The sequence below is a fragment of the Thunnus albacares genome, chromosome 20 (assembly GCF_914725855.1).
Source record: "Thunnus albacares chromosome 20, fThuAlb1.1, whole genome shotgun sequence".
In the NCBI taxonomy this organism is placed as follows: domain Eukaryota; kingdom Metazoa; phylum Chordata; class Actinopteri; order Scombriformes; family Scombridae; genus Thunnus; species Thunnus albacares.
Genome location: NC_058125.1, coordinates 17,452,992 through 17,512,431, shown reverse-complemented (window position 1 = coordinate 17,512,431; position 59,440 = coordinate 17,452,992). Strand labels below are relative to the sequence as shown.

The following is a 59,440-nucleotide window of genomic DNA, read 5'->3' as shown; positions in this document are numbered from 1 at the left end:
AGATTGCTTGTAAAGACTGAGGGAGGAATGGGGTGGGGTTGGGGGAGAGAGAGGGAGGAAATTCAGGCCTCGGCTCTAAACCCGGCAAGTTCTGAAGTTTCAGACCCCTCCCACGCCACAGAGTGCTGTTGGCACTTGCTGCCCACAAGGAAAGGAGAGTGATGAAATGTGGGGAAACCATGTGGCTTGGCAAGTAAGAGAAAGCAGCCTCCACATGGACCAGTGCTCCACACACAGAAGGGCGGGGGACAAATAACTGGCTGCTGTCAAAACAAGCGCATGTTTCCATGGATAGCGGTGCATTTAGAGCTGCAGGTGTGCGTTGTCTGGTCAGCTGACACGCTGTTTCCTGTCAAACAGGAAGAGCCAAATGAGCAGAGATGAAAGTTCAAGGTAACACACAGCTGGCAGTTGTTAAGGTGGGTAAATGCAGGTGCGATACAAGAGAAGCAGTGTGTTTGCCGTGTAAGAGGAGCCTAACCCAAATAGATGACATAAAAAGGTATATGAATGTCTGCACAGAGACTCACCGCGGCAGCGTGTGTGTACTCAGCAAAGATGTAGAATGATCTCAAGGGGCCTCATTTCTAAAAATGTCTGTCTATGTTAGATTTCGCTTCATTTCAGCATATAGGATGAAAAAAATGAATGACACTCTAAATTGTAGTTTTTCATATATCTCAAAACAGATTTCAAATTGTCTTGGATTTAGTTGCAAACTTTGTACAAATCAGGCCCCCAGGAGGGTGTTGGCGCTGGATGCTGGAGATTAGGTGGGCCACATTTGACACAGCCACATTCTCCTCTTCTCCCTGACAGACATATGCTACAGAGCTCTGGGTCCCTGAGGTGTCAATCAACATAAGATGAAAATGAGATCATCAGCTTAATGACCTGAGGTTGCAGAGGGAAAGGAGGAAGGCATGGGTGGGGATACAGTCGCAGACAGTCATAATCGTGTTCTGGTATGACTGCAGAGGAAGATACTTAAAGATAAATGTGCAGCTAAAGCGTGCCACAAATCATGTCCACTTATTGAGAATGATGTTCACAAGTCTCTCATTTTCATTTGGAAAATGAGAGACTTGTGAACGAGTTCACAGCTTTTGTGGATTGGTTGTAATTACTTGTTTAGTCTGCAAAATGTCAGAAAAATAAGGGCAAATGCCAATTGCAAGTTCCCAGAGCCCATGGTTATGTAATCCAATTGCTTATTTTGTCTGAACAAACAGTGAAACACCCAAAGGGATTCAGTTTTTAATGATTTGAAATAGAGAAAAGCTGAAAATAAAGATTTCAGTCCATTTTCTGTTGATTGACTGATCGATTGAGTGCCTAATCATGTTTACTTATACACCTAATAAATTTCTAAAATGAGGTTAACTGCCGTCATGAAATGCTTTATGACAAACACAATTCAGATGCAAAGAAGTACAAAGGTGACAAACTGATGTGCCAATCACCTCCAACTGGAAAATCACCACAACAGCTTCAGTCAGTCAGGGATTTGACAGTTTTAGGTGTGTCCATACTGTCCTATAACAGTGAGGTCATACATGCCTGGACATGTCTGTTCAGCTGAAATGAGGTCATCTCTATTATTTGAAAGATAATCTTGCTTTGCAGTCTAAAGAATCAATATACTTCACTCCAGGAGGAATATATCACTGTTTACTTATCATGGCAGTCTGCTGAGGTAAACTGCTGCTAATTTGTAACTTGGGTGAAATGGGTGGGTGACTGCGGGGCAGCCTGAGAGGCGTGGTTGTCAACCAGCTAGCTCTAGGGCATGTTTGCGTTTAAAACTGAGTGATGATGAACATGCCATGGGGAGGTGGTGAAAACTATGGCCTATATCCCTCAGAATTTCTGCAATTCTATGAACTGGGGTGAAAAAAACACGACTAGTTAAAGCCAAGTGAATTCATTCGAGAGTAGTCAAATACAGGTTTAATGGCTCCATTCAAGGCCAACAGGCAGTCACATAATGGACAAAACACTGAGTCAAACAATGTGTATGCTGTTAGAAAACTGGGTACCAGCTGCTAGTACTTTGCTGTGTGCATTAATATTTATTTCCCAATCAGAAGAAGGAGTGGTACTCCCAGCTCAGACAGTTTCATAATACTTCGTAGCATTTCATTACCTTTAATTGCCCAATAACATTCAAGCTTGTGTCAGCTAATGGTGAAGTGAACCAGAAAGACCTCGATGAATCACTTGGCAATGGGCTTTTGTTCTTGCTGAATCTATTTGGTACATTGAAACCTTGGGGGCAGCGATGGAGAATCATTTGTTTTACGCCCCACTTCCAGAGGCCTTAATGATCCAGCTGGCACACTGAAGCCCAATATCCAATCCCCCCCAACCCCCCAATCATTTTATTTTAAATCACTGTAGATACTGCAGTGATTGTTAATGAGTAGCAGTTAATGATGTAACACTGACAGGACAGTCGCCAGCAGGAGCTTACTGTGACACAAATAAAGATAAGCAGCTGCAGATTTGCGATGCTTCACTCCGATGATGGAGAGCTCATTTCATTTTTGTTTACAGAGGGGGAAATGTGAGCTTGAGCACCAGCGTAATTCATCACACTCGGCTGGGTTCTGCATTTATCATCTCTCAGACCAGCTCACTTCCCATTTCCAACGATTTTGTTTTTGTAAAACAAAAGCTGCTCCGATATGAATTCCAGTTTCAACCAGAGCCAAGGCTATATTTTCCCCAGAGTTTAGAGACCTTGAGCCCTTGTTAAACTAAAAAAGTTCACAGACAATGGCTCAGATTTGCAAAACAAATCAACAAATTCAAGGAGACAAATGCTTTCAACAGATCAAACACAACTAAAATAGCTTTATTCATAATAATCAAAGTCAAATGCTTGACTTCTGTCTACATTAATAAGGCTTTGTGTAAAGGGATTACATTACCCACATATGAGAGTTTACTTACATCCATTAATATATGTTAAAATACTCTACAGCTACGTTTCAATTGTGCATTTCCAGTTGGACCGTCTTCATGCACAGTAGCTCCTAAAATTATCTGACTGTGTAACATTAGCAGGGAGTCTGAACACAGCGTTACTTATCCCCTCTAACTGTCAGTCAGCAGCTGGTTACAGACACATTCATGTTAGCTTGAGGTATCTTATCTATGCCAATCATGTACTGGCAAATCCACAGTACAGCTCTACAGTGTTCAAGTCTCTCTTGCAGACCTTGGTAGCAGTTCTGCAATTTTCATTTTAGTTTGTTTTACACTACAATATGTGGAACAGCAGATGGCTGGGTGTTTCCCATATTTGGCACTACAATGAGTTGTGACAGTTACAGGATATACAGTATTTGGACACTATTTCAGTATACAGTATATTTGTACTGTTTTGACATGTTACTTGAATTACCTCAGTGTGGTACACCCTTCCCACTGGAAACACTAAATGGAAATACTACTGGGCACCAGCCTGTATCACCTAGGGTGGCAGTAAATGTGTCAGAGGTTCCACTGTCTGCTGCCTTGTTCTCAGTGCTTCCTCTGATTGAGGATCATGTCCGCAGCCTGGGCCAGGTTGTCTACAGTGCCGTCAGCTGTCACCGTTGGGTGCCTCTCATCACTGGGCCTGAGGGAGGAGAAGCAAAAATCACAAGCTTTAGGACAAGTAGCACAGGTACAAACGGGAACAAAACACCAGCCACACAAGGGTCAGTAAACGAGAAAGACCAGCAGCTTGATGCTGTCAGAACAGAGCAGAATATGATGGTCTAAGAGGATTCAGTGTGAAGAGAACTGAGCAGAATTACTTTACAGGCTTGTCTTGTTTAGCTTAAGGGCAAAGCTTTGATAATAAATAGGCTCTATGTCTTCTCAGAATGATCATAAGAGCTCACTTATGATCAACAGAGTATGCATCATACTAGAAAAAAAAGAAGAGGTTTTCCACTGAATATTTGCTGTGTTGCTATCTCCTCACTTAAAAGGTGTCTGTGCTGCTGCTTGCCAAAAGCCCCTGCGGGGTAGTGCATGGTTTTTGTCTCTATCACCAGCTGTCACACAGTGTTCCAGACTTTTCTAATATATCTGTAGGCAACTAAAACAGACCAAAGGGGGCCTTTAATGAGAACTTCTAATGCCAAAAATACCCCTTTCTAAAAATAAAAGCGAAAGAATAATTTGAGTGACTTAGGCCAGTGGTGTACAAGCTGGGCGTTGGGACTCAGAAAGGACCCAACTGCAAGATACAGTGGGTCTAATAGGTTTTACAATATATCTGCTACTCAAAATTAAGTCTATTTTTACTAATATTTCGCTGGTCTGCTGGTCCAGCACTTTGGTCCAGACTGACTGGACCTACTACTATTGGATGGATTGGTGTGAAATTTGGTACACATATTCATGTGCCCTCAGGATGAATTACACTCCCTTTGGGTTTTCCCCTGACTATTCATGTTGTGCCAACATCACGGCAAAATTTTAGTTTGTCCAATACATTTGGTTTGGTTTATGACCAAATACGGGCAAAACTACTTACATTTAATGCTAATTAGCAAATGTTAGCATGCTTATATGCTAAACTAAAATGATGTACATGGCAGATATCTGTCATTGTGAGCATTTTAGCATGCTGATGTTAGCATTTAGCTCAAAGTACCACTGTGCCTGTGTACAGCCTCACAGAGCTGCTAGCATGGCTGAAGACTCTTAGCCTTGTTCTTTGTTGAATATAAGGACATTTTACCTCTTCAGGCATCAGAAAATTATTCAAATGATCTGAGAAGGGAAAAAGTTGTTCTCTGCTTTAATTGCTCATGGCTAAAAGACATAAATATGACGAGGGGTTGCCAGTAGACATTTTTTCTTGTTAAAGGGTCACAGGCCATTATGTGTATTATAATTAGTGCTGGGTATAGGTTATGAGATATACAGTTTAAAGTATAAATTATCAAGCAGACTGTTGTGTTTCTACACAAGAAAGAAATAATCACAACAAAAACATAGGACACAAGCCAAAAACATCAGGGTCCACTGACCAAGCCTTCCTAGTGGAAAATCTTTAGGAGGCATTAGGCAGCCTTGCCTATGTGCCCTTCTTTGGCTCAGGGCCCAGTGATGGATGCAGATATGGCTGTTTAATCAGCTGGTAGGGAAATGTGATCCATTTGGCGTGGCACCAGGCCCAGGCCGGCATGCAGGACCCTTTTCCTCCCCATTACATCAAAAGACGGAGACGCCCCCTTCATTCATCTGCAGGTCTGCCCAGGACTCCTGCTCATTTATGAAGTGGTGCCTATAGATCCCCCCCCCCCCTCCCTGGCTGTCTTGACCAGCCTCTGTGTGCTGCCTCTGTTCCCCAGTCACGGGTTGGAGCGCCAGATGGGGAGGCTTTGTCTGGTCCGGGGTGTGCGGCACACACCACCATTAATCCTGCCCTCTCAGAGCTTGCAGAGGACCATGGCAAATATTTGTGAGCCGCCCAAGTGTAGCGACAGAAAGAAGAGGCCAGTGGGGGGGGTGAAGAGGTGTTGAATACTGAAGCCGCGGTGAATACGGGGAAGCGGTGCCATGTGTTTACGCATGTCTGTCAGCCGCCAGCTCTTGGGTTATGTGAGCTGGTCCGCTAATGGTCGGGGTGTTATGTCTCCTGTGCTGGATTGCTCCTGCACTCTTTTCTGACCGAGGACTGATTGGGTTCACATAAGCACGCACAGGCACAAGTACACAAGCAAGTAACCGCATGGTTCTTATGTTTCAAGCACTGAGTCCAACAGCGTCGACCACAGTGTCCCTCCAACCTGATGCTCCTTTAAATCTCCTGTGGCCTCTACCTTTTAGATATGCACGCATACATGCATGTGTGTATTCATTTTACTGCTTTCCTCCCATTGCCATGAATAATGGAGGAGTAACCAGGTCAATGTGACCATGCAAAATTCAGCACAATGCAGCTAGTGTTACCGATGAGGTAATGTACGGCTTGCTGCGTGTCCTTCAGGTCAATGCAATATCAATACACGTGAAGAGATAGGTTTGGTCCCCGAGTCTGATTGACACTGCACAGCCTTCACGTGGTAATGAGGTCAGCTATGAGGTAGGAGGTGGGAAGCAGCCAAGAAATTAGTTCAACACAGCTGCCACCACGGTGAAAGACCTAACAACTTCACTGGAAAGTTGGTAAATGATCACAAGTATGTAAGCAGAAGGGAAATGTAGATGGATTTTGGGCAGAAGTAAAACAATAAGTTGAGTCCTGGATTCACCATTTGACAGAAATAAATCAACATCAGTTTTGGTTTGAGGTTTCATGTGAAGCAATCTCAAACATTATTCCATATACTTTAAAAACAGGTACATAGACCTCTAATCCCCTATAAAAGCTATGACATGACGGTGGATTAAACAGTTGTGCAAGCTGGACACGAGGACATGGGTATTATGTTTATACTGCTCAAGCAATATAAGATTATTGTGGCTTAAGGAGTGTCATATGAACAGATATATAACATGATACTTAGCACTATAAAACATGGAGATACATTTTTATAAGGACACACTGTGCCACCATGAAACGAAAGTGGATACGAATGACTCATACAGAAAGTGTGCTTGTGTGAAAGTCAGCTGTGCATCAAAGATAAGAGCGCAATGAGGTATGATACAGAAATAGAGTGGTTCAGCATCAGCATTTGAGAGTTTTTACTCCTTTGTTTTGTTCAGGTAAATCCGGTTCATTGTCAAGGTAGCTGACCGTGGGGTGAAAGGCACAACAACCTTCCCATCAGTTAATACTTAACACACTGGCACATACACAAAGACACACATGTGCACACAAAAGGAAGCAAAAGTGTCACATATGCCCAATTTAGATTTACACTTCTCCCTTAACCTCTTCACCCTTGCTGAGTAGGCATTTTGCTTGAAACTGTGCAGATAAAGCAGATAAGGCATACATGAGAACAGAGAAGCCAACAGTACATGACACTCAGTGTTTTGGTCTAAAATCTGTGACATGCAGAACAGCTTTTGGGAAACCGGGCATCAGTCTGCTTCCCAGCAGCTGGATTTCAACACAGATAAATATTTTGTTTTCAGGAAACCTTGAAGCTTTGAAATGATTTGAATGCCTTTGACAGTGTGGATCATCAACTGGGTGTAGACAACATATTGTAAACTCCTCATGGAAAATGATTTACATCACAAACACTACTACAAAGATGGTTCCTATAAGACTGAAGCTAGCATTTATGAGCAATGAAAGAGTTATGGCAATAAATTCTGTGAGCTTTAAAAGTAATAAACAAGTAACCAAAGAGCTCTTAAAAAGACACATCACCCTGAACTGCAAATTGGCTAAAACGAAAGCAAAAGTTTTTAATATGTGAAAAGAAACAGTTTGAAAGTCACGACTACTTATGCAAAACACAGATCAACCGCATAAAAAAGAGGAACACTGATAACAAGTGTGAGATAACCAACATGGACACTGATAAATTCAAGTGGGCGTGCAACTAAGTAGGTTTACTTTGAAGCTTAAATCTTATTGTTTTTCAGGTTTTTAGTGTTCATGTTATTTCTTCTGTCCAAAATCCTCTTCCTCAAATAAATCAAAACTTTGACAGCCTAAGTTTTTTGTAAATATATGCTGTCACCTGGGTTTGCAGTGGGGAATCATATTTATTAGAACTACGACAACACTGAAAAGAAAAGAGTCAGCCTGCCAGCAAGGGACGGAAAAACACTCAAACCAGTTCATTGTGTAGAAGTACGTTTTTCATACCAGACGAGTGAAGGCACCATCAGGCAAAACACTGCCTCTTCTCACACACAAGAATACGATATAACCATAACCTGAAGCAGAAAACATTCTGATGATGACTATAGCCTTTATGTTCAGTCAAGCCTTGTGGGCGACATAAGATACTAACACAAGACAAAAGGTTTCTCCCTTTGCCCTGGGGGAAAAGGGAAGGTAAGGCAACGTTATGCACAAGGAAGGTGTGTAACCATTTGTGTTTTCTGGTCCTCTGTGACATTGCAAGAATCTTAGCCTTAGGGGTGTAATCACAGTTTGACTGGCTCTGTTAATAAAAGGTCACGGGAGAGATTGATGGTGCATCAGGATCCTCAGAGAGAGAGAAAGAGAGGAGCCAGTTGAGATGTTCCAGCCTGGTTTTATCATCACCATCATCTTCAGCTTCACTTTTCCTCTCTTTTCTCTTCTACCTGATATTTACAGAACCCAACAAGACACAGATAACACCCTTGAAATTATACAGCTGCAGCCTCTTATGAAAAACAGCCCAACTGAACTGTGGAAACCACCATGTTACGTGCATGTTATGGCAACAGAAATGACAGATGCTACGCTGGAGCCTTCACATCCTTTACTGAGTTTGTCGACATGCAGCAGCCGTTATCACTTTACTGTACAAAGGCTGTATAATGTAGAGTCATGATCTGCAAACAGCTGCGGTATGGTTTTCGCACTTTACACAGATCAACGGTTCTTTCCAATCGAGAAAGACTCAAAGGGGATTCCCTTGTTGCAGCACCAAGAGCCACTTGATTTTTTCCATCCTGTAGCACTCTGAAAACCTCCAGTGAGAAACAAAGAGAGAGTATCCTGAACTGTCAAAACCACCCACTGGAAACTTTCTACTCTTCTCAACCACAAATACATCCGAAGCTAAACAAACAGGACATAAACCATAAACCTTCACTTTCTGTCTCTCAGAGACATTCAAAAAAGGACCATAGCAGTGTTTTTGCAGGTTCAACTAGAATACAATTAGAAGTAGCCGTTGCTTTCCATTCATACATGTGTAACTTAGCACAGAGAACATCAAGTCTGTATTCATTTTTGTCAGAGTTCTGTTATTGTTGCGGTAATGCAGTGCAGAGAAGACTGATTTGAAAAGTCTGTATTGCATTACTTTGCGACCATAATGTCACTTTGAGGGAAATAAACGCAGATTTAATAATCACTGAGATGGATTGCATAACTCAAGCAAGTTTTAAGAGTGAACTGATAGATTTTCAAGCATAAAAAAAGTGGGAAAAATCTATTAAAGGGGACCCATTATGCTCATTTCCAAGTCTATATTTTTATTCTGGGACTCCATTACAGTAGTTTTGCATGACTCACAGTTTGAGAAACTCCTTTTTTATCCTATACTGACCCTTTATGCAGCCCCTCAGTTCAGCCTCTGTCTCTAACAGGCAGTCCTGTCTCTTTAAGGCCCCCATCCTGATGAGCTCACTCTGTTCTGATTGGCCATCTTTCCGAAGCCTACTGATGGGGCAGCTGTAACAGAGTTGTGTTAAGTTACCACCGATTTTCCTGCCAACATTTCCTGCTTTACTGCTTAATATTGAAAGCTTTTAAATTACTAAATATGGGAGAGAAAATTATTGTGAAGAATTTACAGGAAATTGTTCCTCACCGAATTAGCAGAGTTTCATAAACTGCGCTAAAATCAGTTAAAACAACAACATGTGGATATATTTGGAGCTCTTTGTTCAGCGGATCAATTAGAAATAATGCAGGGAGTAATAGTACAAACAGAAACAGCCCCAGTGATGATGTTTTTTGATAAAGAGCTGCAGATGACCAGCACACCTCCAACAGGTAAACAACTTTTTTTACTTTGCTGTGCTGTGTGATGGCACTCACAGCGTGCCAGCTCGAGTCGAGTCATGGCTCAGCATAACTACCCCCAAAACAACGGAAAAATGCCATAAGGTTAGCAGAATGGAGCAGTGAACTGGCCATATAGAGAAATACAACGTTGGCTCGGGCTGAAAGTAGAGAAAACTGGTGGAAACCGAGCATTCAGAGCAGTCTGAAGCCGGTGCTTTTTGCTCATACATACATTACCTCATTATTTGACACTTTGGCCATGTTTAATATGAACGTCTGATATTGAAACACTATATATATATATATATATATATATATATATATATATATATATATATATATAATGACATTAAGGAAAAGCATGTTAGATCTCCTTTAAACAATCTGAAACACAGCACAATGATTTGCAAAATGTTACAAAAAGAAAACAGTTTGTAGCAAACATGCCAAAATATGCAAAACCACTTATGTGGTCCAAAAGAGTGACTTCACACTCACACACTTTTATGGAGGAAAAGTATTGCTGCATTGACAGGTATAAATTTGACCAAAGCTACTGCAGGTGTGGTCAGTTGTGGTCTGTTCTGAAGACTTATAAGTGAACCTTCATGTAGAACGGTTAGGGAGGTGTCTGTGTGCTGATTGGTAATCAAGGGTCTAAAGATAGGTAGGTGTGGTACGCTCTACAGATTGTAAAGCCAGATTGTAAAGCAAATTAATGATTTGTGATGTTGATCTATATAAATAAAACTGACTGGACTTATGGAAAAAGCATGGTGTCGCAACTAGTTGGCATTGAAAGCAAGTTTATTAGAGTGGGTGCAGTTACTCTTTAATGCTCACTGTGACAGATTACAATGATTTTCATGCTGTATAAAAAGGAACGAGAACCAATGGCTGCCTGGAAAAATACATTGAAAATATCTCAAATACAGCAACAAGATTTTTGCAAAACCAGTTGGCTGTAAAATTGTAAAATTGCTGGTGCGCCTTTAAAGCTCTATATGATTAATGAACTTGGCTCAAAAGCGGGGCACTAGATGATGGTGAGGAGTCACAACTGCAATTGATGACCCTGCATAATAAATGTATGCTGCAGATTACGATGGATCAAGAAATGTGGATTAGTAAGAAAACGAATGTTATCACTGAAGTTCATATATATATATATGCAATATTAGTGTGCTAGCTGCAGATTACAATAGTTTAAGAATATGTTTAGCTAAATGCATTGTCACATTCTGTTGAAGTCAACTACATGACAGGTAAAAATTTAATAAAGCTGATAGTTCACTATTAAAAAAGTCATCACAGAAGTTCAAACAATTTCACCTGATGAGAATAATCCCTGTTTATTTGACAAAATTCACAGAATAGTAAACTCTCACTATCACTTCAAAGCTGTCCTGTCAGTGTTGTGCTCAATAAGCAGAGATCCATGTGACCCAGATCTAACCACACTCTTTTCATCAGCATGTTATTATTAGCAGTGCTGCTGATGACTTGCTGAGCCTTCGTTTGTGTGTGGGTATGTGTGTGTCTATATCTCACTGTGTATGAGTGTTTTGTTCGCACTAAGGGACTGCTGAGTCACCTGCTTCTGGTACAGAAGATGCAAACGCACATTTGCACCCACACACAAACACACGCACAAACCATTAGGAGAAAAAAACTGTTCTAGCAGAAACCAGGCAAGGGCCCAATTCCCCCCCAGCAAAGAAGCCTGTCTATTGGTAATTGCAAGAGGGATTGGATCCCCATTGAAACGGCTAAGGGCCTGTGTTCATGTATTTAAGAGGCAGTGCTATGTTTCAGCCTGCCATCTGTGGGCTTTAGCTCTCCGATTCTCTCCTACTCTCACTCCTTTTTCTTTCTCTTTCGCTCTCTCTCATGGGTGGAAAAGTACTGTCGAAAGGCTCGGTGGCCAAGACCCGGCCAGCTCCTTTTGTCTCGCCGTGGGAGTCTAGTCTCACTGTGAAAAAAGCTCTGGTTAATTATTAATATCTCATTGACTTATAACGCACGGCAGGCTTTAGAGGAGCCTGCAGGCAGGGGAAGCTGTCACCCCGGGGTGGTGACGGATGGTAGGCCAAGCTCGGGCACCCAGCAGAGTTTCGCCGGGCTCTTTAACCTCTTTGTGCAGCTACTGACACATTCATCTTGGATCTGGACTCCATTACGATCTGATTTCTCTTCTTTTATAAACAGAATGTTAAAAAAATAGCTTGAGGAAAGACAGCAAGATACTCCAGATACAGATGGAAACAACTCCCACTTTACCCTTTTTACTCTCCCAAATTCTAGCTTTGTTGTCCCTCGCACAGATTCATTACTAGGTAGCCTGGGAAGACACACGTTTAAGGATTACTCCACTGAAAACCTATGTTTTTATTATTAAATACTAACCTCTGGTAGGCTTGAAAGGTGTTGTACCTTGCCCCAATGCAAAAAGTAGCAGTTCTTGTCAGCTTGGATTAACAGTAGTTACAATGGAGAACCATTTTTCTCAACTTTTCAAACTACTGCTGCAGCACAGTCCACTTTTCCACTGTACATTTGTATGCTCAGTTTGTTCTAAATACATTTTTGCCAACAGATGGCAAAATACTGAGCTTCTGTTTGTCACTAGTGCAATTAGATGTTTATCTTTGTTGAACACAACTGCATTTACTAGCGTTTGTCACAAATGATAAATGTTAAAAAGGCTAAATATGGATGTGTACTGTATGTAGCAGTATTTTGGTAAAAAATTTGTGTTGGCAATGGAGAGGCATATTATGCTGCAAGAGTGGATACAGAAGTTTCTATGATTTTTTTTTTTTTTGCCATGAGTATGGGTCACCACTGGAATCAATTGCAACTGTTTTGAATCCGAGCTGCCATCCTCTGTGAAAGCGCAATCAAACAAGCCTACAGGCAGTGAGGCCTGGATAATCCAAACTCACGTTTTCACTAATATTCTATTAAACGCATTGAAATACAAATGTAAATGTTAGGAACAGAGAGATGGAGGGAAAGAATGACAAAGCAGTGTTGGGTCCGTAGCCAACAACAGAGTGCTTCACTGGATGAGGAAATCATTCCCAGAATTGATTGTGTTTACATTCTCATCAAAGCTGCCGATTTCAATCCATGGGAATGGGATGAAAGATAGATTAATCTCTAAGTTAATTAGTGTGACCGCATGGAGTTGTGGTAAATGCTTCTCTTGACCACAACTCTTATGTAATCAAAGATATATGTTTACAGTGTAGAGAACTATAAAACATTGTTTTGTTTCTAAATTCATATGCATTTTAAACTCTACAAATATGATTAAAAAAAAATGCTGCAGGCACTCTAAAAAGTGTTGAAACAAAGCTGAACAACTCAACAACCTCTGGATACAAAAGGATAATGTGTGAACATTTAGCCAGGAAAGACATCTCCAACCAACAAAACAACAGCTTTCATGTGTTATCTGTTAAAAAGAAGGGAAATCCAGTAATGGAAATAGAAACCTTATGCAACATGTACTTTTATGCAATGCATTCATGCAAATATCCTGCCAAAGCTCTCATGCTGACTGACAAAGGAGATGCAGAGAACTGTGAGAGGCTGGTCAGAAATTATTGGACAAGACTAAAATGAGTGATTAAACCAATGGAAAGATGAGTACACTTTAGCCTGCAAGATGTTATGCTACTATGACAATATGAGCAACACATCTCTAGAATATGTTATTCATTTCCTTCTTTTATTGAGCACTTTTTATCCATACACTAGATTTTTGTTTTGGACTTTTGATTCTGAAATCTGCTTCTGCTCTTTTGTATTTTCATTATATACTTATGTGCTAATTTATTATAATGTAAAATGTTATCAGCACTCTGGTATTTCTTGCCAGTATATCCTGTTTTGACATTGTATGCGCACTTAGAGTGTATTGTTTTGTGAGACACAATGAGCACATGGATTTATATGTATTGATGATCATGTGCGTACAGTATGTATATTGTGGCATCTCTATATTGCTCTGGGCCTTAAGTATTTCATTTTGGGGAACAGAAACACACCACACACTGTTTATTGAACCTTGCTGTTTGCCACAAAACAAACAAAATGCAACAGGTCACAACGCTCTTGATTTCAGTTCCTCTGATGATCTGGGGGGGACCTGAGCACAAAAGAGGATCCCTGTGGATTCTGCTTCAGTTCAAAGGCCATGTTGTGCATGTAGTGTGATTCCCTAGTTAAGGGTTTTTGTGGTGGCACAGAGGCAAACAGACCTCAGTGACACAATCAGAAAAAAAAACTGTTGCTGTAGGGTTTACAAGCTGTTAAGCTCACAGCCTCAGTGGAGAACGGTGAAATGAAATAACTTCACTTCCTTCCCCCCCACAATGACAAAACTAATGTCCTAACAGTGGTTAACAGGACAGGGTGTGGGTGTGCTGTTGTGCTCGACACTATAAAATGACTGCACACTTGCCCATAGTGAAAAACAGCTCATAAAGGTCAAGGCAGAGCAAAAGCACAGGGAAACTGCAACTTAAGTATAACCTGCTCAGGCACGATCACACATTGAAACTAGGTCTACAAAAGCGTGCTCCAAAAAGAGAATGAAAGGCATTATCATGTGTGACATCCTCTGGGCGATACATGCAAACAAGGCCTTAAAATATAGTAAGACATATACGTTCCAGACTATCACTCCCTGGCTGATGGGCACACACCTGAAACCATGCACATTATCACAGCCATTGAGGCTATAGGACACTAGTCGAGGACTGAAAGATAAGCTAGGGCTGAAATACAGTATGTACTTGAGAGGCAACCCAGGGACAGTGCTCAGTTTATAAAGGAGATTAAGCTGCAACCACAGCCATGCACTGAATACACAGTCGCCCTGTCAAGGTTCAATGTCACAGACCTGAAGAGGACAAAGCCCGTGCATACACCTAACACTGCTGTGCTGTGTTCAGTCTACTGTCTGTTTGCTTCACGAGAATGGAGATCTGATAGGTTGTTTATGTCAGAGGGGAAGAGCATCACCTTTCTGTAGACTCACATAATGCAGAGAAATGTTCACACTTTCCTATGAAGCGTTCCGTTCAACTATTTATTCAGGGTGGAAAGTTGTGAACTCTGAAATAACTCTCCACAACAAGCTAATTTTGAAATGTTACGTAGCAGTATGATTTCCTGTAGAAGTGTAGAAACAATGTATGGTGCATTCAAGATGTATGTGCAGTTTTCAGAAGCAGAAGAGACTGTAGAAACTGAAGTACTGGGAAAACAAATATGAAAATATCATATTTTGACACAACATATTACACAAATTATTACACAAACCTGACAACTATATTACATTAAGCTGAAGATCTTCCCATTGTGGGAGCTGCCTCTCACTCTTAAAATCTGTTTGCTCAGGCTGATGGGCCGTTTGCTTTCCTAATGAGCAGTCCTTCCTTCTATTCGTTGTACTGATAATGGCTGCATTTGCATGACTTCATTATGGGAACCAGTGGAAATCTCTTCTGGATATCCCTACTAATCACAAGTTATGTCCGTCACCCAATCATCTCAGTCTAGCCCATGCTAAGCTGTGGATACTGGCAACTGATTCCTCTGGACCTGACCTGAACTTGACTAACAAGGACAATATTATACTTCCTTAGTACCAGGAGATATTAAAAAGGATCTATCTCTCTCCATCTTACTGTCAACATAGTACTCTTAGCATTTGTGAGAAACGCACTGTACCATGCAATACCATGTCTGTAAAAAGAATTAATAGGTCACATTAATGGCTTTTAATATAGCATCAAGCCACATCCTTTTCACTCTCATTTCATATCTGTCTCAGGCCTGCTGGTTCTGATGACTCTGATTGCAAGAGTAGCAGTTACAGTGATAGCTATGAGCATTTGCATACCAACCATCTGGTGAGAACTGTGTGTTCTAACTGCTGCACACAACTGTGCACTGTTATTCAGTGCACAATGCTGTATGTGTGCATATGTGCATGTGTTTTTGCATGCATATAACAGCTTCTTTGATAAGGTGTGTTAACCACCGTACTTGATACTACATGTTGCACAGTTCACAGCAGTCATGAGATGAAAAAAATATGACTATGCACCAGAAAATGAAAGTGTTGGATTGATAAAAAAAAAAAATGGAGACAAGATTTATTCTAGCTCTTCTTAGATTCTTACTATGAGTGGGGCAAAAAAGTAATGTTTATAATGTGTGAAGTTTGGCTTAAGGATGGCGCCAGAGGAATCTCTCCTCTTGTCCTCTGTACTGTGGCCATTTTGAGACATTTTTGGATGTTTCAGGCTACATCATCAGGCTTCACTCAGCATTGAGCTCAAACCTGAGACTAATGAAAGCTATCTGTCACATGCCAACATTAGCATGCTAAAGCCACATTCATGTCACACTGTTGAGACCACAATTATGAGCACCAGAGTGGGAAAAACTGTTCAGCCTGCTAGTTGTAAGGTGTAGTCAAAGCCAAAGATTTCTGTCAGCTACGATATCTCCCAGTTAGCAAAATGAACAACAGAAAAGTCTACAAATCAGAGACAAAATGGCTGCAAATACTCCACTGCTAGTAGTTACATCAAAAGAAAAAAACAATATTAACACATATACAATTAATTTAGCTAATTAAAAAGAAGCTACTGTTTGTTTATCTCTTGTCTGACTTGCTAATGAACTTCCACAAATGTGCAACATGATATGAAACAGCTAATTTAGGCTTAGCTTACATTATCTGGTGTGCCTACAAAGCTAAGAATGGAGGCATTTTGAAATAATGTGTGAAAGCTACCAAGGTGAGGTTTTCATGTTCTTTCCATTCTGGCGACATGGCATGAATGCAGCATTACACTAACCCTTGCATGTTCTCTCACATGTTTCTAAATGGTGTGAGCTTGGAGTAGCAAGTGCAAATGCATCCCACTCAGCACAGTAAAAATACTTAAGGAAAACTAATCTGCATGGTAATCACATGGCTACTGACCCCCTCTCCCCCCCCCCACAATGCTCACTTCCCGTCGAGTCCCTCAGTGACAGCCACAGACAGAAAGGGCATGAACCAGGGTGCGGTTTCGGCAAACTAGTTCATAGTTTGTACCATCAGGGAGTAGTTTTCTCTGGAGAGGTATAATCTGGCTCAGCCTGCTTGGAAAACAGTTTCCTCAACACTCACATTAGCAGTCAAGCGTTGGCCACAGGGAGAGGTTTACAATGTAAACCATTTTGAAGATGGTTGCTGCTGTGTGAAAATGTTTGCTGTGTGCTCTCTGCCAGATTCCAACGGGAATCCAGAAGGGCTTCCTCTAACTCTCTGGCCCTCATTCAAAATACCAATCAATACAGCGTTGCAATCTGACACATCATTACACTATTTTCTCTTCACTAGAAATACAAATGTCAATACAGAGGGTGTGTATGTTTAAATCAAACGCCTGAAATCCAACTTCAATGATTAGGTTCAGAAAGTAATTCTGTCAGCTACCTAGCAGTAGCAATTAAACCGGTTTACACGTAGTGCATGAAGGAACAGCACGATGTTAACCTGCACATCTGAAGCTTCAAAGCTGCTCGGTTGTGTGTTGATGTAGTTCCTTTATGATAAGAGAACAGAAACAAGAACAGAGAACCAGTCAGTTCTAAGGCCACAGACCGCAGGAGATTACTATTTAAAAAGACAACATACAAGTGTGAGCCGCAGGACAAAATAGAAGCATCCTTGTAATATGACTGCTCAGTATCATACACTGCTAACATTTTAAACATTAAGGTGAAATAACGCAGTGCTGTAGGGCTTAGTATCATTGCATATTTTCTGATACTGCTACCAAAGTTGATACCATTTCTATACCCCGTCCAAAAAACACAATATTAAGCTGCACTAATCATTAGTTTTATATTAACAATGGATCAACTGACTATGTGAAAGGGGCTGCTCATAGTGACAAACTGAAGGAGAATTACCTTGTTTTTCTTTCCATAGTTTTTGGGCATTTTATGTCTTTATTATAGCGACAGTAGAGAAATGACAGGAAAGGAAGGGAGAAAGAGATGTAGGGGTGACATGCCACAAAGGTCTGCTGCCAGATTCGAAGCACGGATGTTGTGGTTGTGTGGCGTGTGTCTTAGCCAGTAGGCTACCGTGGCACATCAGAAATAGAGTTATCAACATATTCTGTAGTTCCGCTCAGCGTTACAGAGTATTTTTGGCAACTTTGAGCATATTATTTTGGTTTTACAACCCACAGTGTTCACCACTGTCATCAACCTCATTACCACTTGCAACAGGCAGCTATTTTCAGCAAAAAAGCCCTGATAAACCCACTGTTGTTACACTACCTGCACAGCACCAAACAGCTGACAAGTTAGCAACCAGTTGGTGAACATACTATAGTGCTGTAGTACTGTACTGTACTGTGAGAGGTCCTGGGTTCATTCTCCGGCATCTCCACTCTTTATTTTTGTGATGTGCTATTGTGTGTAGCTTAACAATTTTGTATTATGTGTCCTGTGTGGTTTTTTTTTTTATTTGTACTGTTTGTTACTGTGCTGTTATATATTTTAATTGTGACTTGCCTAAGGGACTGCAGATGAAGCTACTGTATGTACTGGTACAGTACATCAAATGGTAACATTTATGTTTAACACTGTACATGGTCCCAATAAACACATATATAAATAAATAAATATTGTACTGTACTGCAGTATTTAGTGGCTAAAAAGCTGGATTTCCCTCCGGAGTTTAGACCAAAACAGAACTAAGACGGAGAGTGAATACTGGATTTACATTTGTCAGGTGGCCAGAGACTTCATTCCAAATGTCCAAATGGATGCTAATGTTGCTCCTCGTCTGCTAGATGTGTAAATAAGCAACTGTTTGCTAACAAGTTTGCCATATCACAAGGATATAATATGTTAATGTTGTGCATACAGCTTGTTCCACTGCCTGAAGTGGCCAAAATGTATTAATAAAGCTTTGATACAAAATTTTGGTTACTATAAACACGTTTCTACAGAAACCTTCCATTTTTGTTTCAGGAATTTCTGTTTTTCTGTTTAATTCAATCTTAAAACTAACATCTGTCCAAGAGCAATATAAATGAAGAAATATCTGATCAAAGATTAAGCAAAGACCACAATCTGACCAAGCATTTGGTACTAACTGTTGGTACACAACATCTTTCAATACTATGGTATTTACGTACTGAGATTTTATATGCAGCTCTACTGCTATGACTACCATTCAACACATAACTACAGAGCTGAAAGTGTGAGCAGGGTTTGGACCAGAGCTCAGCGTCGGCAGATTGTTCCTATGCAGCTGATCAACATCTGCAGTCAGAACTCCATACTGCCAGTCTAATTTCCAACCACTTCTTGGTGCAGGCCCCTCTTTGGAAACCTGTTCTACATTAAAGAGCAATGGGATCTCCGGCTCCCCTGAGGAAACAGTGCTAACTTTCGCTCATTATTCTGAACAAGGGAAGGCTGACTGCTAGCAGAACACTCCCCTATTACAGTTACCCCTATATAATGCCTATACTGTATTCTCAACAGCCATAATTGGTATTCACTGTAATATCACTTTGCTTGGTCCACACTTTTGAATTTAAACTGTGGGAGCTATCAAAGTATAATAACAAGCACATTCGTACAGTGCGAAAAAGTAGTGTGAGCATATACATGTGAAACCCTCCTACATGATTAGGACAATAGGTATCCATTTACCCATTTATCCTAACACATGGTATTTTTTTTACCTTTCTTTTTGGAGAAACAAAGGTGAGAAAACTAACAGTAGAAACACACACGACAAAACCCCAACTTTAAAGGACTTAAATCAAGCTTAAAGATTTTAAGCTCTAATGGGACACTAAGTAACAGTATGTCAAGTCAAAATCCTTTAAATACAGGTTGATATGATTAGATTTGTCTGTGATTTGTATCTTTTTCCTTTCCTGTCTTGTCACCGGACCTGGGGTATTTGAAGCAGTCTTTTCTCCGAGCCTGATGGGAACTGGAGGCCTGCGCAGCATCTGGTTGACTTGGAAACAGCTGTGTTTTCACAGATCTGACTGAGGGTTTATAGCTGCTCCCAGCAAGCTTGGGTTCACGGGGCCTGTTTGGCTAAACAATGTTAAATCTCACGTCTCCCCCTCACTCACAGTCCCACAGAAACGTTACGGTTACTGTCACTGCTTCTCTTCTTGTTCTTGGGGAACGTATATAGTCTAATAAATCGGGAGAGGGATCTGGAATATTATGGAGGTGTCTAATGAGTGAATGACAGTTCATTTTAGAAACATAAATTCTAATTTGATGCACAACTTTTATTACTTGTTATTGGCAGTCATTCAGAGGCAAAGTTTCTTCTGTTACTACCTACACAAACGTGAACCACCAGTTATTCAAAGCAGGTATTGCAGCAATAAATTCAAAAACACAACAGCTTCTTCAGCATCTAATATCAAAAGGTTCTTTGTTTTTGGTACAAACTGGTAATCTTGTGCTACCCTTAAAAAAAATCATACAGTGTGACTAAAAGTATGAAACTAAAAAACTGACAAAAACTGACAAAGGATGATGTAACTTCAATGCTTTGAGCACAGTCCTCAAAATACTACTTTAGGCTTGATACAGGGTCTACAGGGTCATTTTAATGTATTGTTCTGAAAAAAAAGGAACTTGTTATGTAATATCTCTTAATACACTATGCTGTAGTATGTCTGTATATGCATGTGTTTCACTATATAAACTCCATTCAGCAATCAGTCCATAAATCTAGACCCCCACAGCTGAAACACAACACGTCATGTAACACAATACTGATTCCACATATGTGCCTCTAGTCTAACCAGTTGCTCTCTCCTCTGGGATGAGCAGTGATATCATTCAATCAGCTTTATCCTGTGTTTAGTTGACTATCTCAGACACTGTTCATAGTGTCAGCACACTGGAGCCGAACTGAGCTGCTGGGAAAAGATTGTGAAGTCACATAAACAAGATGGATTCTGTTCAGTCTACTGAGAATCTGCATTAGATGAAGTTCAGTCTCCTATATTTGTGCTGACTGAAACACTGCATGCTGTTGGCTTCAGAACACATATACCAGCACATATACAGTATGTACAGGCTACACATACATGCACATATATGCCAGCAACATGCAAATAAGCACACATGAGTGCACACACACACACACATACTGTATCTCTGTCACACACAGGGGAATAATTCCACACAGACAGAGAAGAGGTTTTACAGTGGGTGACTGTGCTCTTAACGACAGGATTAGAGCTGACTGATGCTCAAGAAGATTACTCAGCGTTCTCTGGTCACATGACCACGACCTCCATGCCAGTCCACAGCAGTGGAGCAGGTCATCATGTGTGGTACAGACTAATCGCTGATTCATAGCCAAACCAAATGGTAGCGATATTAGCAAAGAGAGGTTTCATGTCCTACACAGCAGAGGCGGAAAATAATAGTTTGTTCTGTTCCGTGAAGTACTATTTTTAAGTACTCTACTAAATTCTTGTGAGAAATATTGCACCTTTTACTCCACTACATGTATAGAAGAAGTTAGTAGTTATTGAGTTTTTGCATGCTACTCATATCAAAACTCAGATAATACAACGCAATGCATTACATTAATGTACTTAAAATTACAAAGCAGTACAGAGCAGCAGTTTGTAGATGAAGACGAGTTTAATGGAACACCACCAGGACCAGCTATAACATTCAAATGCCCCTTATGAAGTATGAATAATTTATGATACAATTGTAAATGAGCAGATTTTGCTGATAATACTTTGGACTTTTATTTAAATATGTATGTGAATGCAGGACTGGTGGTAGTGCTACTTTTAAATATTTAAATAAAGAATTTGAATACTTCTCTTCACCACTACTTCATAGTAATTGGTGCTGTGCTTGAGATGAGAAAATTGAAAAGTGGTTGTCTAGACCATCAGGATTCCCCTTTCATTTCTAAAAGGATTTACATACACATATAAGACTTAAGGCAAAGTAGTATTACATATAGAAACACCATTTAAAACATCAGTTACCATGTGACTATGAACATACATTATCATGAATAGTATATACTGTATATGATATATCGTGTAGTTCCATAAAAGCTTCCCCTCCTACTCCCAGTCACTCTTCTCTCTTCTTCTAGCCATAAGCACCACATATTTCTTCTAAAATAATCAACCATATGTTTCTGTAATTACACCATAAGAAAAGGCGCCCCAGCAATCTCCAGATACAAGATCGTAAATCCTTCGGTGACTACGACCTTGTGGGCGACTAGCATTCAACATGTGGAGAGAATAAAGCTATTTTCAGCAGATTCTCAATCAAATAAACAAATCTGGAGAGCTGAAAAATGAGGTGGTAGGCTCACAGGAAGCCTGTGCATTATGATGGAAACTTTGAATCACAATCCTGGTGTAAGGGCGCCCTCTCCTGACAAGAAGTCGAATAGATTTTCCTGATTTCACTATAAACTATAAATGTATATAAAATGTGGGAATTTCTTTGGTAACAAATATGTAACATGGATTTTTTTTCTTCGAAAGAGTTAAACCTTAAGTAAAAAAAATAATTAAATAATGATATACAGTATGATTTATGTGCTACTTCATGTTATCCTCTAAGGAGGTTGTCTTCACATGTTTAAAATTCCAGGTCTAAAAGAAGAGATTAGCTAGAGAACAACCCAGTAGGGAGTTGGTATCACTGCAGATGGGCAGATACTGACATGGTTAACCTCTTCCACTCTCCCCCTCCAATCATAGACCCATTTTTGTCTTTTTTTAGGGGGGCGGGGATATTTAGAGGGAGATAGCAGGTCAACAGTACATGCCACATAGAAGTGGTACACATCATCTGAAAGCTGGGAACTTGAAGATTAATTTGAGACGCAGCTCGGCACTGTGTGTCAAGTTTGGCTACTATGGGGACTAACATCATCACACATGAACACAATTGGGCTCTTTGAATGCACAAGATTCTCAGTTTTCCAGTTATACCCAATTTATGCAATACCAAGACTGTTTAGGGACTGTTTATGAAGAAATACTCAAATACACCTCTTTTAAAATAGGCAAAAATAACACATTTATACTGCATGCAAAAAACTGCATGGGAATTTGAATAAAGTGGGCATGTCTATAAAGGGGAGACTCATGGGTACCCATAGAACACATTTTCATTCAGATATCTTGAGGTGAGAGGTCAAGGTACCCCTTTGAAAATGGCCATGCCAGTTTTTCCCTCGCCGAAATTTAGCCTAACTTGACAAGCTATCATGACATGGTACCAATGGATGCCTTAGGTCTTCTAGTTTCATATGATACCAGAATCATCACTCTAGCTTTAAAACTTTAAAACTTAGTGGCTACAGCCTCTCAAAGACAGCAATGTTGGCTGGCGTCCTTGTGGGAGTTTAAGAGGTTAAAGGATACTTTACTAACAACCTGTTGCCCGGTGGCGACCAATAAAAAGTCATGTTCAGGTTTGAGTAGGAGTAGACACAAGGAGGCCATAGTTCACTCAGAGTACTTGTGGATTCAGGATGTCACTGACCTGTATTTGCCAGTTCTGACTTGTACGCCTTTCATTCCACAATGTTGGGCCCCACCTACATCATTCACCAAATCGTCCCCAATCATCACTACCTGCAAATGAGGAGAGAGGAAAAAAAAGAAAGAGAGAACATTATAATTTAGTTGAGGTTGATTTTTTTAGATAATCTTGTGCAGGTGGAGTTACAAAAATGCTTCAGAACTGAAAGAACTGAATTATCTACCTTCATCATATATATACTGGGGATACATACTGAGGGACATGAACCCTTGTTTGCTAAAGGGGTTGAGATTGGGGTTGCCATAAAATATACTTGTGGTTTGTGTAAAGGGTCAAAATTGGCATGGGATGTTAAGTTGTGGTACCTGGTGGAAGAAGACTTCGCCACTGGTGACAGTCTACTAACTTTATCAGTCGGTGACACCAGTATATTATGAGGTTGCATAATTTTTTAAAAATATGACATACATCTTTACTGAGTATAGTGGCTATCTTCCTGCTTCTTTCCTCAACATCATTAGCACTTGGCAGATCCATTTCAGCCTGCTCTCCTTTCTCCTCATGTTTCTTTTTAAATCTGCTCAGCTGTCCTCTCCACTGACCTGGAGCTTGTTGTTACACAACCATGAGTTCGCACCATTGCCTGTTAGAATTAACTTTTTATTTTTTTCAAAGAAATTGTAAAAATGTAAACAAGTGGCAGACAGGACAAAGACATGACCCATAATAAGATATTTCATACATGACTATACAGTGAAGAACAAAGCGTTATCAGAGAGTTATAGGAAACTGGGATGATTAAAAATGAACTCAATAGGCTGCATTATTCATGGTAAGCTGCAAGACTGAATGCAAGGAGGTTAGTGATATGATAAGAAGACAGGATAGTGCTCCTAGCATACCACACAATTGACAGGAAGCATTCACCAATTTTTTACACACTTGCTAGCATTATGAGATTATAAGAAAGCACAAATTAGTTTTAAGCACAACTAGAGAGCAAACAGGATTGTGTTTTCTCTCAGTGTGATTGTGTCAAGTGTGCATGGTTAGGTAGTAAGAGATCCATGGGAGGTTGATTTTATTAATGCAACAGGCACGTAAGCAGGAAGAGGATCATAGTCAGAGAGACAGCGACAGAGTGCAGTATGAATTAAGTGTGCCAGACTGAATCCTCTGACTCGGGTCCAGCCAGTTGTTGTGATAGAACTCAGACCTCTGATTAGAGAAGATATTCTCAAGTATTTGGTAGATGAATGAAAGGAATGACATTGGTCTGCAGAAAGGGAGCAGACTCATTTTGATTATAATCAAATGACTCAATGAACAAGAAATTTCTACTTTGAGAAAAAAAATCTCATCCCTGCATGAAAGCCCGGGTGAGTAACTGAAGGCTTTGGAAAGGGCAGCAGTTATAGCTCAGGATACATCCATGTCAGTGAAAGGAAGGAAATCCAGAGAATGGAGAGAGGCTTAAACTGAGATGAACCCGTCGTTCTTGGAGTGACAACTGCCTGGTTCAAAAATAGATAAGCTTAGCGAGACTGTGGTGATGGAGTGGATTCCTTGGTCTTGGGATACACGAGATGTGCAGATAGCATGGAAAGACATTAAAACACATGTTCAGTCACCTGCTGGGGAAATAAAGAGCATGCAACCAAACAGGCACTGTTTTGGCTTTCTTCTATGATAGGTTCCAACACATAGACTTTATTATGAACAGTTTGGCTGTTACAGCTGCTGGTGGCTAAATACATCCATCTAACAACAGGGAGGTGCATCCAGCTAATTAGGTATGTCTCTTAAGTAGTAGTAGTAGAGCTAGGAAACTGGGAGGAAAACAAATTAATATCTTGAAACAGTAAAAAGCCACAAGAATTGAATATAATCTGTACAACATACTGAACGGTCAGTCTGTTTATATTGACATGTGGCCAGAAATTGAATTTTCTGGCACATATACTGTATATTTATAGTGTATACTTGTACTTCTACGCAAGGGAAGTGCAATTACACAGGACAAAGCCTGAGGGCATTTAGACATGTGGTCTTATTCTAAAGAAGGATTTGACAACCTGGTTAAAATTAAGTTAAGGGTTTGTATGTGGGGAGAATGGCAGAAATATCTTTCAGAAAACTATAACTGTGTCCTTGGTTATTTAACACAACACAATCCCTTTGAAGCTATCATGTCATAGTGCTTCTCTGCCTTCAGAAGTCTGTAAAAATGTTGCGATCGCTGCAACTTCCGAGTATGGCAACAAAAAAGTGCATACCCTCTGTATGAACTGGCCTGTTGAAAACCGAGCAACCACATGCCTTCTATCTTAACAAGAGCATTTCTGAGTTCCCTAATTTACTTCCAAGTCCAGTCACAAGGTCAAAACAGACTCAAACCACAAAAGAATTCTCAAAGCAAAGCTAAAAAATGTTGTATTTTAGCCAAGATCAAATAACTGAATAAGAATCTTCATTATCACACATTACACTTGCGTGTCCTGGATAAGCCTGTATTATAGATTGACGCAGCACATCTGTTGTTATGTACCTCATGTGGTTGAAGCCCCATATCATTGAGAACACTCTGGAAAAATGTTCGGGATGGTTTTCCAATGACTTCAGCCTCTAAATCACAGGCATACTGGAGGAACAAAAAGTTAACAATAATAAGTGATTGTTCGTTTGTGCACAATGCCAGTTATCAATTCTTAATCTATATATCAATGCAAATTATGCACCTACTGTACCTCTAGAGCCTTCATGAAAACTCCTACATCTAATTTCAAACCATCCGTCTCCTTGTAGTACCTCCTATAAAGAAAGCACATCACCACAAGTATTTTGTCTGGTTCTGTCAAGAAATTTTACATTTCATGGTTATTACTCTTATCTACTTGTCAATGCAGTTAGCAAACATAGATATAATGTAGATAAAATGCTTGATTAAGCAGTTGAGTGTCTTTCGGCATGGATATGTTAGGTCAGGGTTAGAGAATGCTGTCAGGGCTCAGTAGATTTATGACAGCACAGCCTCATACCCACAAGTCAAAACGTCATTTAACATTAGTACTGGGCTCCTATAGGAATGTTTACCCAACTTTTGGCACATTTCACCATATGTATAGATAACAAGTGGAATAAACAATATAGGAATTACTTTTAACTTGAAGGACAAAGAGAAAATCTTCATACCCTTGGCCAAGAGAGAACAGCACTGGTTTCTCCAGGCCTATAAGGACCCTGAATGCCTCGTTCAGGTTCTGGTAGGAAAACTTTTCAGATGCATCTCCAATGACCACACAGTTTGGTTTGGACTTGTCAACACTGTCAAACTCGGGGAGAAGTGCTGCAGAAGAGTAAGCACACAGTTCATAATGCAACACCTTAAGGTGTCACAGAAATCAGAGTTAATACTTTTTATGGATGGGTCATTTAAAGCAGTGGTTCTCAAACTTTTTCAGGTCAAGGACCCCTAAACTGACATGAATTAGACCAAGGACCTCTATTTGATAAGATTTTGTCCCAGGGTCCCTCATTTGATAAGATTTTTGCTTTTTTATTATAGAAAGCGTATGAAACTCATGACAAAAACAGTCATACATTCTGTCATTGTGTTACTTATGGGTGGAATTATAGTGAAAATAAATTATTCCCCTTTTTGCTAAGGAATCCCTGGGAGCCCCTCAAGGACCTCTGGGGGTCCCCGGACCCCACTTTGAGAACCAGTGATTTCAAGGATTAGTCTGGTGATGTGCTATATTTTTATATTGTCAACAAATCCCAAGAAAAGACCAAAACCAAGTAGTGTATTTACTGTGTGGCCAAAGTCTGATATAGCTTATTATTCTGTTTCATAAACATCCATTGTTGTCCAAAAACTATTAAAAACACATCAACAAGCCACAATAATGTGCTGGGTGATATGCTGCTTTATTACAATGAACATAGGAACTAGTTTATTTTGAGTCCATTGCACATACTACTTCCTGCTGCCGGAAATACTCACTTGTGCACTAAATCTGCGCCTGAAAATAGCCTCAAATTAACTATTTAATCCTGTTTATTTAATTTTTGCTAAAAACTATTGTGCTCAGATTAGTTTTTATTATGTTAGTATTGAGAGATGGACTAACATATTGTTGGTTTAAGTCTTTTGTGGACAATAACAAAAATACAAAATATCACCATCCTTATCCTTTAACAGATCCAAGAAATATACATTAATGTAAAATGTTTTTACGTAACTTCTGCTGTGTCACACATTTTACAGCTATTTTACAGAGGATTTGTAGACATTTCCTAACAGTTTCTTGATCATAGAAATGTGGTCATTTTCTGTAGGTACATTCCTGTAAAAAACGCCAAACTAAGTGAAAAGCTGCATAAAATCATCATCATCAAAGTCATCCAGCTGAATATTTTTAGATGCAATACTTATAGAGTCACACACTGATGACAACCCAGAGATATTGTCAAAAGCATTACCATCATACACCAGCAGGTGAGGCCGCAAGCCTCTCTCCTTGAGGACAGCTACGGCTGCAGGTGCAGGAGAGAAGACCTCAGATACAGAGATGTCAAAGCCCAGTCTTTGCAGCTTGGCAACAAACTTCTCTCTTGTGGCCTGGGTCTCATTGGTGCAGAATCTCAGCTTCAGGTCAGATGCCTTGAGCCTTTAAAAAAAGGTCAGGAGGTCAGACTGACTGAGGGTGGAGCCCACAGTTTATGGCAACACAGTAAGGCTGAGATATTGACAGTTCTCAACTTGCTCCAAAACATACATGTACACAGACACTTGAGGAGTCTTGCAATAAACTTCTACTATCCATACTGTGTTTGTTAGCAGCACACTGCATAACCGAGTGCATGCACTTTGCTCTTTCACTGTCATGCAACCTGAACATGCAACTCGCTAAAATCTGACACTGTCTCGCTCATTTTTTCACTCACTTTTTCACAGCTTCAATCGACCCTTGAATGGCAACCCCGTCTCCCTCGCCGCTGTCATACAAAACGCCACACATGTCCAATATGACACCTTTCAAACTCTTCGCGCAGCCCGGCCATCCTGAGTCGGCCATGACGAAGTGGTATGTGTTCACAGCGCATGCGCGTAACATGAAGCGGCCTGTCAAGCATTTTATTTATTTCGTTCGTGTTAAGTTACATGTAGTTATATAATATTTACAGTGGTGGTTGTAATGTAATGTTGTGATATAATTGTAAAAATCCAGCAGTTGAATTAATTCGCTTTTTTCCCCCTAATAACACATATACTCGAGTTATGGATTTGATGACAGATAACAGAATAACAGTGTGGCTGACACCCGGTGGCCGTTTATATCACAATGATTTTGTTTACTTATGAGTGTTTACTGATGATGGGATGATTCAGACACACGAGCCCTGCAATCACTGAAAGAGTTGCAACATGGAGGCGTGTCCTCTGACGCAACCACGTAGGAAACCAACCGCCACGCCTGCCTGCCTGCCAGACACATCGCATACCTCCCGGGAACCTTCCGCTTCAAGCAACGAACAGGACAGCCATCACCGGCGCTTCAAGAGGGTTTTAACTACACTTCACTTCTTTTTGGTAATGTTCGACTTTCCCTTATTTGTGTCTTCTCTCCTTTTCGATAAGGCTTGCGAGATAAGTAGGTGATGGATATTAAAAAAAAAAATCTGACAGCAAGGACCTGCTAATGTAAGCTAGCCGGCGGGTATTAGCAACTAAAGGAAGCGAAGCATTACATTCTGTTGGTATGACGAGTTAAGCCCATACTGGTGATAGTGTAGTATCATAATTAACCAGTAAATTACACCGTTTTAGACTTCCATGTGTTGGTGGTGCTTGGCAGTGTGTATCACCTGATAGAAACTCATACTTTTGGTCTTTATTTAGCTCTGGGCTGCAGTTGGAGGGGGGTGTGCCGTGGAGGCAGCTCCCCACCAACCTATCATCTCTCAGGAACAGGTTTAATGGTGACAATGAGTGACATGTCAGTGGCCCAGGTCCACCCTGTCCTTGATGTAAACCAGTCCAGGTGCTGTCTGTTTGTCGGTTGTGTTTATTCACTGAACTAGGTTATTGATTATCTCGAGCCAAGTACTGATTATCTAGCTCTCTTGTATCAGATGATTCATATGTTGTTTTTTCTGACTTAATGTGAATTCAATTATGCAAATTGGCCTGTTTTCCCATTGGAAATAGGTACATTTCAAGATATCACTGTCCAGGTCACAAAGTTTGAAGGGAATAACAGCTATTATCTATACTTTTTAGGCATAAGCAATTAGGAAATAACACTTACCACTCAAGAACAAAAAACAAGTAAAAATGTGTTACACGGTGTATTCATTCTCCTACATCAGTATATCTAGTCAGAACTCAGATAACTCTCCAACTAACATAAGTGCCAAAAGGAGGGGTAAAAGAGAGTGTGAGTCATCTCAAAAGCCTTCAGCCACACAGTGGGGATTGCGCCATGTCATAATGAAGGTTACATTCTTTTTTTTATAGGGATTTTAACATTTAGAAGGTAGCAATGAAAAGTGGTGGAAGAAGTATTCGTATCCTGTTTTGTAAAAGTACCAATACAGCAATGTTAAAATACTCCATTATGAGTAAAAGTCATGCATGAAAAATCCTAGTACATAAGTATTAGCAGTACAATGTATTTAAAGAATTAAAGTAAAAGTACTAATTTCTTCCCTCTGACTGATATATTATTATATATGACGTCATTAGATTATTAATACTGAAGCATCATTGTGTAAGCAGCGTGTTACTGTTGTAGCTGCTGGAGGTGGCGCTAGTTTCAACTACTTAATATACAGTTAGCTAGTTTAATCCAGTGGTTCCCAATCTAGAAACCCCTCTAAAACCCTCTAAAGGGTCACCAGATAAATCTGATGGGTCATGAGATGATTAATGGGAGAGGAAAGAAGAAACAACAAAGTTCTGATACATAAATCTGTTTTCATTTTTTTGGAATTTTTCTCTAATCTTTGATTTTTGGTGAAATATTTGATCATTTGAACATTTATTGAAATGAAACCATGTGAGAAGTTAACAGTTAACAACTCATAGACATCTTAAATGTGACCCCGATTACACACTGCTGTTTGTAAAACGTCTAAAGCCAAAAAGGTTGGAAACCACTGGTTTCATCTTTAACAATGTGTTGTATTTTAAAAGCTTGTTTTATTATCCACTGTGTCGAATATTAATCTTAAAAGTAACTAAAGATGTCAAATAAATATAGTAGAGTAGAAAGTACAATATTTCCCCCTGAAATATAGTGGAGTGGAAGTATCAAGTAGCATAAAATGGAAATACTCAAGTAAAGTACAAGTACCTCAAAATTGTACTTAAGTAGAAGATCTTACAATAGTGAGCATATTTTGATCTCGACCAAATAGAAAAGTCTGGAACATCACAGATGAGTTGCCATGCTGCTGTGGGATTATCTTTTGTTAACCCAAACCCAGCCAAGGTCTGTTCATCTATTGTGTTGGGTGTGAAAGGGAAGCGATGTTCAGCAGACCTGTAAAGCCTGCACGCCGTGTGGAATCTCACATAGCAGTGTGCTAGTTTATTAAGCCTGACCATTGTAGCTACAGTGAGGTTTTTTTGAGGGGTACCTCTTTGTCTTATATTGTGGTATCTTGGGCTAACAGTATTGCTGTCAATCATAGGAACAGGATTAACAAATTTATTTAAAAGCTGGTTCTATAGTTGCTTTAACTCCCCCTTCTTGTTGTGTCTTTCATATGTTATTTGCCTTGGCTTGAGGGTCTTGTAAGAAAGGAGGAAAGAGTAAGATAGCAGATCTTGTGGTCAGGTAAAACAAGTTAAACCAAATGTTATAACAAAACAGACAAAACAAACAGTAGTTTTTATATAAATTACAAACAGACAAAATAGACTTCAGAGTCCTGGAAAACACTTTCAAAGAGCTGCAGCAGTGTATAAAAACAGAACTCCTAAATCAAAATGAAATAACATAAGTTGTTGTTGTCTTGTTGTTGGAGCTGTACTAAACTTAATTTGAGTAATTCTTCGTTTCACTGTAAGAAAATTTAAATTTGAGTAGGTCTAAATGTATAAGGGGGGGTATTTTAATAGGTAATAGAGGTATTTTATATAATAAGCTTATTTTGAGAAGTCTTTCATTTCTGTTTGATAGATGTATTTGACAATAATAAAGCACACAGTATAAATACAATTTTAAAATGGTCAAGCATAAAAACACAAAGCTAAAAGCTTGTTTACATTATGGTTCTCCTTTGGTTCTTTGTATGTAGAGCTTATTAAGCACTTGTGGCAGTTTTGTAAAACCACAGAACTAAGAAACATTATGATAAATTTGGAACTTGACTGATACCATCACAATGACTTTTTGTGTGTGTGTGTGTGTGTGCTTCGCTGTATAATTGTAGCAACATACCACCATGAAAGGAATGATTCTCCAGCTCAGCCGCAGCCTGAGTCGTACTGCCCCTCTCCTCCGTCGCAGCGTCCACTCTGGTACACGCCCCGCCTCCACCGCCGCCTCCAAACAGAGGGCCGAACGCCCGCTCACCTCAGAGGAAATCTATGCCCGTGAGGACAAGTATGGAGCGCACAACTACCATCCCCTGCCTGTGGCCTTGGAGAGGGGGGAGGGTGAGTTCAGAGTGTCATATGACTACTAAAAATAATATTGCAGTTAACAGATATGCATTACACAGCATTTTTTGGAAAATGTTGCAAAACACTCATCATTAAATTATCACCAACACTTCCTAAGAACTTGGTTTCTGTCTTTACTCCAGGCATCTATATGTGGGACGTGGAAGGCAACCGGTATTATGACTTTCTGAGCGCTTACAGTGCAGTGAACCAGGGCCACTGTCACCCCAAGATCATTGCTGCACTGACCGCCCAGGCCTCCAAACTCACCTTGACTTCCAGAGCCTTCTACAATGATGTGCTGGGAGCCTATGAGGAGTACATCACCAGGATGTTTGGTTATGACAAAGTTTTACCCATGAATACAGGTAAGGAAAACACCTGACGAAAACTGTATGAAACATCTTCAGAAGTTATTATCATGAATATATTTGTTGACATGTTTTTTTTTTTGTTTGTGACATATTAAGGTGTGGAAGGAGGGGAGACTGCCTGCAAGCTTGCCCGTAAGTGGGCTTACAATGTAAAGGGCGTTCCCAAAAACAAAGCCAAAATCATTTTTGCAGGTAAGTATCCTTTGTATGTTGTAAAAAAAAAAAAAAACTACATCAGGTTTTTTCATTTGCCATCTTACCCAAGAAAATTGTCACCAAACTAATGTTTATTTCATTGGATCATTCTGTCTGGGAGCTCAAGCTGTGAGAAAACATCTCCTCTGCAAAACATTTCAATAACTTGCATGCACACCAATGCTCTTTTACTGCTATAGGATACAGTGACCAATGGGCCAAACCCCAGTTTAGTGTCTTTCTTCTTAGACAATAAATCACAGGTTTTGCAATGTTGTATGTTGTTGAGAACAATATGACAAATGTATCTCATTCACTCTTGTTGATTAGAGGGTAACTTCTGGGGCCGCACCATGGCAGCCATCTCCAGCTCCACTGACCCCAGTAGTTATGAAGGTTTTGGTCCCTTCATGCCAGGCTTTGAGCTTGTCCCATACAACGACATTCCTGCACTGGAGGTACAGTTTTTGATTCTATCTTCAAGAAATACACTGTCTTCTTTGTTTTCATATTGTTTCAGTTGTAGAGAGACAGTACATTTCTGAGCAGTATAACGACAAGCAGCCTTCCTTCACCTTTAGTCCAAACCAGCTGTCAGAGCGACTTGTAAAATGTCAAAATTATAGGGAGTAGTTAATGTTTCAGTCACTACATCAGTAGACTTAGTTTGGGTTATTTTATATGTAACATATGTACATAAATGCGCTGCAGGTACTAGTTTTGATTAGGGATGCCACAGTGAGGAAATTTTTCCACCAACTAATAAACTTGTAACAACACTGGTGTTAGCGGTTACACTGGACATTTTACAAAAAAGCAGATATTCGCCAATGACGCTCATCCGCAGAGGGCTTACTTTGATCTTTAACATTATATTTTTAGTCTCGATCTCCCCCTCTTCTCACTCTGCTACTTTTTGCTGCGACTCTGTTGCTGCTGCAGACACTCCCGGAGCAGACACTGTCAGTTTATAGTTGTAGCGTCCGTCATCCGTCTAAGTATTGATAACACACTTGTTACTTAACAAATTAGAGTTTTTTTTATTTGATGAACATGGGCGCTGATAGGCAAAAATGAAATAAATAAAACTGCCGCCCAAAACTACAGTATAGGCGGTGGGCAAGTTTTGTAATCGGTGTATGTACCAACGCTGTGTAACACCGCTAACATCGACCACTGCGGCAAGGCTAGTTTTGATCTCATCAAGATTCATGATTAACTTTATTACTGGGGTTTTTCTGGCAAGACTAACCTGGAGGACAAACAAAAAATATATCAGCTGTAACAGAGGCTACAGCTTTAGAACTTTGCATTTTAATCAGCTATGTGGTTGAAGATTGTCCATATTTTAACTTTGTGTTCTTAAGTTCAATAATGTGTGTATTTCATAACATCCTCCAAAACTAGCTGAGTTGTTTTCTATGTAAACATAGGCTTGAATGGCTGGCTACAGTTGCATGTCTGCTGATACTGTAGGGTTATCTTGGAAACTGCTGCTTTTCTGTGTAAACACAAGAACCTAATGATTGACCGAGGTAGCTTGGATCTATCAGCAGGGTTATCTTGGACACAGATAAAAATGTCTGACTAGTATCCTTTTTTTTCCTTCTTTAATCCAGAAAGCCCTTCAAGACCCAAATGTTGCAGCATTCATGGTGGAGCCCATCCAAGGGGAGGCTGGTGTGGTGGTGCCTGACCAGGGCTACCTGACCAAAGTCAGAGAACTTTGCACCAAGTACAAAGTGAGTCTTGATAAATAAATAAAGTAAGAAATATCATGAATAGGCTTTAGTGGTATCTATTTTTTCATACCTTCATACCTTCCTGACATTTCACCAGGGTGTACGGTATATGGCGGTATGTGTGTAAAAAAACAAAACAAAAAGAAAAAAAAAAACATAAAAGCTGAACTGCTGGTGATTGAAGTTATTGTAGCATGTATGACATTGTCTAGCCTAAAATCCTGTGTGTCTAATATGCAATTAGCCCACTTAGACAAGTCTTGCTGGGTTTAAATACTTACGACCCAAAGAATAATGAATAGATAGGAAATAAGTGCCGTTCTTAAACAGATTCTTGTTGGAGGACCTGTTGACACTTGTTGGGCAGATACCAACATTTCAGTGGGCTGAACGGAGATGATGTGTGGGTGGTGGTGACAGACTGGCAGTTAAATAAAATCATGTGAGTAATAAACTGCTTTTGTGGTTACAAGAAGTCATCTCAAGATAAAGTTATATGTGGTATTCAGGACTAAAACCCAAATACTCCCAAACAGGGACGGAGGCGTTTTTCTTTTTCACTAGATGCCATCTGTCTCAGCTCAGCTTCCTGTTCCATCAGTAGAGACTGACCTCTGGTGGTGTGTACTGTTCACTACAACACATCACCTCAGTACAGCATCTCTCTATCAGTTTAATAGAGAGAGTAACGTCTGTATTTTGTATTTTTGACGATATTGAAAATCATACCTTTGGGATTTCTAAATACCCTCGTTTACCGTAATACCTTGATACCGCCCAAGCCTAATCATGAATGACTCTGAATGTTTTGACTGCATGAAAACACAGATATTGGTCATCCTCTAACTGAGGTACTGTTTATTAGCAATAAAAGATTATATTTAGCATCATTTCCACTAACCAACTGCTTCAATGATTATGTCTGACATTTGTTCCATGCTGTTTTCTGTGTGTAAGGAGATGAATGTTGACATCAAATAGCCAGCAGGCATTCAGGTTTGACACTGAAGCTCCAGTAAAACAAAAATAGTGTGCTTTTTGTGTTGCGAGAGAGGTAGAGGTTGGAGTGAGACTACACTGAACTTAAAACTCCTATTACAATGTGATTGATGTGTTGCTGTACAACACATCAATCTAGAAACAACATATTGTTCTTCTATCATGCTGCTTGGAGTACAAATGCACATTCCACATGTGCTTGGCTCTTTTTTTGGCTCTAAACAGTACATATTTTAATGTTACTAGGTTATACAAGTATTCTTATTTAGTATGAAGGGTAACAAAAGCATTCTAGATGATCTGTGCTATAAAAAGAGAGAATGCTTTTAAGCAATTAAGTCAATCACTTTTACCTCCAGTCTTCCATGCTAACCTTTAAGCATACACTGTTTATGAGAATATGAAAATGTGTTTAATTCAGTCTTTTATGCTATATGTGGTGAACTGTTGTTCAGGTCTTGTATGTAGAACATTGGTAAATTACACATGTTTTCATCAAGACTGGTTTGACTAAGAAGTCACACCCTCTTTTTTAAAATGTCAGACTTATTTTCTTGTTGGAAGATCTCTCCTCCAACAAGACTGTGAGCAATACTATGTTTACATAGGAAATAGTGATTAAGTTTGTACAGCCGTGTCCAACATTGCACAACCCCTGAATGTGTAGTGGCTCACCTGCAACGGCTGTGAAAATAATGCTTTATGAGTTTGCTTTTTAAATTTATGAATATAGAGGTCATAAAAAAAACTTTGGGATGTGGTGGTGACTGTAGTTAAACCAATATGTCTCAGGGATTTTGAGAATACTATTGCAAAATGTGTTTTTTTCCAGGTGTTGTGGATTGCTGACGAGGTGCAGACAGGTTTGGCAAGGACCGGCCGGCGGCTGGCTGTGGATCACGAGAATGCGCGTCCAGATGTGGTGATTCTCGGCAAGGCTCTTTCTGGAGGAGTTTACCCTGTAAGCACCTTTTTATAATCTGCTCTCTCGTCATATCACATTATGGATTTGTTTTGCAGAAGTCAAAGACTCAAACTTTATGGACTTTTGTCCACTTTTGTTGTGTTGGAGCATTGATCATAGTAGTTATGCAACTTTGACCTTCTGTTTTAACTGTCATTTGTGTGTCTCAGGTATCTGCAGTGCTGTGTGATGATGAGATAATGCTGACAATTAAGCCTGGGGAACACGGATCCACATATGGAGGTAACCCCGTGGCCTGTCGGGTTGCTATCGCTGCACTGCAGGTCAGTATTTGAAGTGGCTTTCAATGATCTTTTTTTTTTGTTTGTCTACCCTTTAAGAACTCATTACTTTTATCTTGTTTTTGCCTCTGTTTGAATTGATTAAACTGAGAGAACTTTTAAGTTTATATGCAACATGTCATTAAGTTTAAACCACTTTAAAGCATCTTACAGCTACCGACAAAGATAATTTAACATCAGAAGAAAAATATGCATGTTACTTTAATCAACAGTGTCATACATTCAAAAAAACCCTCTTCTTATTTTCAGGTGATGGAGGAGGAGAAGCTGTCAGAGAACGCTGAAAGGATGGGGCAGCTGCTGCGGTCTGAGCTGAATAGACTGCCAAAAGACATTGTGACTACAGTCAGAGGGAAAGGCCTCCTCAACGCAGTCGTCATCAAAGAGACCAAAGGTACAGTGTTGCGTTAAAACGGCAGACCTGTTTGTGAACATTATTTTGAAACTAAAAAGCTTCAATCTAGGTCAACTTTTATTTTACCCAAGTGCATTCCTCAGGATACCAAATAAATCCAAGCTCACATTAATCCATCTTAAATCATATTTCGGACAGTTAATTCAGTTGAATGTCCCTGTGCTGGAAAACAGGGCGTCTTACTTTTTAAATTCATGATGTCATTTTTGAGACAGAATGGGTTCATTTACATTTAAATCGGTGACTGGAACAGCATTTCCCAGGAGCTGAGGTTTTATTTCTAGATAACATCACTAAAGTCTGTCTCTGTGCTATTAAGCTCAAGGACAGACTAGTTTTAGAGTGTATTTTTCCTTTTAAGGCCTCTTCACAATAATTTGCTTGTTCTACATATATGATAAGACTCTTTTTAAGACAAATGAAGAGTAAAATCTGACCTATACTAAAATGACCCCCCCCCAGACTACGATGCCTGGAAGGTGTGCTTGCGTCTTCGTGACAATGGACTGCTGGCCAAACCCACCCATGGTGACATCATCCGCTTGGCCCCTCCCCTCGTCATCAAAGAGGACGAGCTGCGCGAATGCGTCGATATCATCCAGAAAACCATCATGTCCTTCTAAACTACAACAATTCAACTGTTCAGCAACACAAAGACAACCTTCAAATGATAATCCACATTAGCTGGAGTTGTGGCCTGTTAAAACATCACTTTTTTTTAATCTTTCATAAGTGGAGGCATTACTGTAGAAATACAGTATACAGAGACTGTATGGAGAGTGCTTCTGTGAGGCTAGACCGACGATTTTGTACAGAAAAACTGCTGTAAAGGAAAAGGTTGTGTTAGACTGCCTCAGGAAAGACTGCAGCAAAGATAGAGGTTTATTTTAAGTGTTCTAAATTTGTATGTACATTTTATTGCATAATTCATCTATTGAGATGAATTTTGGAGTGGTCAATTTACGTTTTCAGTGGTAATGAGTGATGTAAATAATGAATGTGCTGTCTTTAATGAAACCTTTTTAATTTTCAAAAAGGAAAAGTGGTTTTACCAGTGAAGCATGAAGGAGTCTGGAGTTACAAAGGCTTTATTTGAATTGATTATGCGGTTAAATCTGACCTGACTATTGTACTATTGTTCTGTGCTACAAGTTACAAATCCAAGTTGCTGAATGGAAATCTTGTCTACAGTATCCAATATAACGTAGTTTCTGAGTATCGTATAGATTGCAAACTACATTTCTAATAGACAGCAGTTAGTCTGTCAAGCTACTGATGCCTACTAATATAAACCTTGTGGATCCAGTCTTGTTACACACCAGCTAGTCTGGGTATTTTAAAACTTCAAGAGCAGAGCTTCTGCACATCCTTAAAAAGCCTTGAAATGTATATGATGTTTTAGGTGTTGAAATTGTTTTTATAAAAAATTAAAAAAAAAAATCATAATTGCACTTTCTGACAATTCTAAAAGTTTAAGTGGCTTTAATTTCCAATACAAATATGACCACATGTTATTGTTGTAGCTGCCTGATTTCATTTTACACAGGTTATATGTTTTACTGTGGAAGAAATATTTTCTGGCAACTGTTGAAACTGAACAAATAAGTTTTTGCTCTTTATACTCAATAATTTGGTATATATGATTTCTGCAAGAACACACTGTGTAAGGATTAACAAGTGTTGGGAGGACTCACACTGGTAGCAAAGGCTGTTTGGTTTTAGATATTTACAGTATCTGTACTTTGTTTCATTGAACTTTCTGATGAATGTTTTATCTATAATAAAACGATGTAAATATTGTCTTTTCAAAGGCGATATCATCTTTAAGTTGTTACATAATACATTTTTCTTTAAATAAATTATTGCAGTCTTATCTGTTTTGCTGTTTTTCTGAACCAAACACATCATACTTGAAATTTGAGGATGCAGGTTCACCGAGTTATTCAGATAATTGCTGATTAAAATCTGCAACTTATCTGATGTAGAACAGGTCTGTAAACTTACTTTTCTTGGGACATGGAGGATGATAACTGAGTAAAACCCAAAATAGGTCTTTTTACACCAGACTTCCATATTTAAAGGGGTTAAACTCTCTGCAAGTTGCAAGAGATGCTTGTGTTTTGCTTTGATGTCATTATTTACCACACAGAGCACAGCATACAGATGATATCCTGTGTCACACTGTCAAATGCTGTATATAGTAGAGTTATGCACTTAACAATAATAACAATGCATTTAATTTGTACTGCACTTTTCATCTGCGGTGAATCTGCTACAGCATTAGTTAAGATGAAAAAGCCTCTCTGAATAAAAAGGTTTTAGAGGTTCTGGAGGCGATGGTCTGTGCTGTCCTCAGATGGTTTGGAAGGCTTTTCCAAAAGCAGAAGGCTCGATCCCTAATGGTGCGGAGCTTAGTACTGGGGGCATGGAACAAGCTGTTGGCAGATCTGAGGGTGCAGGTGGAGGTTTGTGGTGTGATCAGTTCCTGTAGGTAGAGAGGTGCATGTCTGTTGGATGTGTCTATGTGAGTAGCAGGACTTTGTAGTCAAGTCTTTTGAAGGAGACAGAGAGCCATGTGTTCATGTTTTCACACTCTCATCAGGATCCTGGCAGTGCTCTTCTGAATGTACTGGAGCTTCTGGATGCTCCTGCCAGGGATGTCTGTGGAGAGTGCATTGCAGTAGTTCAGTCTTGAGGGAATTAGAGGCATGGACAAGTTTCTCTGCATCTGACAGAGTTCGAGAGGAGTGGAATTTAGAGATGTTTTTGAGATGGTAGAAAGAGGTTTTGCACAGATGTCTCATATGGTCATCAAAAGTCAAGCACTTAGTAATTTAGTCCATTATTTTGCAATGATGATAGCACAAACACTAGATGGCGCTGTGCCCTTTCTGAACTGAAAAGGATTGGTGGGCACTTGAACAAGCATATACAGACAAATGTTGGGCAGGTGCTGGATGCAAAGCTAAAAATAACAGCAATAAAAAAGAAAATAAGATACTAACAGAAGACTACAGATGCATGTAGACTTACCAAAAATGTAGGTATATACTGTAGTCCTAGAATAACACCGCTAAACCCACAAGACACAACCCAGATGATCCATCTTTCAGCCTGTCTCACAATCCTCCATACCAGTGGTGCACTGGGACCTTCACTGACAGAGATTTTACATATTTGACACTTGTCTTACCCATAAGACAAGCTATTCAGTGGCTGACTGAACCGCGTATTGAGGCTACAATCTTAAGCTAGTTGACCGAGACAGTCGAAGGCTCTCTGCCCCCTGAGTGCTGACCTTCAGGCAGCACAAATCCTGCTGCATACATTTCTCCATCTGTAATTTTTCTTACGTCACAACCACATAAACAGCAGCAGCAAAAATTAATACTGCAGTACAGGTCTGAAATATGGTGTCAACATAGGATTTCATCACTGATACTGTATGTTGGTATGTGTAACATGTAACCTTTATGTAGGTTAATTTGCACTTTTAGTAATTTGATGTGAATTAAGAACTTGTTGGCAAGCCCTCACTGAATCATTGTAGTATAACAAACTCATTGTGAGATCAACAGACCCTGACAAATTCTCATTAGTAAGGAGCAATTAACAAACCACATGGTCTCCCATTTTCTCAATCCCTGCTTATTTAAAACCAGGAAAACTCTTTCGAAAATGTTGTGCAACAGGCAGCAGGATCTTCATTTTGAAACAGATGTACAAGAAAACATATTGCATGCTGTTAAGGATCAATAAAACCCACTCTAATTAGTTTAATGCTTCGCACTTTTAATGTCGTACTCCAGGCCAACTCTTGAAAGGCTCTGTATTTGAGTGCATTTTTGGGGTGGGCAGGGAGGTGCTTTATTTAATCAGCGTATTTATTTAATCTATTACAGTATGTCACATTTTATAACTGATCATATGTGTTGTATATGCGAATCCACAACATCACACGTGAAGTGTATCAGTTCACATGTGAAATATCTTGCTGAAAGCTGAAAACATGTCGTCTTTTATCACGTGATTTTTACGGCACACGTCATTTCCAAATGTTAAACTTTGGTTCACTTTTGTTTTTATCATGAGGGTTGTAACACTATTTTAACATATATTGTGACAGATATTTACAAATATATTTACATATGAAGATTAATTGTTTTAAGCTTTTTCTGAAAATATATGTATTTATGTTACCAAAATGTGTCATATTGTCCCACATGTTATGAGCCAAATGCTTGGAAGACATAGAAATAAAAACTAATTAACTAAATATTTTTTATACTCAAGAACAGTGCAATACTTGAGTAAATGTACCACAAGCACAAACCTTCTCTAATCTTCAGGCCACCATCCATTGATCAGACTTTTGTTTTATCAGTTGCACTCCCAAAACAGGCCTCATAGTTCAGGGTGAAAGTGCACACAGCCTACAATCTAGGACAGATCATTATTTCATATGAAGCGAAGCAGAGAGATGAGCAAGGCCCGGAGTTTGCTTGTGAAATATGAGTGGAATCCAGCCTGGCAGGAGAAATGAGGGTTATCACCAGGTGACACAGAGCAATGTGCTTGCGTCCTGTGCAGGCTTTGATCCTACACTCTGGGGAGACCTGCATCCCACTCAGCCAAGCTTAGGGAGGCGGACTGTATTCCACAAATGAGCTCCAGTTTTGGCAGGGGAGTGACAGGCCACAGGCTCTGTGAAGATCTGGGAACGCTGAGGCCGAGGCTCAGGCTCCGGCAGGGCTTTGACAGCCTCAGCCAAACCGAAAGATGCTCCTGTAAAGCTACTTGATTTTCCCTGCCACAGACTCAGTGCCAACAGTCAGCCTGGTCCATTCAAGCATGTGGCGCAAGGCTGGCTTCAAAGACTGGTGTGTGTTCCACCACTATTCCTCAGACCAAGAAGGTCAAGAGGAGCTCATCCCGGCTGGATGGCTGCTCTCATTCCACTCTTTCAGCTCTGTTTCTCCCCTCCTTTTTTGTCTTTCCTTTTTTTTCCTCTCTCTGTTGGCTTTCTTCTTATTTGTTATCTCTCCCTGTGTCCCCTCTCTCTCTTCCTGCCCCTTTGTCTCTCTCTCAGCCAGCCCATTTGTATTCATTCCTTACATAATGGAGAAATCAGATTGTGGTACTTAGCAAGGATGTAATCAAAGTACTGTGCCTGAAATTTAATTCAGGTAAAGTTGCAGTTAAGAAGAGGATAAATTATACTGTAAAGCTCTGTATCCATTAAATGTGTGGAGAACAAGGTGCCATTTGGAGAATTATGACTGATGCAGTGCTGGAATAGGATAAGCTATTCATTTTTTTCTTGTACCACCACAGATAAATCAGAGAAAAATGTTGGGCTTGCCTGCCAGTGCTCATATTAATGGGGCTTTTGCATTAAGTTTATGACATCTGAGTGCACCGATAAAATACATGTGCATCTTAAAGGGCAAATGACACATAATCCTCAAAGAGTAATGTGCACTGACCATTTTTCTCTTCCTCCATGTGCCTCTCAATACACACCAGAGGGAATATATATTGATTAAGCACACCAAGGTCCTCAGAAGGACGCCTCCCTCCCTGCAGATCTAAGGCACACTTGCCAAGTGTGACTCTCACACCAATCGTTGTAGTTGTCACACCCTGCCCTGATTTATTTCTGGGTTGTAGACACATTTGCAGACCTTTTGAATTTTTAAAAAGGAAAACGACACATTCACAGTTCTAAAAGTTCAAATCTATACATATTTAATCTTAAAATGTTAATTTTTTTATTGCTTTTATTGCAGTTTTCTCAAGCAAACATCACATGTGCAACAAATTATGCATAATAATTATAATTCCTTTCTAGAAAGCATGTATGTAGCAGCTCAATGCAACAAAAAGAATATGGATACGAAAACTTTTTTTTTTGCCTTCAGTTTCACCATAAGACATGTCATAAAAACATAAAACATACATACGACAATACATCGTCTCAGCATACACATTCATACTCCTACCGGATCCTAGTTTCATTTATTACCTTGACAGCACTCGTGACAAAGGATTTCTTCTAGATATTTCCATTAGCCATCAGTAATCTATAACGTCTCCCTGAGGGTAAAAGTTCAAATTCACTGTACAGAGGGTGAGAAGAGTTGTTAATAATTCTGTCAGCTTTACTTCTTAAGAGTTCATCATACATACTTTGATACACACAACAAATATGAACACAACAAATATCAGAATCAATCAATAGGACAAATCATTAGAGACATACACAAATGATAAATAGAGAGATTCCATCATTTATACTGTACAAAAATAAGAAAAGAAAAAAGTGCAAAAATATATGAATACAAAGTATGAATCATGATTCTCAGTATAACACCTGACATGTGGTGCAGACATGATGCATTCAAATGCAATTTAATTATCACTTAAATGTATCAAACTGTTAATTTTCTCATTTTATTCCCATGGTGCAAAAAAAACACCACAGAGGTGATTTTTCAGTCTCCAATTCCACTGCAGCTTCACCTGTTCAATCAAGTGACACAGTAGAATTAATTTACATAATTTTAGTGTTTTAGTGATTATTTCAGTGAGATAATGTCACATATTGGCCAACTGAGTGTTATCACACTGCTTTGATCATGCAGGAAACAGCATGAATCACTGTAAATATTATCGGATGCATTACGTTTCTGTGTGCATCTCTGGCCCCTATGGTGCTGAATGCAAAATGCCTGGCAGTAACTCGGCTATATGCAAGAGGAGGATGAGTCATCTACCTGTTGTTCATGTGTCTGGGCATCCTCTCTTCACTTTCCATTAGTAAATAAACTCAATTACAAATTCATTTAATTTTATTATCCACAGCCGGGAACATCGCTGTCCGAGTTTCTGATTGGAAAGATATATGTAATTAGAGTCAATGAACTACCAGTGGTAGAGCTTTGCTCGATGAAGAAAGATTCACAGCAGATGTGGCTAAAACCAAGACCTTGAGTGGTGAGTGGGTTGCATGTTGAGTTGTGTTGAGTGTGATTCATTCAACTGACTTTCAAATTCATGTGAGCCAGTTCGCTGCTATCAACATTTCCAAAAAAAAGCCTGAAGAAAATGAAAGATGCACATAGCATAGCTGAGAGGCCAAGAGAGATACTTGAGTGAATGTCCACCTCAAAACCATCAGTAAATATTATCATATTCAGGGTAAGTTGCACCAACCAAGATTACCTTTAAAGGAATATTTTAGAAGGAAATATGCTTTCTTTCTAAGAGTTAGGTGAGAAGATCGATAGTGTGCTTGTATTTGTCCTATAAATATGAAGCTACAGCCAACAGGCAGCTTAGCAGGCCTGGCTCTGTCCAAAGGCAAGAAGGGATTCTTCTTCTGGGCTTCCTCAGTGTGTCAGCTTGTGGAGTTTTAAAAGAAAATGGAAAAAGCAATTATTTAAACTAATTTAAAACTATGATTCACCTTAATCTGGATTTATATTGGTTCCAATTGGTGCAACCCATCCCTAATGTGGCTGGGGTTTTAAATTCCATTGATTTCAGTGAGTTACGAGTGCTGCTGCTGTTCAGTAGGAGGTACAAGACTCACATGTGGCAACCATGACACTCAGACTGCAGTAAAAAAATGAGGACACACCACCACTTGTGGCCATAAAATATGCCTATGGGTATTTGGAGGAAACATAAGCCGCAGACAACACCAGTCACCGTGGCTTTGCTTTTTTACCGCCCTCTTGTCTCTTCAAGTCACCCAAAGTGGCTGTCCACTAACTTGGGCGATGCCCTACACAAAGTGATACTCTGTAAGGGCTTGTCTTTACGCTACAGACTGACCACAACAGCTGCAGACAAAGCCTCAGTGTTAAGAGAGTTCAAGGCTGAGGCTAGGGAGGAGGAGGAGGCAGCAGAGGGGCAGAGATGTGGGACAGAAAAAAAAATTGACCAGGGGAAATGGGACCATGGCCCACAGGAATTCCTAAAAACATGGAGCAGTCATTCTGCACGCCCTAGGAGAGGATTCAGACACAGTTTAAGTAACAAAGGAAAAACCGTATGACACCTGGGGGAGAGTGGAAGAAAGGGGAGGTGAAGGATAAATTGTCCCTGTGCATACGGTGCTTGTTCCTTCAACAATGGGATGGGATGCACTAAGCCGTGTGTAGCTGGATTCTGAGGTGGTGAATCATAAGAAAAATGTGTTGTAAGTGTAGCCATTCTGGCCTGACACTTAATTTTGCTACAAACTCTGCACAGTGTGTATAAATGATGGGGAATGAGAGGAGGACAACTGCTGTCTTGCAAGCTGAAGGGGATTTATTCTCTGAGGAATAAAAAAAAAGTAATATCAGTACAGCAACTTCACATGACCTGGTTTCAACATGCACACTTCTCCTCAGCAGGGCCTGCAGCTGACTGACCATATGACTTGTGTACTACTACATTTACCACATTCATACATATCATCTCATTCTGATCATATAGTTACAATTACAATATCTGTTTTTCCTACCCAGCAGAATGAATTAATTTTAAATTTAAAATGTGAACATGAAAAAATGGTGGCTCACATACCTGCGTAAAACAGTCAGTAGTCAGTACAGCAACTTCACATGACCGGGTTTCTACATGCACACCTTCAAAGAGAACAGTGGACCACATGAGAAACCGCGTTATATTTTTTTCACACCCGCATTCTTTGAAGACACGTCCCTGCTCTGCCTCTGATTGGCTCTGACTCTGATATTCTTACAATAACCATCTCATTCTTCATGCCTAAACCTAACAACCCTAACCTAACATCGCCACATGTCAAAGGTCACATGACAAAAATACAATTAACAACATAAAATCTCCCTGAGAAAACTCCCCAAAAGAAATATATACAGAAACAGGTATATACATGAAAGACAACAACAAAATGTGAACAGTGGAAAATGGATTATTGTTGAAATATAAACCTATCACATTAATACATCGGTTACATAAGAAAGCAGAGGCACGAGGATTCTTCGAAAGACTGGCAACCTAAAGTATCATGCAGAGACTTCCTGTGACAAGGAGACTACAAGCTTGGGTTGGGCAAGCTGCCACAGAAGCTCTCACTGTCATAAAGGATAAATCACGACACTAAGCATCACTGTGGCACTTTCCGTCTGATGCAGCACTACGTCTCTGTGAACAGCAGAGCTCGGCAAACATGAAATGTCACTTCTCAACTACAGCAGTTTCTGTCAACGTCTTTCACAATGGAAGCTATCAGAGGTACATTAAAGTGGCGCAATAATGCACGGTGCCAGTGTTTTCAATACTGGCATGGTGCAATATCATGTAAAACAGACTGCCCTTGACCCAAGGACGAAAGGATTCTCTTCTCATCAAGAGGCTAAAGTGAAATGCAGTAGTGCAGCTGTGTTGCTCCTGTTAGTTGTCTGAGCAAATGAATTACTAATGAGTGATGTCAAATTTCATTTCATAAAGTGCAGTGGAAAGAATGAGTAGACCGTTTGGTGTTTTGGTCAGAGACAGTAAATAAACTGAGGCCAGTTGCTCATTTATTTCCACAACCTCAGGCCTTTCAATAAATTTTACCATGTGGGATCTACACTGAAACACCTGTATAATGTAACATTTAACAACTCAACAATAACAAGTGCTTTACTTAAAGGGGAACTTCACCACTGTGAATATAATGATTTCTTAAAACTAGGTCACTTATGTAGTAGAAATGTGCAATTATTTTTGAAATTGGTGCCCTAAAATTAGAGAAAACTAAGAATGAGGCTGTAGATTCCCCATATCACTTGTAAGGGAGTCCTAGGGGGAATGCATTGCACACGTCCTGTCCTATCTGCTACTGATGGTGTGTTTACAGAACACAGGAGGCAAATACATTTCCGGTTAGCAGAGACAAAGGTATATCTCTTTACTGAGGCTTATTTTCATTTACAAAACAGTTTTCCTCATCAAGTCTGGATACATTGATATGTAGATGCCACTCTGCTGAGTGGCACCTTGCCAATCAGAACAGTGTGAGTCAGATAGAAGGGGGCCTTAAAGAGACAGGAGCTAAAACGGCCTGTTTCAGACAGAGGCTGAACTGAGGGGCTGCATAAAGGGCCAGTATAAGATAAATAAGGAGTTTTTAAATCATGCAAAGATATTCCAGTAGAGCCCTACAATATAAATATAGACCCAGACGTGCATCATATGCTCCCTTTAAAATGTTCATTTTTTTGTTCAGACAGGTTGTTTGTGTTGATGTGAAGTATGGTGCCATAATTTTGAAGCTTTTTAATATTATTATGCTGAACTGAATTTATATGGAAAGTGTCAATATTTGCAAGGAACTAAATATTGAATACACATTCTGACACAGTGTCAAACAAATGGAGTTGAACACCCCCATTTATATCAATGAGGGTAGACTACATATAAGGAACACTGTAAAATACCTCTAAAATGACCTTTTTATTGAATCAACATCTCTCTAAAACAGTTTCAACCTATCAATTAAAGATTAGAACTATCATGAAGATAGCTTTTAGTAGACAGCAAACATTCTAGCTTAGTGCACATAATAAACTGGCAAATGAGTGTACAGTATACTCTTTCTATATGTATTATTGCACCAGTTTAATATAATTTTAGTGATGGTGTTATTCATTTATCAAATAAGATGTAATACTTTTGTAATGTTGGTTCCACTAGACCATATTTGTCAGAGTTTTCTAGCTGAGAAGGATGTAAAATGAGCAGTGACATCTGCAGCAGACAGCAACAGCCAGAGAGTGATGCCTTAATTAAAAGCTATATGCCATTTTCTCCAAAGCAATCGTTCCTGACACATGGTAGGTGGGCAGGAACACACACACACACTGGAAAATGATTACAAGAGCGTTTGACATGCAAATGACGACTGAGTCTCCTTCTCAGTTTGTCAGAACATGACAAAGTGTGTGACATTCCTTATACATGTGTGTGAATGTGTGGGACTTCATTTGAAGACCGCAGAGGAAGTTGCCAGTTATTGTTAGACTGGAGCACATTCACATTTTTTTTTTATTCTCTATTTATTCTCAGTATTAAAATCAAATATGTCACAGGGAACCACTAATGAATACGATCACACAGTCACTCAAAAAATTCTGTCATTTCAGCTTTCTCAGACTTTTAACTTTCAGACTTGTGCACCTCCAGAATTCAAAGACGTTCTGCAGAGCTTTGATCCTTAAGTGTCCTCCGCAATCCTGCTGATGCTGCACATTCAGACCTCATGGTATGTTAGCTACACACTTGCCTTCCAATGGGGAAAATTTAAAGCAGCCCCTCCGCCTCCATACCACAGCTCCGTTCCCCCCAAGGCTATGTGCACACTGGCTCTGACAGCACTAGACCTGGTGATGCTACAGGACGACAACACAATATCCGCCTGTCTTTGCAGCCGCCTGGGGAGGGATTACCCACTATGCAGTATGTTGACTCTTCAGGGTTCATAAAAATCCTTCCATTTTCTTTAGAAATGACCCTATGAGGTGGGGTTTAAGCCTTTGATTTGGTCAAATCACGACTGAGAGTGAAGTTGAAACGGGGCTAAATTTGCCTGAAAATTGAAATCAAAAGCTTTTAAATTACTTTACTTAATTGTGAAACAGATTCTATCAGCCACAATTGAAATATAGTTGAAATACAGCTGAAAAATGGTTAAATGCAGACATTTAGATGCTTATTCCGGGGCTTCATGCATCATATTTAGCCCAGTTGTCTAGACGTCTTTTGACCTACAAAATCACCATACCAATGCTCTCTGGGGTGCCACCAGGCTTTCTCTCTCAGACTCCCTTAATGCTCCTCCACTGGAACTGGTTAGAACATGTCTAGCTTGAAATCACTGACCTTTTTGTTAACTGCAATTTAATGGGGTGATTAGGTCTACTTCGCTCTATTTTCAAAGTATACATCCATCTTCCTAAAAGTGTTGACACTGCAGTAACCCTGCTTTTCAGCAGGTTCCTCACAATGCCGGCTTGCTTGCCACTGAAACACCAAACAAGCACGCCCTTGACATTTTTGCGCACTACTTTATGAAATCCATAAATTCTGTGTATTTATGATTGGGCTGCCTGGTGCTCATAATGAGAGTCATGAAAGGTTTACCTGGCAATACTTTGACCTGCTGACCAAAGGAAAACAAACAGTAGGTTGTGGTTATTCAAGGGGTGATGTCACGCACAGGTTTTGACTCGGATTGGTTCTTTCCATGTGCGTTGGCTTTATGTAAGACTCAATGAAAATGTCACTCTAAAAACATAAAACCTTGACAGTACAAGGACAGATCTGTGCGTGTTTGATTTTAGTAGCGTTCCTGAAGCAAACATAGCTATTTAATGACTGTCCTCACCATAAAAATGAATGACAGCATTGGTCATTTGTTCAAACACTTAAAGCTGCATGAATCAGTAGTTACTATATTAAGAATTGATTAAAAGCTTACATGTAATGTGAAAGTTGTCACTCAGAGAGGAAGCCATGGAAATAATTGTCAAACTCTTCAGCCCCCCTAGGCAGAAATTAGCCTCTTTAAGCTCATAGATGGTTTTTGATGGATCAACAAAACATATGACGCATACCAAGACTGGTTTGTTTGAACCAAAAACGTCAATCTTTCCTTTACCTCAACCAAATAGTTGTAGTTGTCCACACCTAAACAGACCTTAATGATACAGATATCAGATCAGAAAACATTTAAATGATTTGGTTTTTGGAATGGTCAAATGGGTCATTTTAGAGGGCAATGACTAACTATCTAAAGTATTTTGTTCTACAATTATGAGGAATTGTCACCTTAAACGCAGTGTTTCACAGCCCTGTCTGATTGAAGGTTTAAAGTCTGTGATATCAAGATGTACTGACACACACTAGAGAACACCTCTACATCACTGCAACAAGGAGAGAAGTTAAACCACTGGGGATCAGCAAAAACAAGATTTTTACAGGGTGTATTAAATTATGTAGGTGTGTTCAGACTAGAGTCAATGGAAGAAGTATGCTCTAGGTGGCACATATTGAGCTGAAAATGCATCTGTGCAACTTGAAAAAATGTACGTTTATCCCATGCAGGTAGCTCCGGGTCTGAAAAGTCAAGCCAATGCGGAAGTGACTCAAAGCTGCGTTCTCTCTAATGGCCAGCAGGCGGAGACCCCACTGGCTCCAATAAGAAGTCCAATTGTAAAATGACCCTACTTCTCACTTGATTTATTATCTTAGTAAACAGTTTCCTAATGAGTTTATGGTCTCAATCGCTAGTTTCAAGTCTTCTTCGATACAAGATGATATTGTAAATTATGTTCCCATTTAATGTAATTTAGATGATAAAGCAGAGTATGCTTTAGGGTGTGGCTACCTTGTGATTGACAAGTCACTACCATGCCAACACCGTTGGTTAGGTAATGTAACCATGATGTAACGCCAGATTCACAGAGTATAGGCGTAGCTGTAGCCGTCACTATATTAGTGTGTTTTCAGTTCATGAAAGTTAATTGTTACATTTTGGTTGCTTAAGAAAAGTCTTGTTCAGTATTTGGTTGTACTTAAAGTTGGATATTCAGTTTTTCCAGTAAGTGCTAGCATTATCACATAGACTGTAAATGCACTGTGCTAACCAAGCTAGCAGCTAGTAATCCAAATACAGTCATTTCTGGCTCCAAAAATCCAAGATGCCGACGGTCAAAATGCCGAACTCGAGGCTTCAAAATGGGAGTCCATAAACCAATGGGTGATGTCGGTGGCCAGTCCATTACCTTTTTTTTATTTCCGTCTGTGGTTTATCCTGAGGCTGTAGGACTTCAAATGAAAGTATGGAGAGGGAAAAGTAGAGAGGACTGTAGGAAGTTCCTCATAAATTTTAAGATTAATCATAGCCTGAGCAATGACGCAAACATTAATCTGCACACACAATAGCTACAGCTAATGTCTGCACAGTTAGATCATTGGCTGTTTGAGCAGACCAGCAGCCAAATTTGCCCAAATAAACAAAAGCACTATTTCGCTCTAAAGGCACCTTCAGCCTCCTTTCAGCCCTTGGTAGAGTAATAAGCAATCAGACATGGAGGAGACAGAATTCTACACTATTGCATATTAGCCAGTCATCTCGCTGCATAGTGGCCAGTCACCTTTCTGACACACAGTTCAGTGGTTTGTCTCGGCAGAGAGGGAGGATCTGTAATGTTTCATAATCAAGCTTATCCATCCAAGCGTGGAGAGCAGCTGGACTGAGCTGATATTAGTATGCCCCTGGTGTGGCATGGTGACAGAAGCTGGAGCTCTCCTTCTCCCACTCTCTCCCTCTCATTGCATGGTGTCAGATGGAGAATTTTATGTGACAGAGGGTGGAATGAAATGTGCTGGCGCTCTCCCGCAAACTTAGATTGGCTTTGTAGCTTTTACTGTTTTCAGATAACTGCTGGTCAAAGCCCACATCAGTCTGAGCCGGGGAATACTCTTTCAGACAGCTTGTTTGCAGATGCAAATGTGATCTGATTTGTGGGAAGCTGAACACAAAATTGGACCACAGGTTTGGCTATAAAAGATGGACAGAGATTTCAAATGAAAATGTGTGTTAGGATTTTAAATCTAGTCCTCGACACTGAGTTTGGGGAAGCAGGTGGGCTGCTGGTGTGGAGCCTTGCTGCAATCTGACAGACTGTGATAAAATCAGGTTTGGCATTTGGATTGCTGTACCTGGAACAGGTTTCCATCCCCTCCACCATGACAGATGCTGCAATTAGTGATTGTGAAAACTGCCAACTGCTGACATGGCTTTGTATCACCTACCCATCTCTACTCTGTTTGTTCCTTTTTTTGGAGGTGGCAATTAGCTTATCTCGATACCACGTTTCCAGCAGAGAACAGCCAATCACAGAGGCATCTCGTGCTCAGACAGGCATTCTCACCCAGTGGGCAACAGCTTGACACTGGTCGATTTTTTAGAGCTGGACTCAGGTGCTTTATACAAGGCTAGTAACTCTTCTTCTGAATGCAGTCTGTACCACAGCCATAGAAAATACTTGTTTCCGCTTGACTAGCAGGTGTGTGTTAAAACTGTATTACATGACGCCTCAAACAAAGATCCAAGAAGCAGTTTAACTGCCATTCTAAGACAAAGTACAAGATATATTAATCTGCAGGTAGCTATCACAACAGCCTCTGCTTTCTGCTATCAGTCACCTCTCAGTGGTGAAATAGACCTATAAACATGAATGACAATTTTAACACAACCTATCTTTTAGCTTGTGTTAAGGGGTAGTATACGACTAATCATATACTACAAGATGTCCCATTTCAATAGCAGACCTGCTTGGGGACATTCTTCCCTGCTTCATCTGGTATTTTCATATTTTGTCCTGTATTATTGCTTCCATAACTCAAACTTCCATTATATTAAAGAGCTCTAATGTTATCTGTCCACTAATGCTTGGTTTGAAGGGTTAAGTAACGTAATAATAAAGCCAAAGTGGTACAATTTAGGAAAGATGAGAATCTTTGTTTTCAGGTGTTTTGTTTTTAAATGTGATTCTGTGAATTTTGCACAGAGCATAACTTTTTCTTTTGTGGATTTTTACTGAAGCAGTTCTGTTGACAAAGGAAAAGCAAACAAAAATGTTTCCACACCTTTTCTAACCTGACACCAGTAATTTACAGGAAAAGTCAGCGTCTGAGACAGAAAACAAAACAAACAAAGGGAGACCAGTGGTCGTAAAATCTTCCACAAAAATCTTGTTGTTGTCCCAAAAGGACTGTGGTTGAATTTGCATATATATCTGCTGCCAGAAACTGTTCAGCCAAGGATATCAGTTTTAAGAGCAATGTGCTTGCCTTTTTACAATGTTGTTTAAGTTACATCAGGGACTTCCAATTTGTTTATCAAATTTCATCAGATTGACAACTAAGACAGAACAATATATCAACAAATACCATGGTGGGAAGATATTACACATTACAAAATTATGTTTTTTTTTCCACATCACCCACAGCCACAAGTAGGGGTACTTGGGGTGCTGCAGCCTCCAGGTGTCTGGCAGCCTATAGGCCCATTTGTGTTGCTGCAATAATTCTTTTTTTTCTGTCATGTGTGTGCCAGTCCAGCAAAAATAGACCCTGTGTGTAAAGATAGTGGAGTGATAAAAATAAATATGAGAAGCATGGACCCGATTGACACGTGCCAGTAGCCCAACTATTAAAAACTGTACTTATCAACTTGACAGGACAAAGGAAACTCTCCAGAGGAAACAGAATTAAACTTTTAGCTTCTGAAATAATTTTTTTAGATAGAGCTCAGGATTTATCAGGAGGACGGCTGCTTTACTCTAAACAATTTCACTGTATGAATCTGGACTGTATGTATGACCTTTTAGATGTGTAGAAGAACACAGAACATTAATTAACATTAGATCCTGACTGACTGTATCAGGAGATTTAAATAATCAATGATTTAAATAATCAAAAACATTTTTTTTGGGAAGGGTCATTTGCCTAATAGACAGCACCCCCGCACCCCCAACTAAAATCATGTTCTTGTGGCTATGCCATCACCATGCTGAATCAATGCTAATTAGGATTTGTGGACTAATTTGCACACAATCTGCTTTGTAATGGATTATTTTTTCCCTAGCAGCTGGGAACACATCCTTATAACCTTGCAGATTCACTCACACAACAAAAAAAGTATCATTTGAATTCCACAGCAGTTTTACAAAAGAAACCAAAATACATTTTCTAGAAATTACCCAGACCATTTCACAACACTGTGTAACAATTATTGTTGTGAATATTATGGTGAAAAAGCAGGAAAACTCAACAGTGTGGAGTTAAGAACAAACGTACTTTTGTGTCTCACAAAGCTCACTTTCAAGTTGATACACTGAATCTGAACACATTCCAAGAGCTGGGGGGAAAAAAAACACAGGACCAAAATGGTCTTTCAGTGGAAAACCTTTTTTTTTCCACCTCTCTTCTTGTCCATCCATTAATAGTGAATTCATTGGTTGCCAAGTCTGGGCCTGAACCCCAGATAGATAACAGGTAATGTTATCCACCTTGACATTTCCCCAGTAAAATGTAATCTCTGGAATTTAAGCTACATTTCTGCAGACACACAGACTCTCCCCTGGTTCTGTTTTTCTCCTCTTTTGTATTGATTTAATTCCGAGACAAGGGTGGTAAAGGCGGCGACCGAGGAGCGAAAAACACCATCACAGCAGCATTGCTCTCTAAAACACATTTTCACCGTGTTTGGCCCACATTTCTGATGACAGAACGTAAATGGGTTGCATTTACAGTGGCTTTCCAACTCATCTCTACATGATATTTTTTTGGTGTTGTGTTGGTGAGAGAGAGGCTGAGTGACAGAGAGAGGACAAGGTCAATGACTGAGAGAACATCATTGTCTGCCATGATGAGCTGTAGAGATGGAGAGACAACAATGACTAGTGTTCCTATGACTCAGTCCTTTTTCAGGAAAACACAATGAGTAGGACTGAGGAGCAACTTGCACATCTTTCACATCTGACCTTGTAAATATTCAGTCATATCAGTCAAAGAAAATGCTAGTATTTTTGTTCTTTTGCAAGATGTAATTCCTGTTGGACCGGTGCTTATCTCCTCTTTTTTAACAGAACATGGGAATAGAAGGTATACAATTTCCAAGAGTACAAAGAACTTGTCAAAGTCCTTGAGGCAGAGAGTAGAGAAAGCTGCCAGGCTTGTGTGGGCAGAATTAGTGCAACATCCATCCCTGGTGAGGGGGGGTGTACCATGGAGGACCCCGGCTCTTTGTTGGGATCTGAAAGATGGACAATGCCACTACTGTGTGCTGAGAGCAGGAGCAATGCCACTGCTGGTTCCAAAAGACAGCCAAAGCTTTCACAATTATGCCTTTCTTTTGTTATAGACTCTCTTTTTCTATAATCTTCCCCTGCCTCGCCTATTTTTTTCCTTCTCCCTCTTTCCCACCTCCAGTCTCTTTGCCCTTTTGAAATCTCCTCCATTACAGAGGAGATGTGCTTATGTCTTGCTGTAATTCACTGGGGACATCTGCAAACAATCCAATCATCCCACACTAATTGCCAATATTGTTTTTTACATTAAAGAGTGAGACACTGTGCTTTAGGAGCTGGTGGTGTGATTCTGAGTGTAAACTAGCTGAGTAATTTCTCTTATAATATGTTTTAACTAAGCAGAGCTGCAGATCTGCGACTTGAATCCAAGTCAGACTTGAATGCTCACTGAACACTTCAGGCCTGATTTTGACTTAACTGATGAACCTGATAGACTTGCATCTTGATTTACAATTTGCTTATTTATTTGGACTTAGCCTGAAGGACATGAGACTTGACTTGGATGTTTTTAACTCATTTTATACCAACTTCTGCCCTCAAATAGGTGATTTAGAGTCCTTCAATTTGAACGCAACAGGCTGAAGAATTCTCTTATACGTCAGTCTATCCCGTTGCATAACCAGGTGTGCTGCCAACTGAAATCTGAATCCAGAAGATATGATGCGATATATATGATTATCATGACTGTTTGATGTGTTATGTATGGCTATGAAAAGTGTCATGTGTGTCTGGTGTGTGATTGGTGGTTTGTTTATATGTCTTCACTGAGCTTTTTTCTGATTTCTGAAAATACAACCTATTATTGTTTAATTCATGAACGGATTCTGCTGTCGCTCAACTGTGCTGCCCAACACTCAGACTGGGCTTTCCTGGCTTTGCTTGTACCGCTAGTGGAATCTGCTGCTAGCTAGCACTGGCTTGTTTTTAGCCAAAGTAGTTAGCTAGTTCCCCAAGATAGAGACTTTCGCCGGGCCGTATTTCTCCAAAATTCTCTTGGCTGTGTCAGTCGTGGTCTGCCACTTGAGAGACTGACATCCATCTCCCTCACAAAAGTTGAATTGTATCTGGATCAGATACAATGCCCTGTGAAGACTGCAAGCTGCTACAGAAAGCGAACAGAAGCATAACTAACCTCAAGGAGGATATCTGTAGACTCTTGCAGGAGCTGAAAAAGAAAGATAGTCTAGTAGAGGTAGTGGTCAGGGGCTACAAGAAGAGTGGTCACCAGGCAGTCTCACCACCTTTGATCACCTTTGATCTTTCAAATCGATTCACAATTTTGAAGAGTGAGACACCGCTTCATCCAGCGTATCTCTTTGTAGATGCAGCCACCAACCTGCGCTCTGCTGCTGACCTGAGGTCTGGAAGAGCTGTGACCGCAGCTGCTTGTGTATTTCCAGCTCAGTCCACTGCTGGCTACGGTGGCTGCATCGGCTGTCTCCCATCCTGCCACCACTGATCTTCCTGCAGTCACCTTGACTGGCTCCTCTTCCACATCATGGCCTGGGAATTCCCAGTCTCATCGCCCTAAGCAAAATACTTGGAACACAGAGGTGCATCCCTGGTTAGATCTCCTACCACCACTGCCACAATCCCCTTCTCTGCCTTGTCCCTCAACACTGATTCTTGGAAGCTCCATGGTAAGGAACACCAGAGCTAAAGGTGCCCATATGTACTGCTTTCCCGGAGCCCACGTTCTGGACATCCATGATAAACTGTCTTCTGTCCTAGAACGCCATCCAGACTGCTCCAACCTGGTCATTCATGGGCGATCAAATGATGTCAGCCATCAACAGTCGGAAATCCTTTGTGCGGACTTTCAACTACTCATCTCTGCCCTATAGGACACTGGGAAACATCCTCACTCTCACTGCACACCTGGCTGAAAGGAGAATCCAGTGCAGCACGAATGAACCTGGACTTTATTGACAATTTCGACCTGTTCTGGAACCATATAGCCAACTGTACAGACCCAACAGACTTCATCCAAATCTGGGGCGAAGTTGCTCTCATACAATGCAAACGTTGACAATGCATTGGTTAACTTGCAAAATGCCTGTCAGACTGTCTGAGACAGTCCATGCCACCATGAGGTAATCCACACACAATCAAATTATCAATAACTTCCTCTGTAAATATACTGGTAGGATCCCTGTTACTAGTGAAATTTCTGCAACATCTTGCCAAATTCATCCTCTACCCCTCATGGGGCATGGACTGTCAAACTCACATTCAGCTTCTCTACATGTAAATCACATCCCAATCTATCTAACACTCAGACACTGTAATGTTGTCTCCAAAGTATCCCGTTCAGTAAATTATGACAATCTTATTACCATTACACACACTATAATTCCATCCTCGCCTCCCCTTCCCTCCAAATTTGGTCTGCTAAATGTGACGAAACATTTATCTGTCAAGATTTTATTGTGTCCGGAAATCTTAATTGTTTCTTTATCGCTGAGTTGTGGCTTACCCTTGATAACCTCACCACTCAAATTGAAGCCACTCCTTTAGGCTACTCTCACTTTCATCAACCCAGGTCACACGCACAAGTTGGTGGGGTTGCCGTAATTCGAAAAAATGCCCTCAAGTGCTCCGTTATATCTATAGTCCCCTTTTCATCTTTTGAATTTCAGGCTTTTGTGATAGATGGCAACCGGCTGGTCCTCTGCTGACTAGTATACAGGCCCCCTAAGCCCAATGTTTATTATTATTATTATTAATGTTATGATTATTATTATTATTTTTTTTATTTTATCAGTGAATAATCTGATCTCCTCTCCCACATTGCTCCAAAATACGGCAATATTCTCATTCTCAGAGATTTCAACATCCACATTTGTTGTCCCTCTGAAGCCTGAAGCCATCACCTGTGATTTTATAAATTTACTTGAATCCTTAGGTCTGCAACAATCTGTGAATGGTTCAACCCATGTCAAAGGCCATACCCTAAATTTAGTTCTCTCCTCAGGCCTTTCTATCTCCAACTCTATGATAGAGGATTTTCACTCATCTGATCACAGGGCAATCATTTTTGACCTTGATTTGCTACACGCTTCTCTTGTTGGCCCTGCTCTTCTCTGCTCCCACATTCTAAACTCTTCCACTGCAACTGGGTTTGCAGAGGCCAATAGAGACCAGTATCAAGGCTGCACCATCTCATGTGAGCACAGAGGAACTTGTTTCACTATTCAACAATACTGTTTCAGCCACCTTTGACTCTGCTGCACTGGTCAAAACTAAAAAACATAAGTCTTTGGTTTCACCATGACTTAATGACAGTAATACTTGAGAAATAAGGAGAGCATGCAATGACATGGGAATTGCAGATCTCATTTCAAAATCTGAAGGATCTCTTGGATAAATACCAGCTGGCTGTCAAAAAATTCCAGGGCACTTTTTAGTGTGTTAAACTCCTCCACTCCCATTTCCTGCTTAGAAGTGTCTGTCTCTAAATGTGGGGATTTCCTAAACTTCTTTTGAGACAAAGTACTTGACATCAGAGCTAATATTAGTCCCTCTGTAAATAGCCTATCCATCTCCTCTGAGAACACTGCAGTTGTGATTTCCAAGACCAACTTTTTTCTCAACATTATTCCAACTAAACTCTTCAAAGAAGTTATTGGCTCCATCAGTCCCAGCATTCTTTCAATTATCAGTAGCTCTCTGGAAACCAGCCATGTTCCCCAATCTTTCAAACATGCCGTGGTCCAGCAACTTTTAAATGAGTTTAAATGAGAACAGAATCCAGATTTGGTCAGATTCAGTCCTCAATAATTACAGACCAATCTCCAAACTCCCCTTTCTTTCTAAAATCCTTGAAAAAGTAGTTTTTAACCAATTGCTGTCCCACATGGCTCAAAACTGCATTTTGAAAAATTCTAATCTGGTTTCAGAGCACTTCACAGTACTGAATCTACATTACTGAGAATAACTAATGACCTCCTTCTAGCTGCTGACTCAGGTAACTGCTCCGTCCTCTTGCTCCTAGATCTAACTGCAGCCTTTGACACTATTCTCATTCCCAGGTTAAACCAATGGGTGGGGGTATCTTGTTCTGCCTTAAACTGGTTTTCTTCATATTTATCCAACAGATCTTCCAGTGTCTTTATTAAAAACTCATCTTCTTTCTCATCCCCCATGTCCTGTGGTGTCCCCCAAGGTTCCATACTTGGTCCAATCCTCTTCTCCGTCCATTTGCTTCCGCTAGACCATATTATTCAAAAACACTACATTTCTTTTCACTAATGTGTGGGCGGTACACAGATCTACCTCCCCCTAGAGCCTAATAACTACAATAAACTAACTGACCTCAGTAACTGTCTTCAAGACATTAAATCTTGGAAACTTTCTTCAGCTCAATGAGAATTAAACTGAGGTTATGTTACTTGGACAACAGCATCTGACCAACATTATTTCTCCTCATCTTGGCCCACTGGCCTCCTCTGTTAAATCACATGCAAAAAATCTTTGAGTCATATTCGATTCAGGATTGAAGTTTGACAAACAAATCAATCAGGTGGTAAAAAATTAAGCTTCATGCAGCTCAGCATCATCTCCAAACTCAGATCAATTCTCTGTACTTCTGACCTAAAGAAAGTCATCCGTGCCT

General features: G+C 40.0%; 2 protein-coding genes across 5 annotated transcripts; one reads left to right on the top strand and one right to left on the bottom strand.

Annotated features, from left to right (window-relative positions):
• Positions 1-2,826: 2,826 nt before the first annotated feature.
• On the bottom strand, positions 2,827-28,395 carry LOC122970811 (phospholysine phosphohistidine inorganic pyrophosphate phosphatase). Of its 3 annotated transcripts, none has more exons than XM_044337077.1 (7): positions 28,211-28,395; positions 27,746-27,933; positions 26,453-26,606; positions 26,008-26,071; positions 25,809-25,901; positions 23,261-23,352; positions 2,827-3,625 (listed from the first exon to the last, which is right to left on the bottom strand). In XM_044337077.1, the coding sequence occupies exons 1-7, from the start codon at positions 28,378-28,380 to the stop codon at positions 3,529-3,531; spliced, it is 858 nt and encodes a 285-aa protein (XP_044193012.1). In that variant the 5' UTR covers positions 28,381-28,395; the 3' UTR covers positions 2,827-3,528. The 3 variants fall into 3 exon arrangements, 1 of the variants encoding a protein (XP_044193012.1); XR_006399331.1 differs by lacking the exon at positions 2,827-3,625 and adding an exon at positions 23,729-23,919; XR_006399332.1 differs by lacking the exon at positions 2,827-3,625 and adding an exon at positions 23,729-23,868.
• Positions 28,396-28,676: 281 nt separating this feature from the next.
• On the top strand, positions 28,677-38,801 carry oat (ornithine aminotransferase). Of its 2 annotated transcripts, none has more exons than XM_044337075.1 (10): positions 28,677-28,856; positions 31,706-31,931; positions 32,081-32,305; positions 32,408-32,503; positions 32,837-32,964; positions 34,126-34,248; positions 36,080-36,208; positions 36,382-36,495; positions 36,763-36,907; positions 37,391-38,801. In XM_044337075.1, exons 1-10 carry the CDS (start codon positions 28,692-28,694, stop codon positions 37,549-37,551), a joined length of 1,512 nt encoding a protein of 503 aa, XP_044193010.1. In that variant the 5' UTR covers positions 28,677-28,691; the 3' UTR covers positions 37,552-38,801. The 2 variants fall into 2 exon arrangements, with proteins under 2 accessions (XP_044193010.1, XP_044193011.1); XM_044337076.1 differs by having other exon boundaries at positions 28,772-28,856; positions 31,700-31,931.
• Positions 38,802-59,440: the final 20,639 nt, after the last annotated feature.

What these genes read in the sequence shown, in the direction of transcription:
- oat (XM_044337075.1), top strand. Translation starts at nt 28,692, where the DNA reads ATGGAGGCGTGTCCTCTGACGCAACCACGTAGGAAACCAACCGCCACG. An exon ending in GGCCTTGGAGAGGGGGGAGG is followed by an intron (nt 31,932 to 32,080) that starts GTGAGTTCAGAG and finishes TCTTTACTCCAG; the next exon opens with GCATCTATATGTGGGACGTG. An exon ending in AACTTTGCACCAAGTACAAA is followed by an intron (nt 34,249 to 36,079) that starts GTGAGTCTTGAT and finishes GTTTTTTTCCAG; the next exon opens with GTGTTGTGGATTGCTGACGA.
- LOC122970811 (XM_044337077.1), bottom strand. Translation starts at nt 28,380, where the DNA reads ATGTTACGCGCATGCGCTGTGAACACATACCACTTCGTCATGGCCGAC. An exon ending in TCGATTGAAGCTGTGAAAAA is followed by an intron (nt 27,934 to 28,210) that starts GTGAGTGAAAAA and finishes CTTTTTTTAAAG; the next exon opens with GCTCAAGGCATCTGACCTGA. An exon ending in CTGTTCTCTCTTGGCCAAGG is followed by an intron (nt 26,072 to 26,452) that starts GTATGAAGATTT and finishes CTTTCTTTATAG; the next exon opens with GAGGTACTACAAGGAGACGG.